We start from the raw sequence: 72,089 nt of genomic DNA on the forward strand, positions 1-72,089 counted from the left end.
TAGTTTTTGTTTTTAACAACAATAACAGTTTTGCAGCAAGGATTATATCTGGATTCAAAGTCATTAGGGAAAAGCAGTAGTGGATGCTTGTCCATTTTCTCTGGCTGTATTAGCTGTAGATACTGAATGCTGGAAGGAATCTTAACAAATTTTTTGTGTCCTTTTCCTCACATATTGGAAACATACTATGGTGTAAAATGAACTCTTGGTCTGAACTTTTATGTTCTTATGATCCTCCTTGCACTTCTTGTTTTATATATGCAGATGGACAAATCCAGGTATCCTTGAAAGCATGCATATGTCTAAGATAATAGACCAGTGTGTTTCTAATAAACTCCAATTCTACCATGTGCTAAACATATTTGCATACGTCCATTTTGAAACCTTGGCGTTGAGATCCTTCTCATTTCTATGCCAAATCCAAGCACAAGTATCTAGAGAGGACTGATGCATCAATCATTTTGTCTTTGCTGGAAGACAATGAGGTCCATCTCTATCAGATCTATATAACCACTCAGTAAAATCTTTCCGAGTGCTGATTTGCTCTTACACTAGCCCACAAGACAGCACACTTCCTCCAGCCAAGCCCTGTAGCTCAACACACCAAAACTGCATGTATCCTGTGACTGCTGGGTAACCATCACAGAGGGCATTTCTTGGCTAACCCCAAAGCTTCAAAGAAAGGCTTTTAACAGCTGAGATTAAGCATGAAATGTAAGTACCTTTGGAGGAAGTCTGAAGGTCCCAAGCCCCATCACCTGCTCATGAGATGAGAGCAGAATTAATTGTTTAAATGTGTGCCTTCAACCCTCATTTTGAAGACAAAGTCAAGAACTTTTGGGGCTGAAAAAGGATGTTCAGCAGATTCTTTAGAATCATCTTTCTATGTGTCTGCACAGAAATTCACAGAGGGGATTTTGCTGGCTATCCCCAAAGTTGCAGAGATGGACATATGCCAGCTTGGCCTGAGTGCCAAAGGGCACATGTAGGAGAAAATTACAAGATGTTTGAAAAAGTAAAGGCTATTTTTTCTGGCATACAACTTCTAATAACTAAATATTCCTGTCTTTTTAGTATTGCCTTGATAATGAATAGCCCACATTGTTTCTGTTTTGTACAATGTTTTTCTCTTAAACGTCTGTTATTTTATAAGCACATGCAAATTTACTAAATTTTTTTTCTGTTGCCATCTCCACTAGTTGAAAAATATCAACTGCTACTGATAATGGCAGTGTCCTTTTGTTTTACTTTCATTCAGATAGTTCCAGCTACAGTGCCTTTTGCTTGACAGTATCCCATCTGGTGACCCAGATTAGCTGGCTTTCTCCCAGGCTTATCTCACTACTGCCTCATTTACCTAAAATATCTGGTTATGCTGAGGGCATTCTCTCTTCTACCAAACACCAAGAGTAAGCTTTTGCTAAGGGCTGCAGTAACTTTCCAGGATTAGCCACATTTTTCCCCTCAGATCAAATCCAGAAGCCCTTTTCATAAGAATTCTTTCTGTCTAACCATGACCAGTAAAACACGAGGAATAAACATCAGGGATGCAACTGATGCAAGAAGACTATGCTCGTGTGTACCGCTTCACTTATATTAGGTTCTGGTGTAAAAAAATGCATGGATCTGTTTTGTCTGGGTCACTGGCTGAATCTATTCTAAAAGCTAAATGCCTCCTTCAAAATCTAACATACCAGCATGAATAAAACCTATTAATGGCTTGTTAATAATCTGTTAACTTACTAGCACTGTAAAAGGATGCCCATGGGGCTTTGAATCCCTGGGTCCAGATATGTGTTAGCATGGCCAGCCATCTAGCACAGCTTGGTTGGGAGCTGTCAGAGACACAGAAGAAAAGAAGCAGCTTGGTCAGACTTAATGGCCTCCAAGACAAAATCAACAAGGAATCCCACAGAGAAGTCACTAAAAGGAGAAATAAAGGCTTACCAGGACTTACTGAGGATTCTTGTAGTATGTCAGTGCAGGAAAAGCATTTGGCACTAGTGTCCACAGAGCTTTAGAATATAAATAATGATATTAAGGGATGATGTTTGTAGCTGTCTCCTAGTGAGACTGAGGGAGAGACAGTAATGATTTACATCTTACCATTGCAATGTGGACACTCTTTAATTCAGTAGATGGCTTCAAAACAAGTAGCCTTAAGCAGACATCCACTACTTCATTGCATTCTGAAGTTCAGCCCCCACAACCATCTTTGACAGTTAGATCCCAGCCTCCTCCTGCTGTGTGCTGCCATTAATATTTCTCTAATCCCACTTTTTGCCATCTACTGGCCAGCCACTCATAGATGCTATGACAGTTTTGGCTATTGGAGGAGGGAGGGGTTAATTTATCAGGTCATTAGGCTTCTCCTAGTGAGGCTCCCTCAGCTACAGGATCTGCTCTATCTAGTGAATTGTATCCAAGATTTTGGTCATGCTGGTTTAAGATAAGCAATATTTTAGGGTAAGGAGACACACGCTGAGCTAGGAGACATCTCTAATTATGGCTACAGTCATATTAAATATTGCCTGAGGGTTTTATGGTAAGAACGAGAGGAGAAAGACCCATTGGATGCATATTGTCATAATCGTGATTTCCTTAGCTAGCTTGTTTAGCCAACGAAGTGGTCTTTGCTGTCCAGGGGACCTAATAATATTTAATATCTGGGGGTTTATGGTTTGTTGTTTCTTTTTATTAACTTGCTCCGTGTATGATTTTTTCCCCTCAGCTGCAAGTTGTATTTGCATCTCTGAACTGGGAATCTTCCACTTGCAACTGTCCTTTCTGATCTCAAAAGTTTATATTCTGCCCTAGCCAGAGTTTGAGCTAGTTTTCCTCCAGGTTTGGATATAGTTCATACGTGCTTAGCACATTGCAGACATAATGATGGATTAATTATTGTATTTTCCCCTTTACTTCTTGAAGAATAGTATGAAGACATGAAGTGCTTTTTTCCAGGCAAATATTTTCTGCAGTCAGGCTTTTTGGTGTTTTTTGGTCCACTCTCCAGAGTATCTGCTGTTATTAATACTGAGCCTGAGGGAAAACCCTGTATACCTCTCAGGAAGATCCCTAAAGATACTGAGGACTCTGACATTGGCTAGATAAAAGTAAGCGGAACTAGTCTGGGGCTTTGACTTAATTTTGGCATTCCTCTTTAAAGAACTTGTCCAGGTACTTGGTAAGTTCAGAGCACAATGTTAAATTGCCTTATCTAAGATTCTTTTTTTTTGTACTTTTGGAGAAAAGCACTTATTTTTCTGGATTAAGACTGATGGTAACTGCAGGACTTAAATGTTGATAATGAAAGCTACTCCAGGTGAAGTGTTCTACCCAGTGTCATAGGGCACACAGAAGGAACTGGACAATGTGCTATATTCAGCAACTGGTGTTGTCCTGTCACTTCTGTAGAGAAAAACAAGCCTGAAGCAAGCTTTTTTGAAGCTGAGACCAATTAACAAGGGATATAGAGCTAGCATTAAATTCACTGGAATAATAGGCAAATTTCCCTGCCCAGTGGCACATTAAATGACTTTCCTTGAACTCAAATTTGGCCTCAAAATGAGAGCTTCACTTGGCCTGCTAGGTTTTGTGACTTGCCTCTAAACCAGCTCATCTGAATTTTAGTTATTATCTTTCTTTATATTTGTATTATTTTTTATTTTATTTATCTGAATTTTATTCTACACTTTTGTTTCCTTTTAGAAGGTGACTTGTTTGGGAGAGGGCTCACAAGTGTCTGATCAGATTTTTTTTGTTTGCTTCTGATTTGCTGTGCCTTAGCATTCATTTTAATTAGCAAATTTGAGCTAGCCTGCAATATACTTGGCTTCTTGTGCAGCCATTAGGAATAGTTTTTCAGAGACATGTGAATCACAGGCTGAAAACCATCATTGCATGTACTTACAGCTGGATGGATTGCTTCCTTACACTGGAATGCAAAGGTTGGCAGAAAACCCACTAATTATCACTGAATACGGCAATAAAATTGAGTGCCTACTATTCTGTGATAATGTTCCAGCAGACTGCTTTCACACTTGTCCAAACAAAAATGAGATGCAAACAAATTCTGAGCAAGATGAAGAGCAGCGTTCTTCATCTGTGGTTTGTTGCATGGAAGGAGGGAGAAAGCAAATGAAGAGAGTTCAGTGGAGTGGTGTACAGTGTGCTTAAAAAGCAATTATAACACATGCTTACTCCTTCTTTGCCCTTCTACAGTGGTTTCCACTTGAGGTATTTAAAGCAATTATTCCCTGTGTTTCATTAACGGTGAAATCTACATGATGTTAACATTTAAATAGTTAGACATCAAATTTTGTGGGGCTTTTATTTGTTTTAGAAATATCTATCTGTCTTGAGTGATTGAGAGAAGAGTGCAAAAATGGGTAGTAACAATGTCAATCTTTATCTGCCAGTCTGCACAGAATCAGATTTTAAATCTGATACACATTTAAAAAGAAGATACTTTTACAAAACCTAAATAATTAGGTTCCTAAGCACTCTGGGAATCAATGGGAAACAAACATTAGTTGTGCATGTAAGTCTGGGATCTACCTAACGATGACCTCACTACATGTTATATGCATGTTTAGGCACATAAATGCTTTTGAAAATCTGTTATTCAGCGACCAGCTTCAAAATCACATTATTAATGAACATAAAAGTTGGAAAACATATTTAGAAATCATAATGGCTACATCTTATAACTGCAGTATTTTACAGAGGAAAGTAATAGAAGGTTTGTAGGCAGAGAGTTTATTTTGGGTAGCAATAAAATTTTATTGGACTGGATAACACAATAAGGAAAACCAAAGTAGCCCACCAGGACTTCAGAATGGTTTGCTGTAATGGAAAAAACAATATTAGGTTTATCAATAAACTTTTCTTGCAATAGAAGTAATTGTTTCTGCTTCTTTGCTTTAATCATGAAAAGCTTTTTATTACTCTTTCATTTTCTATCCTATTCTAACCTCTTTGCTTCGCTTCACTTTGCTTATCATTAGCCAATGTCAAACTGTGTTATGCCATCAAAAAAAGCCTAGAAGAGGGCATCTGCAAAGTTACAGATGTTAAACCATTTTATGCATCAAGTTAGGAATTGGGAATCAAGAGTTTCTTTTTTTCCCCACAATAATGGGGAAACCCAGAAAACTATTTGAGACTATGTACTCAAAAATTTGTGTGGGGTCTCTCCTCTCCCTCTGAATCCAAGTAGGGAGTACAAGGGTTATGGACCAAGAACATGAGCTTTAAATCTGATCCAAGTTTCCCAGTCTCATTGATTTCATTGTTTAGAAATATTTATTAAACATCTTATTTCTTATATTGCTGAAGGCACAAATATGGGTTTTAAACCAAGCAGAGTAAGGCTGTCAGCAGTCTGGGCCTGAAAGGTAAGGTAAAAGAAAAATTAAACCTTACTTGTGTGAAAAAAATAGTCATATGAGCAATTAACATGCCTTTTGGTTTGTTTGCCTCTAAGCAGCTGTCAGAATCTGTGACACAATTATATTCCCACTGGTGATTTATATCTAGTCAGCCATTCCTAATTAGTACTTTCTGGAAAACACCAGTAGCCTTGTGCATGTATACGGTTTTCCTGCCCCTATCAGAGGGAGCATAGCGAAAAAATTAACATCTTAGCAAAGAAGGCAATCCAGCCCCTGACTGATGCAGATTAAAGACAACAGGATTGATTGTGCTTGTAGACATAACTGTAACGATCAAAGAACCTTTCAGAAACTAGTGCTGCCTGCCTTGAAAAAAATCCAGTATTGCCTTTCCAGCCATGTTCACAGGGGAAACATTATACTATCTTACGAAGGAAAGGCTTGGATGGAGATGTATTAGCTTTATATCAGACCATCTGAGATAGCTGAAGAGTACAGGTGAGGTGTTTGACACTCTGGCATTTCTCTGGGTCTGAGGAGCAGCAAACATAAAGCTAAAATAATTGCTCTGAGTTTAAAACAAGTAGATTGGTCAATGAGACATTTAGAAAGGAGAGAGCAGTTAATATCTGAGGGATAGAGGGAAACTTGGAGAGAGAGGAGACAGAGATGGGTAAATAATTGTTATCTCCATAAAAACATTGATGTGCACTTTTTACTATGAAAGGTAAGAAAGGTCACTTCAGTCCTGACATAAATCAAGTGGAATATAAATTGTTTTATGATCATCTGGGTGATGCCTATAATTAATTTCATGGATGTGATTTGTGAGGACTACTACTGTGTTTCAGCGCTTTGGCCAAGTTAAGATCTAGGGGACAGTTCCAAAATGGGACCTGAGCAGCATCTTGGTGCCTATGTTTAAAATTGCCACCCTGAAAACATCTGCACATCTACCACTTAACATTTTGATGCTGAAATGCCTCAGGCACCTACACTTATGGGCTGTCTGTCTCTGAGCATCTTGGTCATACACAGTGCTAAGGAGAATAGTGCCTGTTTTATACCTCCCTTTTCCTCTTGACAGGCTTCACCTGACAAGCACTTCCTGGAAACACACATCAGATACTTCATGGATTATCTGCCATGTGAAATGGTGTGTTAGTTTCATGTGCTTTTAAAATAGGGCTATAACTACACAAATGTCCCTTTTTCTCCTATCAGAGTTTATAGGGGCACAGTGTGGTTGGTTCCCTACTGTGTCTTGGTGAATCTGCTCTCCCATCTCTGTGGAAAATGCTGCAGCCACGAGGAAATGAGCTGAAGAAACTTGTGCTGTCTTGCTGTGCAAACCCCTTTCATATTTTTCTCTAATATTAAGGACACCAGTGTAGTGCTGTGTGGCTCTGTTACTCTGTGTTCAAAATGCCTTAATAGAAGCCAAAGATCTCGGCCGTTGGACTACAGTCCTGTAACTTGTGTTTTCTCTGCTTTTAACTTTAAAGGACACCCTTGGTTTAGTCATTCAGTTAAACCCTGAATAAGAAATTTATTTCTTCTTTCAATAACTTTTTTGACTCCATTTGTCTTTCATGGCATTCTCCCTGTTTGCCCCAAAAAATTTTCCTCCTAAACAACAGAACTAATTGTGATGATCTAACTATCTATAGCTTAATAGAATCATAGAATAGTTAGGGTTGGAAAGGACCTTAAGATCATCTAGTTCCAACCACCCTGCCATGGGAAGGGACACCCCACACTAAACCATGCCACCCAAGGCCCCATCCAACCTGGCCTTGAACACTGCCAAGGATGGAGCATTCACAACCTCCCTGGGCAACCCATTCCAGTGCCTCACCACCCTCACAGTAAAGAATTTCTTCCTTAGATCCAATCTAAACTTCCCCTGCTTAAGTTTGAACCCGTTTAACCCTTGCCCTGTCACTACCGTCCCTGATGAAGAGTCCCTCCCCAGCATCCTTGTAGGCCCCCTTCAGACACTGGAAGGCTGCTATGAGGTCTCCACACAGCCTTCTCTTCTCCAGGCTGAACAGCCCCAACTTTCTCAGCCTATCTTCATACGCGAGGTGCTCCAGTCCCCTGATCACCCTCGTGGCCCTCCTCTGGACTTGTTCCAACAGTTCCATGTCTTTTTTATGTTGAGGACACCAGAACTGCACACAATACTCCAAGTGAGGTCTCACGAGAGCAGAGTAGAGGGGCAGGATCACCTCCTTCGACCTGCTGGTCACGCTCCTTTTGATGCAGCCCAAGATACGGTTGGCTTTCTGGGCTGCAAGCGCACACTGCTAGCTCATGTTCCTTTTCTCATCAACCAACACCCCCAAGTCCTTCTCTGCAGGGCTGCTCTGAATCTCTTCTCTGCCCAACCTGTAGCTGTGATAATACTACTTACTTCTCCTTGCTTTAATCCTCTATTCATACCTCTCAACCCTCTGCTTGCTAAATGCTAGGAAAGCACAGTCTGCATGATGTTTACATATGTCTTGACTGGAGTGCTATCATTTGCAAATCTGATTATTAGATCAGGTGAAATAAATAAGAGCTTATTTCACACGGGGACTCTTGTGCTGTAAGGGGTGAGTTTGAGACTTTGTTCTTTACTCAGATTTTATTCTTCTAAGATTACAATAAGGTAAGATTTATGCATGTTCACTAGCCGATTTAGAAGTGCTTGAGAAGCAGCAGTGTATTATTACAGGTTTCTGAGTGTGGTTTGGAATAAATGTTGGTCTAAAAGATGTACTGTGACCTTTACATTGTCTGTATATCTTAGTCTGTACATTGCCCTTTTGGATGTTGGTTGAGGCATGTACAAGCCGGTATAGTATAAAAGAGTTTTTGAGAAAAGTGTTGCTGGCTTGTACTACCACTTCAGTAATGAATTCTGGGGTTTCAGTCTAGCCGATAAACCAAGGCTCTTAGATACAGTTGGTACAACTATTGGTATTATTACAGTACAATTATTATTTTTCTCTTCTGGAAGTTGACAGAAATATTTACGTATCATTGGATCTTTATGGCACTGTAGGTGAAAGTACTGTCCCAGGTGAAGCTGCTGTCAGCAAAGATGAATTGAATGAACTTGACAGTACAAAAGGCTCAGAAATCTGAGTGCAGTTTTTGTTGTTGCAGAACTTATTTTATTGCTATCTCTATGGTCTTCCCTGCTCCCGCCACTGGAGCTAACAGCCTCAAGGATTTCTTATTACACCCCCACAGGTATCAAACCCTTTTTCTCTTTTGAAGCAACTAGCTAGCATAGTTAAATTGCACACAGATTGCACAATTGCTACCTTCTCAGCTTCTATTAAGCTTGAAAAATGTTACTTCTGTTTCAGTTTCACTTTGCTTTGCAAAAAGTATGGAAATGTAAGTTGTCAGACCTCCAGGTCTGGCTTTTTTAACAAGATTTGGTTGTTTGTTCCTTTCATGAACTTTTTAATGTTACAAAGCAGAAGTCACATGTCTTTTTCTATTCTATTTTGTCTTTCATTTTAATACTGCTACTGATATTGGCATTTATCCAAATAATCTAAACTCTGTTCTTGCTAGATTGATATTTCTATTTACTGAGAGTAACACTGGGAAAATATTTGTATAGCTTAAACAGATCTGTAGAAACATACTGGAATATCCATGCAATCTTTATATAGTTTATCAACATTGTCAGTTCTTCTTATCTAATTCTGACACTTACACCACCCTGTTATTGAGATACCTGAGCATTTCAGTATTTTCTGGTTTTATCTTTTTTATCTTATTTTTTATCTTTTCTTTTTTTATCTTTTAGCTCTGCTAAAAAATAAAAGCTTTTTTTTTTAGCTCTGCTAAAAGATAGGGACATAATATAGCCTCTTTTACAGTTGTCTCAAAGCCATTAGATAAAGCCTGGATTTATTAATTTCTTTTAAACATTGTTCAATCTCCTATATTTCTTTGACTCGGCTATTTACTCAGTTAGGGACTACAGTCCAAATAAGAAGCAGATTCTTAAAGGGAAGTAGATTTGCAAAGATACAGTAGTGAAATATTTATATGGAATTTATTGGAAGTAAGGCTCTAAATACTATTAAAAAAAAGTAAAATTTATTTAGAAAATGGGAATTAAGCATTTTGATTGCTCAGTTCTTATAATATTGCATCAAGCAGCACTGCATATTCTCTTAAGAACCTGGTCTCAACTGGCTTGCACAGAATAGTGTTGGTAATTACATTAAAAACAACTGAATCTGAACTTTGAAACTAATCACTATCGAAGGCTCTGCTCATGTGCATGTATTAAATTGCTCTGGGTGATGAATTTTAGACGCTGCATCAACATGGTACAACTGTCCCACTTCAAAAACAGGGAACATATTGAAATATATCAAGTTCTCCCATTCCCCTGTTTATGTAATCAGGAGATGTTTTCCTGGTAGCTACTACTCACTTTTCTTTAGAAAGTTTCATGGGCTGAAGGAAATTTCACTCTTATCTTTTTGCCTCCAGGTCTGGCTTCTCATGCAAAGGAGTGATGCAGTGTGGGAGCATGGACTATTCCCAGGTGTTTTTGCTCTTCAAGTTGTAGGTTCTCTAATACCCTTTACACAGAATTCAAGTAATTTTCTTCCATAGGAATACCATTGGCAAACTCTTACCACAGGTTTTTTAAGACCCTTACTCTCCTTTGCAATTGGTGGGGCCATGGGGACAAAAATAAGACTATTGATTAAAAAAGCTGTAATGAAATTGAATGTATGTTGAAATTGATGTTGTCAGGATCCAGTAAAAATGTAGCTTTTGCCCCAAGACCTTATGTCTCACATAGACATTTAAGATCTAAGTTTCTAAATTCAGGATCTAAGTTTCTAACCTAAGCTGGTTATTGAGGGTCTTCTAAGTTTTTATGGAGAACTCCAGGGGGTAAATTATTCCAGATAAGAAAACTTAAAAAAAGTAGGTGAATGTCTCCCTACTTTGATTTTAGACAACTGGTTCAGCCTTCATCTTTTAGGTGACATCTTAAACCTGCCCTAAGAAAAAATAAGACAAATATTGTACTCAGACATCCACAGTAATGAAAACAATCCATGCTAGTAGTGGTATAAGTGGGTTTCATCTCAACTTCTGTTGAAACTTTAATTTTTGTTCCATAAAGATTAAGCAAAATGATCAGATTAAACAAAATATAATGATTGGACTCCCTCTTCTAAATAAACAAATTATTAAATAAAAAAAGAGGAAACTGTCTTGACTTGTTCTCCTAAGCTATGAAGTTTTGTGGAAAGCAGCAATGAAGAAACTAAATAAAATAGCTCAGAAGAAAGCCTGCCTTCCTATTTCTATTTTGAGGTGATATTTATCAAACCCTTCTCTCCATGCCATGTTACACCCATGTGTGGCCATGACTACTCAGTCCCTTGATAAAACAAAACTGGGGTTTACTATGTCTGACTGTCTCTTTGAAGCAGCAGTTATATTTTACTAGTTAAAGCCCTTCAGTGTTGACCTATCTGTGGTCAGTAAAATTTTTAATCTAATGTCTTGCCTCAACTAGCATCTTTAGGCTGCAAACTTCTGTAAAAAAAGTGCTTCTTACTCCATGTTTGCAGGACTTGCACAATGCAGTTCAAATCAAGTTTAGATTCCTCCTGCAAATCATCATTCTGGGGTTAATAGTGGAGGTTTGATTGGATCTTTTATTCCTGATAAGAAACTTTGATTTCTATATGTTACTTTTTTTACTCTTACAAAAAGTGCTTAAACCAAACCTTATAATTTTGAGAAAATTGAGACTATGCAGCTGCTTGAGCTGACAGTGTCTGACAAATACTTTTCCTTCAGGGTTATGTCAATTATGTTGTTACAGAACATGCTGAGCCTGGATCCATTCTGCCTGGGTTTTCTTTTTCTGACATGTTGCTAGGAGTTGTCGTTTGCAATGATGGATGAAATGGTTGCATTCAGGCAGCACTTTCTAAAGAAAGTTGTCCTTCCCAGAGAAAGATCAGTGTTTAATTGCAGTTTGGAACCATTCTAGTTTTTTTTCATTAAGCAATCTGGAGATTGAATAAACATGCCTCTTAACATCTATGACTCCGCACTAACTAAAGATTTGGAAAGCTGCAGTGTACTTTTTCCACCCTGAAGCTATTTAGAAGTTCCTTTGTTTTTGTCTTTTATTTTGCAGATTTTTTTTTTTTTTTTTTGTCTGTTTTGTTATGGCTTTTAGGATTTGGTTCTGTTTTTTTTTTTTTTTTTTACAGGCTTTTGTGAATTTTCAGTCTGGCTTTCTGTAATCGATAATATTCTGAGATAAATGCACATGTCTTGATCCAATGCTTTATTATTTCATTGAGCTTCCTTTGGTTTTTATAAGGTTCAGAATTGGAAACTTTCAATAGTTTTTATATCAGATGTCACTGTTTCTGCCTAGCAAACTATCCAGGGCCAGTGCAGAGCCCAAGCACTAGCAGGTTTGATTACCCATGCAGTTGACTTATGGTTTCTGGCATAGTTTTGGTCATGCATTTCTAGGACTTCCTAGATTTGTTCACATTAACTGGCAAGAGCCATTGGAGAACTGCGCTGCTCCTTTTTAGGTACAGAACCAACAGAGCCCTATAGGGGAAAATACAATAGTCTCAACAGATCTCAAGGAAAGATAAGAAACTTTAGGACTTAGGCTATCAAGGGGTAAGATTCCTTTCTCCTGCATTTAGACAATCATAGCTGTTATCTCCACCAAGGCTAGTCATGTTGACTTTATAGTCAATGGAGTGAAATGGGCATTTTTAGGCCATGTTTTGCTTGACTTATTTTACATTTCTACCCTAGGATCAGAGAAACCACACATGCAAAGCTTAATAGCTCAGACATGAGAGTTGGAAGGGACCCACCAGAGGTGCTGTAGTGATACGTTTAACTCGCTGCTGTGGATATAGTTGTTTGAATGACACAAATTACACCCGAAGAGTTTGTTTCTCAACACTATTTGGAAAGTAAGTGGGATGACTGTCCCTGATGCTGCCTCCACTTTGAAAATGGAGCCATAGACTTTTAGGAATGCCTTTCTTTAAAGATAATGGGTAATCTACATCATGCAAAAAATCCCTTAGTTTGGATTTGAAAAAAGGACACCTACCTACCTCCAAGACTGTTCATTCAGTTTAGAGACAGGCTGAAATATTTTATTCCTTCTGGATCTCCAATATCATTGTTACAAAACATGCACAACACTGTATCCCAGACAACCAGAGTGAAGGCAATTAATCAACAAATCCTATGAAAGGAAAATAAAAAATCTTGCAAAATGTACTGGTTTTGTATCCAACCTTACACTGCAGTTATTAGTTATCTCCACATGTAATAGCTTAGAGGTAATTGCATTATTCCTGTGCCTTTTTCAGATGTTCACCACCTGTTTAAAATTTCCCAAGATTGCTCCCTTTGAAATTCCTCATGAGAGCCAAAACATTGAATCCAAAATCCAGTGTTACATCAAGCAATTTCTTGGCATCTTTTTTCCAATCACAAGGTATGTGTTCTGCAACTTCTCATGACACTTCCCACAATACTGTTTATCTGATCTCTTCTGAATGCTTTTTCACTTACTTTGTAACTATGTGATGACATTTAACCCTCCTCAAAACATTAAAGGTGTAAAAGAGGAATATCTCTGCTTTGATTTTTATTTTGGTAATGTTACATTGGTTCATGACGTAAACAGATGTCAGTAATTTTATATGCAGAACTTTCCCCTCCTTAGTCCAATTAAAAACAAATTTAAGAAAATGTAGTGCTCCTGCTTACAATTATTATTTGGAATGATACAGCCTGACAAATCTGTAAGAAAACTGACTCTCAGATTCATCTCAAATTCAATCAGACAAAAAGCCAGGTACTTCTAAAAAGCAAAATTTGTGGGCCCTGTTTCCATGGAGAAAAGAACTTCTATCCTTAGAGTAATAGTCCAGGACTCTTAAAGAGTTTCACATCTATTTTTCTCAGCTTACAGGAGTTTCTGTCCCATGACATTTGACATATTACCAACATTGTAGGCATGACTCACTGTTTTCCTTCTATTTTTTATACCACCTTCATCAGGAAAGCCTTTTAACACTAAGACCACTCCAGTTCCTCTATGATACCTTAACTTCATAATAAATACACTAGGAGTTTCATAAAGGTCTCTATTGTATTGCATATCCCACTGCAGATCAGGATAAACAGCTGGAAAAGCTTAATTAAGGCAAAAGGACATGTATCTTTAATCATATATGCACACACACTTATGATTGTTGGGGGCACCCATAAAGGCAAGATTTCAGGGTGGATTATTCACTAAAACTTGTAAGTAGTGATGCATATAGTGTCTCCTATTGCTCTTGTATAAGCATTGCTGGAGTCCTGAAACACAAGCTATTATTGCAAAGAAGAAATATGAGGCAAAGTGATTCTTCTTGGAGCAGATTTTTCTATAAAGGTGGAACCAAGCAAGATCTACGCTGGGAGCATGCTGTCCAATATGGGGAGGGGGTGTGGGGTTGGAACTCTTCTTGGTAATCAGTCAGTGAGGACTGAATGTGGCCTCTTAGCTTGGCTTAAGTGGTGTGCATTTAAACACTGTCACAAAGATGTGACAACTGAGGTTGATGGCTGACTGTTGGGAGTGATTGCCACTCCCTCTGCCCCAGCGCATATTTCGGCAATGGCAGTGACCCCATTTTACCTTTCCATAAGTAAAGGTGTTGATGGTGTTCTGAACATTTTACTGACAGTGTCTGCTCTTGGGCAACAAACTGCTTTGCCTTTTGGATTATGGTGATCTGCTGCTATGCCCAAGCTAGTGAGACTTTATGATCAGAAGAATATATTAAAGTGGCTATTGGTCTATGATGTTGTAGCTTTCTAGCTTTCACAGTAGAGCTGGTTCATGGCTGACCAGCTCAGAAGTGTAATCAGGGGAGCTTGCATCCACCTGCTCCCACCTGGTAAGGCCTATCCAAGGTATAGACTGGAGACACTACACTGCTTAGAAAGAAAGTGCAGGTGCAGCTTAAAAGTACAATCAAAATATCTGACACAGCTGACAGCCTGATTAACATAAAGGTAGAACTTGAAAATTAAACTAGTAACAAAGGATTTTTTCCCACAGGTCATTTATATTACAGAGCAGGCAAACAGATATGGATTCTCCAACAATTGCCATTCATTCTACATTCATAGAAAACTGGCCCCTGCAGTGAAAACATTTCATGATACCAATTTATCTGATATTCTTATTTGTAGATTACAAATCCAAAATTCAAACATTGTAGTCACTATTATGAGATGGCAAACTGCAAATGACTTGAATGAGACAAATGGACCATTTCAAGAAAAACTGTACGATTTTCCCCACCATAGAGCATGCAGCTGTCCTTAAATGGACTTAAGGTTACAAATCTTATTATAAGTCTATACTGGGAACTGCTCACAGTAGTCCCCTGAAGGATCCATGTCAGTGCAAGCTAATTCCAGGTATGAGTGAGGAAAACTCTGCTTTTTTCCAAGCTTACTCTAAGTGGGGTCGGAACTAGGTTTTCTCTTCTTGAGATATGTTACCCTCAGTAAATCCCAGCGAATGTTCATTAACTGTTTAATTCCTGCTGGCAACGTTATTCTTGTTCAGGTTAGAATCACAGAATCATAGAACAGTTAGGGTTGGAAAGGACCTTAAGGATCCTCTAGTTCCAACATCCCTGGCCTGGGCAGGGACAACTCACACTACACTATGTCACCCAAGGCCTTGTCCAACCTGGCCTTGAACACTGCCAAGGATGGAGCATTCACCATTCACTCCTTTGGGCAACCCATTCCAGTGCCTCATCACTCTCACAGAAAAGAACTTCTTCCTTATATCTAACGCGAACTTCCCCTGTTTAAGTTTAAACCCATTACTTCTTGTCTTATTGCTACAGTCCCTGATGAAGTGTTGAAGAGTCCCTCTCTGGCATCCTTGTAGGTCCCCTTCAGGTACTGAAAGGCTGCTATTAGGTCTCCATGCAGCTTTCTCTTCTCCAGGCTGAACAGCCCAAATTTTCTCAGCCTGTCTTCATATGGGAGATGCTCTAGCCCTCTCATCATCCTCGTAGCTCTAAAGTTCTTGGCATTTTAGAACATAGTAGTTGGAGACTGTAATGTGCTATATAAATGCCCATCATGTGTAGATCTAGCGAGCTCTAAATTATGAGATTTAAATGTTGTGGGTAAGATTAATCTCTTTCAGCTTTAGACATCTGTAGCTGATAGCTCAGCTGTTCCCCCGGTAAACTCACAGTCAGCAGAAAGAAGTGAGCGCTTCCAGAGTGATTCATCATGACTTTGTAGATGTAAGTTTTAAAGTGAGCTGTGCCATGGACTTCACTGATGGTGTTGATTATATTTCCCATGAAGAGAGCCCAGGGTCAAAAATTAACTTTGTATCTGCATAAGCAGTTGGGGTTAAAAACTTTCACCCTTTAATTCTTCATATTTATTCAAAATATTTACCTGTGGGAAAAGAAAAAGCTACTGTTTCAGTGTTCATGGGCATGTTAGTTCAATCACCTCTGAATTCAGGGAACAAAATTTTACCTTGTTTTGCTCAGAATTTAACTTTAGTTTTGCCTCATAGCTGAATGCTATGATTACTAGGCTGTAGGCTATTCTTGATGGTAAGCTTTTGAAGAGAAAAGTCTTGCCTGCATCTTGAAAATTATCTTTACAAAACCTTTTTTTTGGCATAGAAATACTTCTGTGAATAAGTCTGTGAAAAGCAGGGGAGGACCTTAGTAGTTTTGCTCAGTAGTCGCTTTTATAAAGTTCCCAATACAGATATTCTGAGTATTTTTCTATGCATTAGCAATGGCATGTAACAGTAGGCAAAAAAATCTTGTAGTTGATCCATTAAAGATTTTCATTTTACTTCAGTCTCAGAAATGACCCAGACAGAGGACTATCAGAGAGATTGATGTTTTTTGTTTTATAGCATGGAAATAATGAATGTTTGTGAAGGGTAAATATGCTCATGTGAGCCTATCAATTTTCTATCAGTCATGCTTGCAGCTTTTTTTCAGACTATTTGGCAGCATCTTATTCTAGCTCACCTATGGAAAATTCGAATGAAATCTAAATGACTGACAAAACCCCCAGTTATATTTTAGCTGATATTTCCTAGTAGGAAACTTAGACGCAGATCTTTAGTAAGTACAAATCATCATATCTCCATTTAATTCTTATACCCCTTTGCAAACTGACATGATGATTTAGTTCTAGTCTAGTGTTAATCAATTTTTTCCTACATCAGTTACTGCTTATACCAATGTTTTCTTAGCATCATTGAGGCAGCCAGAATTCATTTACATCTAGAATTTCTGTTTATCAGAAGTTTTTTATGTTTTTTCATAGTGTTATTTTATACATCTAAAGCAATAGAAACAGACCCATGTGCTCTCTTCTCCATTGTGTATTTCATCTACCTAATCTGCCTTAGAAAACCTTGTTACAGGAGAAGAGATATGTCTTTGTTTCCTTGGAAAGCCAAATTAATTCCTACATGTATGAGAGATGGTGATACAAAAATCTGTTTATTCCTTAAGAACTTATGAAAATGTTGCTTTCCTACACTTTAGGCAATGACTACCCAATTAGTTAACTAAAATCCCAAATTAATCCCTATAAATAATTTAATCAGTAGCAAATAAACTTTTTGGATTATCCAAAAGAGCCTGATTACTAATAATTCAGTGTTTTAGAACAGAAAGATAAGGGAGCAAAGGATATAAGGCATTTGTTATTCCTTATCAAGCTTACAGCCTAATTATACTGATCAGAGTAAGATGTCACAATCTGTTTCCAGTTTATGCTCTTAAGTGAGTACCAAATATCAGAAACATGCTTCTGAATACCCAGAAGTTATTATGACAGTAATTTTAAAGAAAACATGCACAGCTCCATCTGATACAGTTTTTGCCTTGTTGCTATTAAGAACAATCAGAGGTTTCCGGAAACTTAGTGAAAAATTTAACACAACTGTTTATAAAGTATGTCTGCACTTTTAATTGTATGTTATGAGCCTTGATCTATATTGTCAGCATGTTTACCAGTCTTATAGGATATGTCATAATGAGTAAGTACAGGGACTATTACTTATCACACCCTGCATATATACCCATACTGGAACAAAAAAAGTTATGCATTTACCTCCTCATGCTCATCCTTGCAGGCAGCTGATTGTTAACTGTTGCCACCACACTGCCTAAAGCATAAAGAAAATAGAATGCCATGTGACAGCCCAAGAATTCTGCAGCTCTGCCAAATGGCTATGAGTTATAATTAATTTTGTCTCCCAGAAGTCATCAGAGTCTGAGGCAACAATACACCATACACCTGGGAATCCCAACCAGTGGCCATTTTAATTTGTAATTGAAAGTTTGCTCCATAGCTATTCAACTTACCTGCCCATTTGATGGAAAGTAAATTAAAACACATCAGAGAGGATGTCAGGATTCTTGGCTTCTTTCGCCAAGTGCTCGTAGTGTGTCAAAGAAATCATTTCCAGTACAAGCAACCTAGAGAGAAAAAAAGTCCGGTAGGGATAAGCTACTTCCTGATTTCTCCCACCTGCCCCATGCTAGAAACAAACTTGGAGATTGCTTCTCATTAAGGCCACGCTACAGGAGTCAGTGCTGTCAAGGAAAAGACAACATCGTTTTCTAAACAATGAAACACCTTCACTTATGGGATGTGGGAATGAAGCTGTGTAGCCAACTTAATCCTTGCAGAGCTCCTACTTTATAAGCCTACACATTATTATCCCTTTCACTGCTGGCTAGAGCCTGCATTATATACTTGTCACTTCAACAGGGACCTGGAGGAATTATATTAACTCTTGGGCTGCTGCCAGGCTTTCCACTGGCCTATCAAAACACAATCAGGTTGGGCTTTCAGCTTCCTTTTGCAGTTGTGAAGGCAGGCTCTGCTGTAGCTAAAGACATTGTCCTTGTCCAGTGGTCCCATATGTGACATTTCTGTTAGGAAAGCTGCAGCAGAGATTGGATTCCAATTTGAAATACAGGTTCCAGTCCTCACACTCTGAACTCAGAAAATTGTTTTCTACTTCTTGCAGTAACTTGCACTCACAGTTTAGGATTTTATAACTTGCTGAATGGTTAGAATTAAAGTTGTACAGATCTGCTGGTGTCATTTGTTTCCATAAGGTTTTCCACACTCCAGCTATTGCTGCTGGCCATGGCTCACACTGTTTCTGGCTCACACTTACCTCTTTTTCATGCCATTTCCTTTTTTTGCTCAACACCTCTTGTGATAGCTATTCTAAATTCAGAAACTTTCATAACCATTAGTATTTTAGGTAATAGAAGAAGAATTAAACCATCTCTCTGGCCACAAGAAACTCTTAAACCATTTTTTCCTATCCTTCTATATATTTTGAAAAAGCTTCTCGCACAACTGAATGTTTTCATTATGCATTTTATAACCTTTGACTTTAACCTTTATGTCATGCTAAGCATGAGTAACTTGTCATCTCATGAATATGTTGCTGATGATAACTGCTTTGAACTTCTAAATATTATTATAATTGTGTAATGATGAGCCTGTTTTGACAGAAATAAATACCTTTCAAAACACTGAACATGTAGAAAACGCATTTTAGTTCTGGTCACTGTTTTTTTTTCTCCGACTTGTCTCATTCAGTGCACCAGTGTCCTTGTTTTGTGTAGAGTAGAGTTAATTTTCTTTCTAGCAGCTGATGCAGTGCTGTGTTTCGGCTTTAGTCTGATAACAATGCTGATAACACACCAGTGTTTTAGTTCTTGCTAAGTAATGCTTACCCTGATCAAGGACTTTTCAGTTTCTCAAGCTCTGCAGTGAGGAGGGGCACAAGCAGTTGTAAGGGAGCAGAGACATGAAACCTGACCCAAACTAGCCAAAGGGGTATTACATGCTACTGCACATCATGTCCAGTATATAAGCTGGAGACAGTTGGGCAGGAGCCCCTGTTGACTGCTTGGGTCATGATGGGTATCAGTCAGTGGGTTGTGAGCAATTGTATTATGAATCACAAGTTTTTTTCTTTCCTTTGGTTTCATTCCTCCTTCACGTCTCGTTTTCATTAATATTAATAGTCATATTAGTAGTATATTTTACTTTATTTAACTTATTAAGCTGTTCTTATCTCAACTCACAAGTTTTACCTTTTTTCCAGTTCTCTTCCCCATCCCACTGGGGAAGGTGGGGTAGAAAATGAGTAAGTGGCTGTGTGGCACTTAGTTGCTGGCCGGAGTTAAATCATGACAAATAAATAATGGAATGCCACTTTTTGCAAGGTCCTCATTAGTAGCTCTTAGGGTTTGCTTTGCCTTTAAGCATCCAACTTGCAGATGGCTATGTGCTCCAAATAATATCTACGTATGAGATCTGTTGTTGAGCTAGCCCCCAACACAAGGCCACAGGAAAATCTGTCTTCTCCTTTTTATGCCTAATCTGTAAAGCTGCCTTTGCTCTAACACAGAGCTTCCAGAAGTAGTGAAAGGCTTTGAGAATAGGGAATGGAAGAAGAAACATGGTTGGGAGCTCATTATTAGAAGCCAAAAAGGGCTGTGTGCAGGAACAAGGGGAGTAAGATTTATTAGTATTGGCCTGTGAAGGTGGGGAACAGTTTATTTGAGCAATGTCCCCAGTGCAAAGCTATTTTAAAATAGCCTGTTTGGAATTTATTGTGGAGCAAGAATTATTGCAGATAATTACTTTAATAAATGTTTGGGTTAGTGTTCTGATTAAAAGTTTAAAGAATTCAAATTAAACTTTTAGCACTTGATACCACAACTTCAGTTTAATTCTGTAGAGCTACTATAAGAGATTGTCTAGGGTATGTAATTCAATGTTGCGCAGAGCACAAGTTAAGGTGACTGGTTCAGATGAAGATTCTTGGTCTGATGACATCAGCCTAGAAGAGAGTTTCATTTCACGTGCAATTGACTCATATTCTTTTTATTTGTGAAGACAGCAAAAATCTGCAGATGTTTTCTGCATTTGCAGATAGAGAGAATGTAACCCTTTTCCCGGGGTGTTATTTTATTCTGTATTTGGTCACATTTCCAGACTGGAATTGCAGTTTTGTACTGGTGCAAATCAATACAGATTCACTCCAATCAACAGGACTCCAGATCTGTATCAGTTAAGGTCATGACTACATCTCCTCTGAGGCCCCCTCATCATCACACCATAAATCATACCTATTTCAACCAGTGCCAATCTATCAGTGTGAATGGAGTTCTGCCTGATTTATAATGCCATGACACTAAAATCATATTGGAAAACCATAAAACTTTTAATTCATCATTTTAACATGCAGTTATCAATGTAACCTACTTTCATGCAAATTATTTTAGTTAAAGAAATGGATCATCTTGAATTAATCCTGTATTGTATTGAGTCTGGCTGAGATGGAGTTAATTTTCTCCATAGCAGCCCTCATAGTGCTGTGCTTTCTATTGGTAGGTAGAAAGGTGTTGAGAACACTCCAGTGTTCTGAGCAATGCTCCACAGCATCGAGGATGTCTCTCTGACCTCTCCCCTCACCAGTAGGCTGAGGCTGGGCAAGATCTTGGGAGGGGACACAGACAGGACAGCTGACCCCAACTGACCAAAGGGATATTCCATATGATGTCTGCTCAGCAATAAAAGCCAAGAGAAAGGAGAAGAAAGGCAAGGGGCATTCATTACTTATGACATTTGTCTTCCGGAAAAAATTGCTACGCTTAATGAGGCCCTGCTTCTGGGAATGGGAAGAGAAGCAAAAGATATAGAGACAGTAATCCAAAAGGAACACCACTGACCCTACTGGACACTTCTAAACCTACCAGATACTTTATCTGACACTAATATTTCCTGTGTGTCTAGAACTCTGCTTCCAGGTAAACCTCACAGTGCTTGCACCACCCCTACCTGAGCAGAAGACGGGTTTCAAAGCTACTTGTCCCTGTGCCTCAACTGCAGCAATAGCTGAATCTCCTTGTTATGTATAAAGCATATCTAAAACATATCTTTCAAAATTGACTGCTTGTGACCTAATTTATGTCTATTTTATTTTAAAACACACTCAGGAGAGCATATGTGCTTACAGTTTAATGACTAGCAGAAACTATTAAGAATAGGAAAGATAAAAGCTCAAGTCTGTCCTTGCTTTGAGACAGACAGATTTAGGCCATTCTTATGCTGCTTCTAAAGTAAAGCTGTACTTGCCTGTGGAGACAGTATGTCAGTCATGTTACACCGTACCAGTGGCAAATGAGCCTTTTCAATGTGGCAGCATCACCTGCTGATGCCTGAAGGATTTTCTGCAAAGTAGGTGGTGTTCAGTTATAAGAAAAAAGGTTCCACAAATGCAGAGGAACAATGACATTCAGAAGAACCCCAATAACCTCCTCAGAGAAATGAGCCTCAGCTACTCCTGGGATTGTCCCAAGAGAGCCTTGAACTCATGCCCTGGGGGCGAGACACATCACTGTGAATTATGGAAGAGGGACCTGGACTACATTACAAGCTGAAAGGGGGTTTATTGTTTTGGGGTATGGGGCTCAGAAAAGGATGTAGGGGAAAATGCATCATGGGATGGTACAAAACTTATAAGGAAATGGTTAGGGGAAGGAGCAAAGGTAGGGAAAGAAAGGGACTGAGGTGTCTAGGGGAGGAACAAATAGGGGGAAATAGATAAAGGGATGAAAGCATCCAGACGAATGTGAACAGTGGATGATCAGTATGCTTGTCTGGCCATGCCGTATGCCTGATTAATGCAGTCTGCTCTGTCTCCTCATTAAACTCCATTTAGAATAATTTTCCTGGGTGAAGGGTTCCCTATTCTGTGCACAGCAACCTGTCACACCATGGGTTGAAGGGCCCATGAATCAGTGACGCTGGCAGCTGGGGAGACCAGAGTGCATGTGTGTTGTGTAGGTGTGTTTCTGTGTGTGAGCAGTATGGAACATCAAGCCAGAGTAGCTGGTGAAGAAGATGCATGGCTTGAGAGACAGGTATTGGGATGGACAGAAGTCTGGGCCAAATAGTGGAGAGATGCAAGGCTGGGAAGTTAGCTGCTGGAGTGACCATGGTGTTTGGAGCTCATCTGAGCTCACCTGCACATGTGTGTCCAGGCGTAAGGACAGTAAGGGGGTCCAGGGCCAGATACAAGGTAGTGTGACTGTCTAAGACCAGTTACTGGAGGGATCCATAGTGTGTGTGTATGCATGCAAGGTGGTCTTTTTGGTCCTCCAAGTGCCAGGAGCTGGGCAGTCCAAGGATTCAAGGGCTGGTTTTGGATTGACTGAATGTCTAAGGCAAGTTACTGGAAGGATCCATGGTCTATATTAGTATGTAGTTCCCACTAACAAGCTTTGCCCTTGATCAGCAAGAGAACGAGATAGGATGGTATTGTTGATGCTTGCATGAGTGCTGTGTTTTCTCTCTGTGTTGATCAGTATGGATTCCACGTGATTTATACATGTGTGTGCCTACTGGAAATGCACAGCCAGACTTTCTACTGGCTGGACTGGGGGCCGCAGGGCTAGGGCAGCTTCACATCTAAGATCTACTAGATTTAGCAGCTCCCTGCAGGCAGTACAGTTTCAGTCAACTGCATTTCCACAGGAGTCTGTTACATGTAATAGTGGGGTGTAGCAAGCAAAAGGAAGTTTTAAGTTAGACCAGAATATTAAATTTAAAGAATATGAATACTGAAAAAAGTAAAAAAAGTAAATGAGTCCTTAATATAGTCTTTCACCCTTCTTGTGTGACACATGGTAATTTTTCTCTTGGGGAAATATTCATAAAATTCATGTTCCAATAAATAGCAAAAGCTCATTTCATAATTATAATTATCACTTTCATTAAACTGCCCCAACTAAACAACCCTGGTGTGATTGTTCTAAAACGAATTACCTTTCCTAAATTAGCTCTGCCAAAGGCTAAATAGACTCTTATAAAACCAGAATGAAATTTAATATTAAGAGAGATTTTGTATGGTTTGAGTACTGTTGTGATCAGCAGTTTGGGGGCAATATGTCCTATTTGGATCTGCAATATAATTCTAAATGCAAATTGTATTAGCAAAGGTAAACAAATGAGCAGTCCAGGGAAACACTCCTCAACCATCAACGGTTTCCAAAATGGTAATTTTACTAGTGAATTCAGAAAATATTTAAAAACAATTCCCCCATAATCTAATCTATTCAGTAGGGGATTCCTGTGTAAATACTGAGATTTAGTAACACCCATGAAAAGTATTAATAAAGTTTAAGTATGTCCCAGCTTACTTAGTGTTGGTTGACAATAGGCTTCATCAAGCTGCCGCCTTCAGACTTCGAGGACTATAGCAGCAATCATCAGGGTCTACTATGAAGCCAATTATTTTGTTTCCTGCTGAAGCAGGTGAATGTTTTCCCTGTGTTTTCTGAGCTCCTGTGCTTTTTGCAGTCCCTGTTCTGCTGTTGGCCCAGACAACATCCCTGGAGATGTTGACCTAAAGTAGATATGTTGTCCTAGCTCAGTTCACTACTGATCACCTTCTGCCATGCCTGATTTTTGCCCCTCTTTCAGGTTCCCTAGGAAGGATCCATGTGGAGATCTTTCTATGGTGGAAAACTCCCTGAGCAGAACCTTTCTTTTCCTTTAAAAATAAGTAAATAATGGTAAACCCTTCAGAACTTACTTTTCCTATGAATTTTCACCCCAAAAGCGGAATCTGCAACTTTAAATGGTGATTATTCCCTTATGCAGGGCTGAGATGTTTAGTCCATGCAATAAATATGACTGTAATTCTTAGGGTTTCCTCATCTTTGCACAGATCTTCCTTACAGAAATATTGGAAGATACTGAAATAATAGGGACCAGTATGTTTTAATTCATGTCCATTCCTGTGAACTTTTCACCATAGTCTTCAAAATGTCAACACAGGGATTTCCACCTGCTTAAGGAAGTGGAAGTTGATATTTTTTGTAATTTTGTTTTATGACATTAGGTTTATATTTGCTTATTTTTCCTTCAACATTGTATAGGTTTTTTTTCCCCCAGTTGTTGCCATATAACATAGCTCACACTTTATGGTCTACACAAGTTTTTAGTCCCAGTAGTATTTTGGAGGGGTTTTTTTGTGACAAACACTATCATGTACCTAATCCTTGACTGCTGAATTTTTTGCTTCTGAGGAGATACGGCCAAGTTCTTAATAGGCAGATGATGCTCTGTTACGTTCCTGTTCTACCTGAAGGCAAGTGCCATGCATTGGATTCAAACATTTGCACTGGACATATAAAATTTATGTGGACCTTGAAAGATTTTAATTATCTCCAAGGACTTCTTGCTATATATTGCTGATTACCTGTTTGTCACATATGGTAAAAGCATTACACAATCCTGCAACTCCTTTTGCGAGAGAAATTGTTCCCACTAGCTTGTCTTTCTCCTAATAAGTATCTGAGGACTCACACAAATGAAAGAAGTTAACAATACCTGAGCAGTCTTTTGCTGAGAAACTCTTTATAGGAATAACTAGCGAAGCAGAAGAACTTCAAAGGTTCTCAGTTTTTACCTCAATATGGTAGAAAATCAACCTGAGGTCTCTTGTTGTGACTATGGATTACTAGTAGGAAGAAAAAAAAAAATAATAAAAAAATCTCTACAGTGAGAAAAACAATAAACTGTACTAGCAGTGCCAAGACACCTGGGGAAGATGAATATAAGCTGTGTGAGGCAATCCTTTGCTTAAACCTTTGATCTTTAGTAAGAAGATCAAAGCCATCATGTTGGCATACAGTGGCTTTTTGTATGTAAGAAGGGAAGAATGAAATAGGTCTAAATTAGAAGGCAGACCTGTCTGCTGAAGATAAGCATTAAAAAACCCCAAAATGTTTGTATCAAAACAAGCTTTAATTTTTACTTAGTAGTAAAGTGATTAGAGTACTGCTCAGCAATTGGCATGTGCAGGTCATAGAAATGTCAATACTGTTACTTACACCCAAAGTGGGTTAGATGAGCCCTTCTGTTTCTGCTTTTGATTTTTGTTGAAATTAGATACCTTGAGAGCAGATTTTGAACCTGTTCTGGTGATATGTACTGATCACAGTAGTTGCGTATATTTCACATAGTTGAGGTTTCCTCAGCACATTTCCTATTTGTAGTTACTGTGGTCTCTGCTGAGCTGATACTTCAGTCTACAAACTTCAGTAATGCACTAGAAACCAGAAAGGATCAATGCAAGTGCACCTGCTTTGGCCTCCTGCAATACGTTACCAAGCCATTTTACTTTGTATCTGTAATTCTATCATGGACTTTCAAAGGGCAACAGTTAGGACACCAAGTAAATTTGAATTAATTAGTTTCAAAGAGTCATATCTGAGTTGACTAAGTCTGTGTCTTTAGAAGCACCATGAAGAAACATAAAAAATACAATTTCCTTGGTATTTCAGTGAAACTTTGAGAGTCTGAAATTTCCAGATCTGATAAATCAGCAAAGATATGGTCCACCACACCTTCTATGCTTCAGCAAACATTGGAATCATCTTTTGTATTATTTAATCTTAGGAAATGTTATAATGGTATTTCCACTGCCTTCAGAACTATCCAGTATGTGTGTATTTTTGTTGAGGAAATTCCCTCAGTGGTTTATTTGTTTTAAGCTGCAGATGAGGATTCTCTCTATACCTTAAAAGAAAGGTAAATAAACTGACTGGCAGTTGAAGTCTAGATATTTTTGTAGACAGATAAATTTACAGTCCTGGGAATCTTCGGTGTTTGAATCAGGTTTTCCAGATCTGACAATGAAAGAGAATGAAGTCTGTTAAAAGGGTGCATGTTTAATAACAAAATTTAATTACCATGAAGATGCACGCTTCATATTCTACAGCTTCATGCATGTTAGAGTTTGCTTTAATTGAGTCCATATCATCTACAGATTAGAAATTTTAATGATTATAATATTATATATAGTACTTGCATGTCTGTGTTGTTGAATCTTTTTCTTTTCAAGGACGCAAAGAGTTGTGGTCAATGGCTTGATGTCTGGCTGAAGACTGGTAATGAGTGGTGTCCCTCAGGGATCGGTGTTGGGACCTGTCTTGTTCAACATCTTTGCCAGTGACATGGACAGTGGGATTGAGTGCGCCCTCAGCAAGTTTGCCGATGACACCAAGCTGTGTGGTTCGGTTGATACGCCGGAGGGAAGGGATGCCATCCAGAGGGACCTTGACACGCTTGTGAGGTGGGCTGATGCCAACCTCATGAAGTTTAACCATGCCAAGTGCAAGGTCCTACACTTACGTTGGAGGAATCCCAGGCACAGCTGCAGGTTGGGCAGAGAAGAGATTCAGAGCAGCCCTGCAGAGAAGGACTTGGGGGTGTTGGTCGATGAGAAAATGAACATGAGCCAGCTGCAGTTTGCGCTCGCAGCCCAGAAAGCCAACCATATCCTGGGCTGCATCAAGAGGAGAGTGACTAGCAGGTCGAAGGAGGTGATCCTGCCCCTCTACTCTGCTCTCGTGAGACCTCACTTGGAGTATTGTGTGCAGTTCTGGTGTCCTCAACATAAAAAGGACATGGAACTGTTGGAACAAGTCCAGAGGAGGGCCACGAGGATGATCAGGGGAGTGGAGCACCTCCTCCTGTATGAAGACAGGCTGAGAAAGTTGGGGCTGCTCAGCCTGGAGAAGAGAAGGCTGCTTGGAGACCTCATAGCAGCCTTCCAGTATCTGAAGGAGGCCTACAAGGATGCTGGGGAGGGGCTATTCATCAGGGACTGTAGTGACAGGACAAGAGTTAAACGGGTTCAAACTGAAACAGGGGAAGTTTAGATTGGATATAAGGAAGAAATTCTTTACTGAGAGGGTGGTGAGGCACTGGAATGGGTTGCCCAGGGAGATTGTGAATGCTCCATCCTTGCCGGTGTTCAAGGCCAGGTTGGATGAGGCCTTGGGTGGCATGGTTTAGTGTGGGATGTCCCTGCCCATGGCAGGGGGGTTGGAACTAGATGATCTTAAGGTCCTTTCCAACCCTAACTATTCTATGATTCTATGATTCTATGACTTAATTTCAAAACTGTTTTCAGCTAAACTGCTTGATTGGTGCAGGACTAATTTCTCACCAAGTCTAATCAGTTTCTAACAAATTGTATAAAGCCAGTGAGAGATGCATGCATTTGTATGGGGATTTTTTTTTTCTAGAAACACGCAGTGCAGTAAGATTTCATTTGAATCCTACAGCACAGCAAAGAAAGAATTGAAATATTAATAACTCATGAAATTTATATTGCACTATTCATTTCTCAAAACACTTGGCAAATGTTGCAGCTAATTAAATTCATAATACTGCTGTGGAATTTGGGAATAAATCCTGTTGTGCTGAGGACATGTGAGGGTATATAAAGCAGGATTAGGGGAATGCTACCAGAATAGGGCAGAGCCCCAGGCCTGAATCTGCAGCACTAACATGGCCCTCTTTGTCCCAGCAGTCAATCAATCACGAGCAGAAGTCAGAGCAATTATTTCACAGTTCAGTGTACAGAGCTCTGTTAGCTTAGATAATAATAACACTTCATCAGAGGTGTGTGGTAGCTGTCAAAAAGACCCATGTAGAAAATCAAAACTAAACTATTTCAGAGTTCAAATACCAATTGGAGCAAGCTCCTTTGAGGTTGGCTCAAGAAGCCAAAGAGCTCAAGGTGGTGGTAGAGATGATGGCTCACTATGGTGAGCTCACTCACTCGTGGTGGCAGGGTCAATGGCACTGTCGTGGGACAATGCTGGACAACAGTGTACACACACTGCATGGCAGCATGAGGAAAGTATTTACAAGTCAGGGCTGGCAATGCCCTCTAGCATGCTTACTTTCTTGCCATTTTCTGAGTATACATTTTGTTATTTGGGCACAGGAGAAACGAACCACCTTCCTCACTGCATCTATAATGATTTACAGGCTAGATATCAGGCCAGTAGGGATTGATGTCTGTGTTAGGTGACAAGCACCCCTGAATACAATGTATCAGTAATACTCCAGTTAATGGCTTTGCAATCTAAGATTAAATAAGGACTGGAACATAAAAAATTTTGATCGAAGGTCCATGTTTTGACTTCTTTAAGTTCTGCATGTCTTTACCATGGTCTTTAGGATCACCAGGTCTTTAGGAACCAAAGATCAGGTTCTCAAAGGTATTTAGATACACCAGGGATAGGCATACAAGAACATTCAAAACTTTTTCAAATATAGTTGAATTGTTAAATGCAATAGATACTAGGCTCTGAAAGTGACTCCACAATTTCATGGACAGAGAGTCCTGTAAAGGCTATTAAATATAGACTTACCACCAAGGCTCAGTAAGTCTGAATCACAAATTGCTGGAGGCTAGAGGAATGTGCTGGGAATGTATCACTGCATGATTTCCAAGTTTTGACATTGTCTTCTCTACATCCACTGTGGACAGGATGACAAAGAGAGACTAAGAGGTTAGGCTATTTTCCTCATTCCTAAGAGATTTATGGCTACAGCTTTTATACCTAACAATTAAAATCATTACTCAGCTGAAAAACAGATACCAGAGTGGTAGACTTGCAGCTCCATGACACCAAATTCATGGGTTTAATTCATGTAAACTGGCATGATGGTCTGGACCTTTATCTGGAATGTACAGTCCTAGATCTCTTATTTTGCTATAACTCATCTGGGCATAAAAATCTGTACAGGCTACAGGAGGAGGATGCGCAATGAAAGCCTTAAACTTCATGTGAAGAGTTTCATGATTCTTTCATGTGAATTAAAGGATAATGGATTACTTCATCCACTAATGGACTAATAATGGATTCATTAATGGACAGCCATTAATACATAATGGATCTATCTCACAATCAAAGAAAGGAACATACTGCTAGAGTATTTGAAGATCTTATATCCGCTACAACGTATATCAAAACTCCCATGAGACCAGGGCTCTGCTGGCACAGGGAGATAGAGGAACTTCCAGTTACAGCTTTAGATAGAATTTGGGCATCACCACCCCCTCTAAACTTACCATATTTGAAGCATTCAAATTCATATCTCTGTAAAGGTCCAGAACCACTCTTGTGTTTGTGGCCTGGAGCAAACTAGTACCTTGCTTACACTGTGGGAGCAGTTTTTGTCTTCTGCTTGCATGAAACAACCTAACAGGCACTCCTGGTGAAAGAAATCTGGACATAAGTATTAATATCTTTACTTGTATGATGCATGCAGGAATCCCATCCTGCTTGATGTGCTGTACTTCAGAAGTTGTTGCATCTTAAGAAGAGATTAAAAACCCCCACCATGTACACAAGCCACTGATCCTTTTGCTACCACTGGGAAGCCTAGAGCCTATTGGTGTAAGATGGGACTGAGAACATCTACTTTGCCTCTACTATTTTGCCACTGGCTTGTTGGACAGTTTGGATAGGCTGTGTGTTTCTCTCTCTGTCCACCTGACATGCCATACTTTATCTATAAGAGTACATAAAGGTATCCCTTGGTTGTCTGTTGAAAAAACAAACCCAATAAAAAACTCATCAGAACAAACCAAGAAAAAAACCTAGAAAAATAGCCCAAGCCAATTTATGTTAAATTTGGTTATTTAGGGTGGAAACATGTGACTAAGACATGATCTTCTGTCCTTAGATGTCTGCAGTGAGCAGGAGATACACTTGCTCATTTATTTTTAGAGAATTAATACTTGATTTAACATAGATCATTGGGGTGGCTCTAGAAAACTGAGGAATATACTTGAATTCTTTAATAATGCATGAATCCTACAACAGCTGCTCTTACCAAAATGTTTTCCTGACTCATCCATTTAGTCTTTAGGTTTTGAATATGAAGGATAGGATAAAAAGAAGAAAAATTTTAGGAACTTACAGATTGTGGCCTCAGCCTCTTTGGGTTTTTGGAGAAGGATTTTTTTGTTGCTGATTTTTTTTCCTCTTTCTGTTGCAAATCATGTGAATCACAGAGATACTTGAAAGAAGCTATCTTAAAAAAAACCCAGTATGTAATCAAAACTAAAAGCAGAGGGCCGCAAACACTGTGCACTGCGTCTTCTTACATTCCACTCCAAACTCCATTACCCTGTTATGAGTATTCAAACCCAATCTATTAAACTGAATAATTTGAGCTTTTTGAGTGACAGGCTTCTTAACATCAGGTTTTATTTCTGTTCATATTTTCATATTGTAAGTATTATCACACCACCAGGATAGAAAGAATTTCGCTTCAGCTATGCTTCAATGCTGCTGAATCACAACAGCCAAATACTACCTTTCAAAACCATCTGTCCAAGGAAAAAAAGAATCAGTTTGAAGTTTATCTGTGCACACACTGTTTATAAATCACCAAGTTATAGGAAGCACCATGTTAGCTTCAGAAACATTACTTCAGTACCAGCAGCTTCCATTTTGTCAGTCACAACCACTACAAATGTATCAAGTTTAAAGATCAATGACTTTGGGGGAGCTTTTGTAAATAAATCATGTGATTTTTGTGCTTAATGCTCCCTTGTTAACACTTGAGGTTTTTATTACATCTAGTACTTATCAAGCTTGTCTCTACAATAGTAAAAGCTGAAAGCTTTGTTGTTGATTTGGGTTTTTCATTTTTTCCTCATGGAAAAGTTACTGTTTCACATTATTTCAGAAACTGTTTCTTCAAGAAACACAACAGCTCTCAAGCCTTGAGGAAATCTTTTTATTTCATCACGGAAGCATGTTGTGCTCTCCTCTACTTGATCTCTTGTGATGTCTTCAGTTTCATGGTTCCAGGATCACAGACTTTGCTTCACAACACCCAGAAAAAAAAGACTCCCTGATGGAGAGGCAGATGTCAGTGATGCAAAGCCAGGTCCAGTAATTCACATCATGGAATCACAGCTCATAAGTGATTCTGGGGTGTCCTGTGGACTTGGCTTCATGGTATCCACTTGCGTTCACACAGCACCACAGTCCTTTCTCAATTTACATTTGCCTATTTTCCTGTGAGGAGCCATACAGCAAATCCAGTTTTGCAGCTTCTTTCCCACTTCAACTGTCATTAATCACCGTGTTAAAGTGTGGTGCTATGGAAATATTAGTTCACTCCACTGCAAGGAAAACTCTGAGCCTTCTGCATAATACCTTTCCAGTATCACAGGATATTCCACTAAAAAAAATAGAGAACTAAATAATGCAGCCCCATGGCTGTATTTTCATAAGAGCTTCTTTACTAAATAAAACTACAAAACCTTCAAAAAACCTATGTTTTACATAATACACTTAAGGGAACTCACACTATCTTAAATTTAGATCAATTTTAAAGCACATTATTCTTCAGATCTATCTGACATGGAGACTTATATTTATGGTTTCAGTGAGTAGGTGGAGGGGAAAGCTGCATACAGGAAATCTTCTTACGTGTTTAAGAAATATAACTGCTGACACATCAAGCCTTCAAACAATTCAGGGCTGATTTTCCAAGCATTCAGTATCTTTCTTCATCAGGTGTTTATGTAGCCTGGAGAAGCAAACTGAATTTTCAGACCTAGGATGTTGTGAAATGTATTTATGCTCATTTACTGTTGCTATATGTCATTGAAAAAAGCACAGAAAGACATTAAAGAAAGATTTGCATCACCAGAAGAAGCTTTGTATGTACTAATTATACTATATTTTAGGTACAGAGGACAAGAAACTTCAGAACTGAAGACATAACTGTTTATTGGTTTTATTATTGAATTTAATCTTACTTTACTTAAATTCATAACTGAATAAAGGATTCAGTGAGATTAGAATATTAAAATGAAATGTTTGGTGTTCAAAAAATTATAGTGTACCTCTACTTTTTCATTTAGTAAGATCAGTTAATCAATATGATCAATACCATCAAGTACACTTGCAGGAAGTCTATGAAGACATTTCAGTTTTAAATAGTACCGAATGCAGTGTGATATTTCAGCCTGCATATTAACATTAATAGAAATCCTTCAGGCCATGCTAAATTACGTTTGATATGCTACCAAAAATAAGCTTGATAAGCAAATAGCAAAATCTAACTATAGTATACACAAAAGATAAGGATGAACTTTTGGAACTATGTATCCTGCGTGTTCGTGGAGCCCATATTGATTGCTCTATCAGCTTTCACTGCTTCTTGAAATGACAGTTTTAAAAAAATTTCATATGAATGGAATTGATTTGCCCACATGTAGCTAGTATTGTCTCTTGGTGTGTAGTAACAGTAGTTTTTGCCTCCCACTTTTCCTTTTGTGGTCAGCAAAGATCTAACTACTATAATGAAAGGAGTCCTCAGTGAAAATCCCTTCATCCTAAAGTAGATATCTTGCACAAAGCTGAATATTTGTTAAAATGAAAAAAAAAAATCATTTGTTAGGATTGTCTCTTTGGACAGCGTCCATGTGTGAAATCAAATTGTTCAACTGGGCTACTGGTTGTTGTTCAATGGACATAGAGTTCTCTGTTGTAAAAGACTTTGCAGCAATGCCTTCAGCTGAATCTGGTGAGTCTTCCCAAAACACTCCTCTGTTCAGTTCTCAGAATCTAGCTGGCCTGTGGTGCTGTGTGAACACTCCATTTCAACTACAATCCATCTTTAGTGATAATATTAACCACATACAAACCATCTCCTAAAACTCTTAGCCATCTATAAAAGACTGTTGTACGTGATTATTTCTGCATCTACTGTTTTGTTTTGTAATTTTGTATTGTTTGTTTACAAATATCTGTATATAATTTAATAACTTTGGCAGCAGGCAACTGCCTGGAAATCAGTGAGTCAGTTTACCCAGGATGTTAATCAACACATTTAAGCATACAAATTGTACTGGGTTGAGCTAGCAGGATGTGCCCTGGCAAATCTCCAAAACTGGATGAAATTCCCACCTGGATAGCTTCTGCAGCACTCAGTTAAATCATAGAATCATAGAATAGTTAGGGTTGGAAAGGACCTTAAGATCGTCAAGTTCCAAACCCCCTGCCATGGGCAGGGACACCTCACACTGAACCATGCCACCCAAGGCTCTGTCCAGTCTTGTCTTGAACGCTGCCAGGAATGGAGCATTCACAACTTCCCTGGGCAACCCAGGTTGTCTCTTGGGCAACCCAGCTTCCTTGGGCAGCCTGTACCAGTGTTTCATCACCCACCTTATATCCAATCTAAACTTCCTCTGTTTAAGTTTTAACCCATTACCCCTTGTCCTATCACTACAGTCCCTAATGAAGAATCCCTCCCCAGCATCCTTATAGACCCCCTTTAGATTCTTCACTCAGTCGCCTAGTTTCAGTTCTGTTCAATGCCTGAAACAAGTTCATTATCTCATATATGCAGACAAATAGTTGGGCAGACCCTGAAACACCTGGGGAATCAAGGCCTTAAATGCACTGCACAGGAATAGGCACAATCCTGATACTCAGCTGTACTACAGTTGTAACTGAAGAACAAATTCTATTTTCACACCTACAAGCCGTTTATAACTGAAGTCCCATAGCTCTTGTCATACAGTCAAAACCTGGGCAGATGAATTACATGCAGAAAGTGCTTCTTTCTCACTACTTATTCTAGGGAGTCCAGAGTAATTGCTTCACTGCAGATAGTTCCACTGTGTATATCTCCACTTAGTCTGAGTCCCCGACACTATGACTTTCAGGCATGACTCACTGTTATCTTATGACAACTCTGAACCATACATGCTAACGTCAACTGTAAATTAATATGGAAGTGTGAAAGTTTTAAACAAATACAGAAGGAAATAGCTGGAACAGCTTTCTGATCAGAGCAGTGCAACCTCAAAAGCTGACTGAATTCTCATTCTTATTCTGTAACGAACTTTTATTCACTTTTAAGGCATGGTTGCCTGTGTAGTAAGAGTCAGAATACGATAATTACATTCCTCAAATGAAAAATTATTTTGAGCTATTGGGACATGATTATCAGTGTTGTTAAACTGCTGTAAGGATCGTTGACATGTCTTCCTCCTGGACCAAACAGCACACTTTCAGATAATTCCTAGACACAGGAATCAAGAATCAATGTCTATATCTATATCTATATAAGCAAGGTGCTCAAATCAGTGAAAGTGGTTATGTAAACATGAATAGCTGTGATGAGAATTCAACAGGTAAACTCTTCACCATGGAGTTGAAGTAGATTAGGTCTAATATAGTTCCACAAGATGGGATTGCTCTTTAGTGATAGGAGCACATTAGTTGAACTCTTGCAGTCTTCTAATTTGGCTTCATCTGCAAGGATCACAGTTTTGAAGATCACTCTACAACATAAAACAAAGCAGAGGCATGGGGATGATCAAGAGATTCACTTTTCAGGTAAATGCCTGAGCCAACTGTAGCGTACCTGTGACTGTTGCTATAAAGCAGTTTGGAAGAAACCATTCTGGTTTGGAACCTAGGGGAATCAGCCTGCATATATGCCCACACTACTGAGCCAAGTGACCTTGATTCCCAAGGACTTTTGTCATGCACCTGCAGCATACTAGCATAGGTGCAGTCCATCCCTGACAGTCCTTTGTAGATTCCTATTGTTATAAACTAGAAATGTCTTATTTAACTTCATTGTTTCTGTTACAGAAATTGTAAGCATGTTAAAATCTGAAATTCTGAGGGTCTCAGAGTGATCCAGGGTAGATTTCTTGTCTATATCATGCTTAATTTTGGCTTAATTGGAACATTTAGCTCTCTGATTAAAAAAAAGAAAATTGTAATGTTTTATAGTATATCCATTTGAGAAGAAAGAATACCTCAGGAAGCACAATACTAGGAAAGTCTTGTGAAAAGTGAAGGAAGAAAAATGAAAACCAAGTCTTTAATAGTCTTATTTGTTGTTTGGAAATTCACTACAAGAAGCAGTTACAAGGGCTTTTGAAATACTTAGAGATTAAGCAGGTAGCAAGAAAGAAGTCAGAGGCATGACTGAAGGATTATGATTCAACAGTTAGAACAACTTCAGTAGTCTTAGACTGATAAACTGAGAGAGTTATCCCCATAAATTCTCCTTCGTGCAAGTAATGTTTTAGCAAAAGTCCTCATAGGGTTCTGATCTATATGTTCTCAGTTATTAGAAAACAGTTTTAACATGATGGATGTTTGCTGCCTCTGATTCTGTCCAGGCATCATTTCACCCTCCAGAGAGATCAATGATAGAAAATTTTCTACAATATAGTAGAAGGAAAGCACTTTCTCACACTCCAGGTTTTCTCTCTCTTGTCACTCATGTGTTGTATGACAGCCAAAGAAAGACCTACTGTGTTATTGTTTTTTGTTGCTTTTAAAGTGATTTCCCTTTTTTGTTTTGCCCTAAGATTCCAACGGGAAAACAGAAGTATAAAAGTAGACTAAAGAACATCAAAAGTTTGACAAAGACAAAGGATACATAAAAGCACTGATCAGAGGAAGTTCAATCTTATTCTTTGATGTTAGCAATGAAATACTAAGAGGATCTTATTCTCTCTGGGGTTGCATTTATCATTTTAATTCATGTTAAGGGAAGAAATGTTAAGATGTATTATATCTGGATTTGACAATTCAGATCCCGAATTGGTTAAGACACAATGCCAACACCTTCCTGAGACTAACAGAGTTAATGCTTCTTGTTTTCAGCCAGGAGTCATAGGACGAATATTTTAGCCACATTATACAGAAGTATTTCATATCTACTAGATTTGCATGTCTTCCTGGTTTTAAGTATGACACCAAAATTCAAAGTAAACTCCAGCTGAAGCTGCCAAAGTTTACCTCATTTCTAGTTCCTACAGTAAAGAACTCTTGGAGTTCTCACTGTATCTTTAAAGAGAAATCAGTTTTTCTTCCTACTAAGATTAATTTTAAAAGTTCTTTATTAGACATGAATTAATATTTTAATGTATAGTTTAGCCTTTATAACACATAGCTGGCGAAAAGCTAGAGAAAGGAAGGTAAATTTAAACTCTCTAAGGATCAAAAATAATTACAGGTGCAGAGCACTTAAAATGGACTGCTTCCTACCTGGAAAATGTCACAAGTTCTCTAACCACAAGAACTTCTACAAGTGTATTACAGAAAAATTTGCATCTATCTATAATACAGGTATGGTAACAGTCACTTACCTCAAAAGCAATTTAGGCAATTTAAGAGCAATGCATTGAAAATGTGAAATGCAAGGTCAAGTATATGTCATAAAGGACAGACAGCCAGATATGCTATATTTAGGTATGGATTTTCAGTATGCCACTGTCTGCAGGCTGACTGTTGTTGCACGTGCTCTTCACCTGATATGAAATATGAAGCTTTTTAGTCTTAGTGAAAGAGAGAAAAGTTACTTTCCAACCCAACCCAAATACAATTAAAAAAAACAGATCCCTGTTGTCAAGTAATAAATGAGCCTTAAATTCACATCTGAAGTGGATCTGTGCCAAATAGTTTTGTGTCCCAGCTCCCATATTATGGGTACAATGATTTTAAACCTCACTGAAGAATCTTTCACTGAGTTTTGGCATTGTTTATTTTTACTAGGGCGTGAAAGAAGCTTGATAAGTAGGAAGACTGGGTGTTTCTAGGTGACTGCTGCTTACAGGAGAAGGTCATGCAAAATGCATCTAAGGGTGACTATGTGTCCTCACTGCAGTGACTGCAGTTTGTTCAGATACTAACCTCCACCATAGCTCTTCTGGATTTCCTTTCTAGATTAACAAAAACATCACTCAGATATGAATGACGTGAACTTCATGAATTTGTTTGGTTTGTTCTTTGTTTTTCACATTTTTTCTTCTTTAGTTTGTTCCATCCATAAACTAGAGACCACAACAAGATTCAAATTAGAAGTAAGAAATGCAAAAGAGGTATTTTGTATCTATGAATTACCAGAAAAAATTCTGAACCTTCTAGGAAAAGTAGTATCTGCAAGAAATATAGGTGAGGTTTTTATGCATTCCTACCACTTTTGACTCAGAGCAACTGCAGGGTCTGTTTTTCCTCGTCACCCAATTCTTGAAAAAGAGAAGAAAAAAGAGAAAGACTTGAGAGCATTGCTTTTCACTGGGTAATGATTTCTACAGGATCATGAGTAATGCTTGTGAAAAAAAAATATAGCCAGAGCAGGAGAAGTGTCAGCACTTTTTTATACCAGTGTTATGGTAAGCATCACCACAGAATGCTTTTTCTGCTTCTGTAGCAATATTTTGTACTTTGACATGATGCACCATGCCAGCTGAGGTGGAAGTGGGAGGTTTCTGCTTTCCAGGGTATGGCTTCTGTACTATATATATATATATACTTAGGAAAACTTATGTTTTAAGCAGACAACACAAGATGAGTTACTTCTGTGAAGTGAATGATGTAAGGCTTACTTCATAACACAACTTAAACTTTGACTGCAAGGACAATGTACATTTTGTCAAGTGTGTTTTCATCTTGCAGACCATGGGGTGACAAAACTCATGCACCTGGTATCTCATGCACAGCTTCTCTTCTAGTGCAAGCACAAACGTGATGTAATAAAGACAAGTCATATTGTATGAAAATAAGACCCTCTAAGTATAAAATGGTGAATTACTTCTGATCATGCCCATCCATTCTTTATAATATTATACTTAACCAGCCATGGAACAGAGATATCAAGTGACTAGAACTAGCTGAAAATCCATCATTGAAAGTGTACTGTGGAAAATTGTTTCTTTTCAGTGATACAATGCCACATAAAAAAAATAAAAATGTGTCTGCCTTCAACAATAACACTTCACACTTCATCCTGGGCAAAGCAAAAGAGTGAAGAGAAATCAGTTTTACTGGAGGAGACTGAACTGATTCAGCTGTGGTCCTAAAGCCAGGTAGGCTTGTTAGCTGGGCTTCATCTGAGCTAATATTTGCTCTCAGCAGCATGTATAATATCATTACAGTGAGACTCCAAATATTTATCATTTCAGAGGCAGTTTTTCTGCATCCCCACTGTGTAAGAAGGTAGAATCATGGAAGATGCAACAGGCAGAATTCTCTCCTTCAGCATGCTAGAAATACTACCTTAAATGCAGATTTGGCTCTTGGAAAATATTTTAATTCAATATTTGATTAAGGACTCAGCAATTTCTCTCCCAAGGAAATTTCTTACCAGCTGTTTCCATGACAAAGACAACCACACTCAGAATCACTGATGACTCTTTAATTCAGCAAATCAAAACATTTTTACTATTTTTTTTTTTTTTATACTTGGAAAAAATTTTGTCTTCCTGAGTTCTTTATTGTTCTTTTTATTTATTCAGAGCTGTGTTTCAAACTGGTTTATTTTTATCCCACAAAAGTATGTATGCATTCAAACTTTAAAAAAGAGCAATTGTGGCTCAAATTCAGGTGTGTTGTACTGGAAAAGAAACAAAATGTTTTTTTAAATCTCTGCATAACTATGGTTTCTGTCCTGCAGCCCTTCAAAGTCCAAGTTGGACCACATGCCCAACATTTTATGGTGTCATAAAATCAAGCAGTATGCAATAGCCTGTAAAATAGGAAAATATCCTTAAAGAAATTTTACAAATCTTAGAAATCTGCATAACTATTATTTGCACTGTGCTATACGTAATGCATCTTTTCATTCTCCTTTCCAAAACTACTTAATCTAGGCCCAAGTAACACCCAGACACAAGACTATTTCAACATCTTGAATGCTATAGATACAGAACAAAGAATACTGCCAAGTAATTGGCAAATATTGATTGAGGAATTTAAATGAATGCAAAAATTTAATTTTGCTTTATCATTGGAGTTCAGTTCAAGGAGAAAAACAAAACATGAATTATGGAAATGAAACTGGTCAGTCTTGCTCCCCATTACTGTCAGTTAGTAGTGAAGTGTATAGAGTAATTCATCTGGTCCTAAAGCAGTGCTTAAAACTGTCGTGGAATCATTCTGGAGCAGACTGGGTTTGTCACAGAATCATAGAATCATAGAATAGTTAGGACTGGAAAGGACCTTAAGATCATATATTTCCAAACCCCCTGCCATGAGCAGGGACACCCCACACTAAACCATGTCACCCAAGGCCTTATCCAACCTGGCCTTGAGCACTGCCAAGGATGGAGCATTCACAGCTTCCCTGCTTGGTGACAGCTTGGTGTCATCAGCAGACTTGCTGAGGGTGCACTCAATCCCACTGTCCATGTCACCGACAAAGATGTTGAACAAGACCAGTCCCAACACTGATCCCTGAGAGACACCACTCGTTACTGGTCTCCAGCCAGACATCAAGCCATTGACCACAACTCTTCGTGTGCGGCCATCCAGCCAGTTCTTTATCCACTGAGTGGTCCACCCATCAAATTGATGTCTCTCCAATTTAGAGACAAGGATGTCATGTGGGACAGTGTCGAAAGCCTTGCACAAGTCCAGTTAGATGACGTCAACTGCTCTGCCCCTGTCCATCAGTTCCATAGCCTTATCATAGAAAGCCACCAAATTGGTCAGGCAAGATTTCCCCTTAGTTAAGCCATGCTGGCTGTCACCAACCACCTCTTTGTTTTTCATGTGCCTTAGCATGCCTTCCAGGAGAATCTGCTCCAAGATTTTGCCAGGCACAGAGGTGAGACTGACTGCTCTGTAATTCCCCGGGTGATCCATTTTCCCCTTCTTGAAAATGGGGATTATATTTCCCTTTTTCCAGTCATCGGGAACTTCACCTGACTGCCATGGTTTTTCAAATATGATGGCCAGTGGCTTAGCAGCTTCATTCGCCAGCTCCTTCAGGACCAGTGGATGGATTTCATCAAGTCCCATGGACTTGTGTACGATTGTGTCAATTAATTACAGAGGGACACCTGAGCAACCGGGTGTGCAGACTGGGATTGTCTAGCACTGGATGAAAATATTGTCACACACAATGTAATAATGTAATAATTCAGTATGCAACCCCACCTGCATTCTTGCTGTGCCCAGACTGGCTTGCTGCATAGTAATTTCAGGGGCCACAACTGTCATATAAAATTAAATATCTTAACACTTACTTTTTAAAAATTCATTGCCTGGTCAGTACTAACACTCTGCGCTTCTGCTGGGTGCCAGATAATGACAGAGGCAAGCAGAGAATTAAAAAAAAAAAAAGAAAATAAAGTTTAAATTTTTATTTATGTACACTGGTGGACATGGCAGTATTAAGTTTATGGTTGGACTTGATGATCTTAAGGGTCTTTTCCAACTGAAACTACTCTATGACTGTTTGCTTGTGCTTTAAAAATCCTATAATTTTTACTTCTTCAGCATGGGTAGAAAATTCTTGATTTGCCATAGGCTGAACCCTAGTATCTCATCTTGAAACAGTCATCTCAACACCCTGGTAATTGTTTCAGCTCATGAGAGATGTAATTCATTGAACTGTTCTGTCTGACTTTGTTCCTTTTTTTCTCTGCTGCCTTTAGTCCATAATCTCTGAACTGCAAACCACGTTGCTAATGGAGACCACAGTCTATAGAGAGGAAAAAATCATTCTTTCAGTACATTAGATGTTGGTGTTTTGCTGGTTTTGGGGGTCTTGGTTTGGTTTGGTTTGGTTTGGGTTTGGTTTGGTTTGAAGAAGTGTGTTTTCCAGGTTCTATGTGCAGTTCTAGAGACCAACCACAAAATGTTTCCCCAATATCATCTTAATAGAAACATTCTTTTGAGTAAAATAAACAGATCAAATGCCTAAATAAGGAAAGTATTTTAGTACATGGCACTAACATATTTGCAATAAGTAAACATGTCTTTTGGAATTGCACTTAATATTACACAGGTGTCTAGGTTCAGGTCAGACTTGAGTTGTAGTATCTCTGAAGGCTTCTGCTAATGAGAATGCCATTCATGTTTTTGGATCTAAGTCCTGGAAAAATTATAGGAAAAGTTGTTTGGTTTTGGCAACATTTACTGTCTTTTCACTCATTAAAAACCTTTCAGATTGAGAATTGACCTGTCATAGCTTTGCAAAATAATTTTATGAAAATAACAAAATTATGATAAATATCCTTTTTTAGGAGTTCTCAATCTTCATCACACATCAGCTGCAAATCTAGACCCAACCCTTAAATCTAGCCCAGCATTCTTAGCCCAGTATTTCCATGATAGTGAAAAATAAACTCACAATTTGGAGCTAAACCCGCAGTGAAATATAACCATTGCCATGAAATTCCAGTAATCAGGGATATTTACCTGCTCTTTGGACTTTTCAGCTGAGCCTGAAGTTGCAAGGCAAGCTAGAACAACTGATAGTAGAGACATCCAGGCTAGTCAGGGAAATGGGAAGTAATTCAGGAGTGAGAAAAAAGTGCAGTGTGTTCAGCCTTGCAGAATAAAGGCTGAGGGGGAACAGGCTGGGTGAAAGCAGGAGTACAATTTAAATGAAAAGCCAGTGAGGGTCAGGATAAAACAGGTTGAAATGAAATATGAGTGCATTTAAGATGGAAATTACAAGATTTTCAGTTTTAAGGGCAATCAGGTTTTGTAGCAGCCTCTGAAGAAAAGGAGGAAGAACAAAGGCCAAGTACATTCAAAACAGAGTAATTATATAGTATCAAGGCTCTGACAAATAGAGCTTGAACTGGATTATTGAGAAGTCTCTTATTCTTATCTTTCCATGTTTTCAAATCAGAGAATCCCAGAATTATTTAACTGTGAATAAGCCACTGGACTTCGGGGATAAACATATACATATATGGAGTGTGCTTAGATTCAAAAAAACCTCAAACTGAACAATGGGAAAGGTCCTAACTGCAATGGAAATGCCAAATGCTTCCCAACCATATATGTTTTCAGAGCACTATGTGTACTTCCTAATGAATGTGAGAATACAATTAATATTCACAGTATATGAAACGGAAAGATGAAAGAAAGAAAATGACCTCTAAATAAGTGAGTTTTCTTCAAAATTATCTCAGAAGATGAGGACTGATAATGACCACATTTCAACCGTATTTGTGCTATGAACTTTTTTAAGGACTTATTACTCAGTTTTAAAGCAAAACCTTGGGACCTATAATAGTCATTGAACTGTGAATATACAGAAAAAGAGATGAATTAGACAAATAAGCTGATTTTAAGGCAAGAAAGGTTCTAAACGCAGCCCTCAAGAAACCTTTGGACATATTTGTTTAAACAATCCTTTGACACATTCCAGCCTGATATTTCTAGAGAAGTATTAGTTGCTTGCTGATAATAATGTTTGACAATTTTGGTATGGTATTTTGACATAACAGCTCTCAGCTAACGACTGAAGAACATTTGCAGCCAATTAATTGGGGCTAGCCATATGTCCTAGGTAGGGAAATATTTCTGTACTGTTTTTAAGATGTGGGATTTCATCTGTATGTCCATACTGTTTAAATATGAACTGAATCACAAAAGTAATGGGACAGGATCAGACACAGAATTATTACTGAGTTCAGCTTTAACTTCTGAGCAGCTAAAATCTCTTTGATGCAAAATGCATCATGAATATGTGCCCAGCAGAATGTGCCACAAGTTTCCAAATTCACACTTCACAAATATGCAACAGGTGAAATAGGGAGAGCTGGTTTCTTGTAGCTCTTTGCTGTAAAAAATGCAATTACCAGAAACAGCCAGCTGTTCATAAGCAATGGAAATATTTCAGTTTAGAATAGTGTCTGCCAGGGATTGTTGTGTCCCCATTCTTCTCAAAAGGCCAAACTGTGCCTTTCCTTACCCATAAAAGTTCTTGGTCTTGGAAAGGCCATAACCCAGGGAAAATCTTGGCAGCCAAGATACATTAAGGGAAGAAAAAAATTAGAAGAATAATAATCTTTAGTGAAGGAAGGAATCTTGAGGTGGTAGATCTAGATCTTCCAAATTTGTTGAGTACAAAGGAATGATTTTTAAAAATATCTTCTTTTTTTGTGTTTTTTTTTTTATTTATTTATTTATTTATTTTTTAGTAGGAGTTCTTGTTTTGTTTCTAGTGAACAATTTCAATAGGAGATTCTCTTTTTTATGGTCCTACAAAAAATTTTCGATTTGGTTCTGAGTGGAATACTCTTCTAAACACAAGGGAAAAGAAGCCTAAATGTTATAAATTCTTTCATAACTCTTCTTGTTATATTTTCATCTTTCCTAATATAAATTAAGGCCTGTCACACTAAATGTTCTCCATCTGAAAAGAGCTCAGAGCAAACCTGGATCACTGATTTGTCAAAAAATCTGTTCTCTGTTTGCAGGTTTTTGATATTTTTGTAAATAACTATGACTACAGTACCGAAAATTGTATATTTCAAGCTAATGGATGAAAGATTCAGAAATTAGGAGTAGCCAGATGAAGACAACCAGGAACAATTTAAATACAAGATCAATGTTATAGGTAGAAATGGAATCTAATTCAGATAAATGTAAAATGTTCAGTTGTGGAGCAAACACTAACAAAGAGCATACATTAAAGAAGACATTGTGAAACATTGGAAAGCAGTATACAGAGAAAATGAAATAGAACAGAACAAAATAAAACAAGACACTGCATGGATGACTAAAAGAAAATAGAAAGGAAGAACTAAATAAACTTTTGTATAGAAAGAAATGAAATGCAAAATCATAAAATTTGTTAACACTAAATCCTGCTTCCTTCAAACTGAAGTTCAAACCTACTGTTGATCAGGCTTATAATGAACTATAAAAAAACCTCTGGAAATTTATAAAGAATAAATACATAGCAAGTTAAAGAGGACTTTAAATGAGAGATGAGGGAGTTGCGTGGGAGTATCTATTTTAATTAAAGACAGTAACGATCCCTACTATATCAATCACTTTCACAATAAAATGTTCTGCTGCCAGCATTGACTTTCAGCTATTTTAGTTCAGACTAAAAATATCACTGTAAAACAATATTCATTTTTGCTCGCTCTGATCTACAGTTTGAAATTGTCAAACATTTGTTTTCCATATATTAAACATCTGAAGTTAAAATGAATTCTGGAGGGTGAGGCATCAGTTTGCTTTGAGGCTGCTACAGCTTTTTATAGGAGCAGACATGCACATGTACATGCTGTTTTGGTTTTTTTTGTTTCCCTCTTCAACCTTAAATACCTCACTTAAAACTAAAAATGCAACATCCTCTATTGCTCTGTGTCAGAGCAAGGACATTTAGAGGAACAGTGTTATTTCGGAGGTCATCATCCACAACTTCCGCTTTTTTATGGCTATACTCTAAATAGAGGTTATGATTCCATTTACCATGCAATATACAAAGAGATAAAACAGATAATGTGGGAAGTATCCATTTTATCATGATAAATAACATCTTGGTGTGCTGCACCTTTTTGAAACTCTATGACAGATTTATTTCCAAATTTGAATTATGGTCTCACACACTGCTGGGAAGTTAGTAATACACTCCCTATTTTGCATGTGGGTAAAATGAGGCAGAGCCAGGTTAGACAATTTTTCTTTCTTTGCAGAGACAATTCCTAAAGCTGAGGAACACAAAAATGGTTCCTATCCCTTGGTCTGCATACATACCATGGCAACATCCTTTCTTCCACTTTAGGTCCTGATGTTCACTATCCTTACTTCTAGTCCCACTCCCTTCTCATAAGAAGATAAAATAGATAGAAACACCAGCAAAAAATCACAGGATGCAAGAATCATGGTCACAAAAGAGCAAATACAGTTCTTGGAGGTTTTCACTTTATATTTCACTTTTATCACTATATCACCTACCTTCCACAGCTGACATTTGGGAATTGGTGCATAAAGAAAACTGAAATCGTGGTAGCAGAATTTTGTTTCCTACCTGATACCTGAACAGTACAAAAGTTTCCAGTTTTGTACACAGCTTTCCACTCTAAGTGTAGTGTAATTATAACAAAATTGGAATTATGCTAGATTTGTAGAGTTTAAAGGGGTCAGAAACTGACAAGAAATCTGGCAAAGTAAATCGAGCTATTGTCTTCTGTGCATAAAAACTGAAAGTCCACCTAAAGCAATATCCTGTTCTGACAGGGATCAGGAAAAGGTGTTCAATACATAAAGCAGGACAGCATGGATTAAAACATATTGAGAGGGAAGATGTTTTCTCTTCTACATTTGTTTACTTTATCTCCTGTGGAAAGAAATCTTTCCTCTTTTGTGCACCTTTCTCAGTACATGCACAGGTGTTGACATATAGACATTGGTGCCAGTTGATGCATTTCAAATTGCTAAGGATAGCAGACATGAATGTAGAACATATTCTGATATTTTCAAGAATATACTGAAGGGATATTTTGTTGGTGATTGCTAATGAGGCCTCAAAAAGTGAGTCTGTTTTAGTATTATCTGCCATTTTGATTGCAGTGATACTAGGTAGGACTGGTATAATTGTAAATCTGTTCTAGCTTGTGTCCCACATAAATAAAAATCAGGCTGGTTTTAATACCAAAAGGCTTGCTGGAGTCACAGGATGTAAGTGCAAAATAGCAAATTAGCGAACCATCTGTGTTGTCTTGTGGTGATCAAAACCATGGGGAAGCATACATGCAGGTAAAAAATAAGCAGCATTTCCAGATGGCAAGCACTGTCTTCAGGTCCCAATCTCACATAAATTAACTTATCTCAGGATTACTTTCCTAGGGAATGTAAGAAAACTCATGTCCAGAGATCATACCACTCTCCTTTTTTCCCAGTTATCTCTTCCCAGTTAAATGCGGTGATGTTCTATATGTTGAGGGACAAACACACACATTTTGGGATTGCCTGGTACAAATTACTATCTTGATTTACATCACTTATATTCCTGACTTCATTTCAAGCTATAAACATACACTGATCTAGGTTTAAAGTGACCTCAGATGATTATTTGATCCAGCATTGTACTGAAAACACTGTCAACCCCTAGCGCAGTTCCTTGCAGGACCCAGGATGAAGACTTCTTACAAAAAGTAAGAGAAAGCAGTAATAGTGAACTAACCTACTAGGTAAAGGTGCAATCTAGTCTGAAATGAGAAAAATACTTAGTTTTCCTGTCTGCAGCACAGAGGTATGCAAACTCATACATGAAAGAAGTGAATGGCATCACCTCCACACATGGGTGAATACCCATCAGATACAGCATTTCATGGTCACAGCTAAAGGCCATTGAATAGGAATGCACAGAAACTGTCAAAAAAAGAGAACTAATCCCAAACAGTGGCTGATGAAGGATCTGTCCCTCAGCCTAACATGAGCTTCTTAAACTGTCTGCCCAAATCTTGACCAGTAGGATATGCTCTTGCACAGTTTCACAGGTGAAAATAGCTTTGCCTCTGCTCTCTTGGAACAGAACCTCTTTCACAGAGAGTTCCTTTGGTTTCTGTGGGGTCACTCAAAGAGCAAGTTGTCACTCAGTTTGACAAAGGTGTCAAATGCTCTACAAAGAACACACCTGAAAACAAGGAGAACCATTATCTGGCAGCTTCCATCCCAGTCTTGTGCAATATCTTTTACTTTTATACAACACTGGTGCATTATGCATTGTTAGGAACAGTCCTTTGCTTTTCTTTGAATCAAGTGAGAGGAGATATGAAAGTTCATGCTGAAGGTGAAATTCATTCAAGCATGAAAAATAAAGAGGAGTGTCTCTGTACTTTGAAAAGCAAAATGTCTTAAGCACACACATGTTTACAAGGAATGAAACATTCTGATCTAAAACCTTCCTTAGAAACAGAATAGCTTCATCTACTAAATGCTCTGAGAAGGCTTGTAATTTGTTATAAGTTTAAGTCACTTTTAAAATGTTGCATTAAATAATGAAGGCATTTGGAAGGAGAGTCAGGGCATCAGCACTTCATGTCCCTCCTTAGACTTTGATTCAGTGATGATCCATTCAATTTGGAGGCTGAAATAATTTTCTTCAAAGATTAAAGGAGCTTGAATTGAATGGTAGTATTAAAAGTTAGTCAGGTGTTATGCAAAATGGACTGGATCAGGATGCTCTTAATACTCAGGTTTTCTGAGAAATAGAAAAGGGATAATCTAGTTGCTGTGGGGAAGATCAATAGTCATTTCTTTAGATTCATACATGAAAACTCATGGGAAATGACCCCTGAAAGTCTCTCGTCCAAACTCCTGCTCATGGTAGTGTTGGCTGCAAGGTCAGTTCAGGCTGTAGTGTTTAATCCAGTCTAGTCCTGAAAGCTTTCAAGACTGGAGACTGCCAAATCTCTCTGGACAACCTCTTCCCCTTCCTGACTGTCCTCATGGGAGGAATGTTCCTCCCTATACCCCATTGGAACTTCTCCCAGTAATATATGTAGTTTTTAATGCATTTTGTATTCCTGAATTTCAGAAGTTCCTGTCAATCCGTTCCTCTAGCTTGTCCGTATCTCTTTGAAGGAGAGCTTTACCCTTAAGCATCTTGACTACACCCCCTCAATTTGCTGTTGTCCACAAATCTGATTTCAGGAATTCAGTCTTTAAAGTAATTAATGTCTGTAACAGGCCTGCATAATGCAACCTGCATAAACACAGCCTTGTATAATCCTTTCATCTTATGGATATTCTTCATTTATGGATATTTTTCAGAGAGGTTAAATTCTAAAAACATTGGAATATGTTCATGGTTTTGCCTTAGTGAAGTCTACATTTTCAGCATCTTATTTCTCTGAAATTTAGAGAATCTTGTTAATATGGGGTTTTTGTTTTTAGGGTTGATCCTGGTTTTTTTTTTTTGCTTTTGTGTTATTTTTGAGTGTATGGCACCCTACATCCCACCCCTAATTTTCCTAAAAAAAAAAAAAAAAAAAAAAATTAGGAATATTCCTACTGGCATATACACAACATGGTAAAACATTTCAGATATTTTACCACTTGATGCCGTTTGTCTGGGTAAGGATGATCCATATTTTAAGGAATGTATATATTACAGAGACAGTTTAAATAAGTGAAACTGAGTTGAAGAGGACACAAAAGTATATGTCACTTCTCTGCAAATTGAGACATGTTATTTTTCTGAGGGGAAAAAAAAAAAAAACAAACAAGGTATTTTGGAGTAAATTCAATCTCTGTAAACACCTTGTCCTGAATATTAAGTTGCGTTAATGAGGATAGCCTTTTTAAGGTGTTATGCAGGTACATTGTTGTGACAGTAATTCATCTGAGACTTTTTAAAGTTTCAGAAATTTCAGCATTAAATCTAAGTAAGCTTTCTGTAGTTCCTTTTAATCCTTGAAGATAAATAACTCCATGCAGAACTATGGGCAAGGGGCCAACAGGTTGGAAAAAAAAGTCCCTTGGAGTCTTGGTGGATGGTGAGTTGATCATGAGCTTGCAGTGTGCCCTCATGGCAATAAAAGGCCAACGGGATCTTGGGCTGCAGCAGGAGAAGCATGTCCAGCGAGTCAAGGGAAGTGATCCTTCCCCTCAGCTCAACTCAGGTGAGACACATCTGGAGCACTGACTCCAGCAGTGTTGGGCACCCAGTAGAAGAGAGACAGTGACACACACTAGAACAAGTCCAGTGGAAGACCACAAATATGATAATGGAACAGGAACATCTGACCTACAGGAACAGGCGGAGAGAGCTGTAACAGTTCAGTCTGGAGAAGGCTCAGGGGGGGTCTAGCAATGTGTATAAATACCTGAGGGATAAGTAAAGACAAAGCAAATGCCTTCTCAGAGAAGTCCAGTGACATAACAACAGCTAAAGGGCAGAAACTGAAATACAGGGAATTCAGTTTAAGCATAAGAAAACTCTTCTGTAGTATGAGAGTGGTTAACAGCGAAATAGGTTGCTAAAAGAAATGCTGTGGCGACTCAGCCCTTGAAGATGTTCAAAACCGAACTGGACATGGTTCTGCCCTAGTTGACACTCTGGTCAAAGAAGACCATGGGCTAGGATTAAATGATCTCTGGAGATCCCTGCCAAACTCAGCAATTTTGTGTGATTCTGTTTGAAATTATACTTGAACCACCTCTCTGCAAAAGCCCACCCTTCCAACACCCATAGTCTTTGAGGTCCCTATAGCTGGGTGAGACGAATCTCACTCACTGATAATGCGAAGAATCCCCTTCAACAGAACTTGCTTTACAAACAGAGGATAAAATACAGTGGGGGGACACTAACAAACAAAATTAAGAGTGAGAAGGAAGTGTCCAGATTAGAAAGCAGTGTTTATCACATATCAATTTTTCAGGTATTTTATGTATATTTTTAGTCACCTGTTTTGTATTCCAACAATGAATATGCGCTTTCTTAAAAAAAAAAAAAAAATACATAAGCAGGTACTTGTTTTTATTATCTCTCAGTGAACATGTATCATCATCTCCCTGAGAAAAAAAGGCTCACAATGTGTTTGGTTATACGCTTTAATTTTTCTGCCAATAAAATAATCAGAAGTAAAACAAAATGACTGAGGCAAGCTTAAAATACCACAAAAGCATCTTGCAAAATAGTTGAATTTGTCCTGCAATAAGGAAAAATTCTTGTTGACAGAGTTAACTTCTTTAGATTTCTGTTCTAATTTTGCAAAGCTGTATGTGATAATTAAAAATTCGAATTGTTGGGGTACTTCTGATCCCTTTCCACTCCAGTAAACAAGAAAGAATGAAACAGTTCCTTTAACATAAATTTATTTTTAAATCTTACAAATTTTTCAGACCTTAGCTGCTGTAGATGCATAGATCTGACATAGTCTGGATCAGAGTGTGATGACTCTCTCCAGTACTCAGCAGCTCCTGTGCAGACATCTCATAGAGATAGGCGCATGTCGTCTTATGTCCCCATTCTCTGGGGGCAGAGCCATGGCTGCTGATATAACCACTATTTTTTCTCAGGCTACCAGAAAAATAATGCCATAAAGAGATATTTTAGAGAAAAATATAAAGAAGTTTGGAGTGGAAAATGTTTAAAGAACTCATAGAAAGCTCATCAGACAGGCTTTTTGGTTACTTATGTTCTTCAGATCAAATCAAGGTATTGTTTCCCATTTGCTGAAACTGGATCTCACTGTCTAGTATAGGATGAAAGCCATACACTTTCTTTCCTTTGTTCTCAACAGCTCACAATATACTCTTTCAGCATAGGAAACACACAGGAAATACTAAAATAAATCATTGTTAACTTCAACAATCCAATATAGAACTGGAAAGTTAAGAAATAAAATAATCCTGTCTGTATACCCCTTGGCAGTCTGTCAACACCACCACACCATTTTTCATGCAGTATATTGGTTCATGAAGTTTTGCATTCTAGAAAAAGATGAATCTTTGTAAGTGAAGAAAAATTACATCTCACATTAAAAAAACCCAAAACCAAACAAAAACAAACAAAACCCCAGAAACCTAAAACCCTCCAAACAAACCAAACAAAAAAAAAAATCCCACCTTCAAAACCTGCTACAACTAATATTAAAATTAACATCTTTGCAGCAGAGGAAATACTTAGAAACTGAACTGTAAGGATGAAATTGATTTCACCTTTCTTCAGTCATAGGAAAATTTAATGCGTTCACCATTTTAAATTCCTTACTTTTCCTGTATAGACAGAGAAAAGACAGAGGCACCCCTTGCAAAGATAAGGTCATCCATTTCCAGAGATGAAATACTTTCTGTTATTTTTTTAGCCATTTTAGTTGTTGTTAAAAATTTCCAATCAATGACTCAGAAAATTGGGTTTCACAGGGATTTGGGTAAGTGTAACAAAATTTGAATCTATGATTTTCTGTCTTAGTCTGAAAAATTGTGATTTGCTGTACAGACCACCTACAAGGCAGTACATTATGTGAGACAAGAGAGAGCAGATGGTGGGAGAGGGGCAAAGGACACTGGGATCTCTGAGCAGGGATCAGGTAGAACTTTCTTCGGATACAGACCTGAATAAATAAATACTCAACTAGTGGACAATCCTTACTTTTTTCATCAAAAGGTGGTACTGACATCCCTGGAAACAATCCAGTAAACCACTTTTCATCAAAAGAGAAAATCTGAATCAAATCCAAACATTTCATGGAATTACACACACTTGACAAAAAGTTAAATGCAAGGACAAAATGGTAAAGGCAAGCATTTTGGATCAACTATATCTACAATGTCAAAGTATTTTTGTTTCATTTTAACTGTTAACTTTTGGGTTTTAGTTTTGTTTTTTTTAATATAAACTTATAAACTATATATATTTTATAAGGATTATTATTTTATGTCTTACATTAATATAAATAATGTTTCGAACATTGCAATAGTTCTGAATGAAAATGTTATGGATTTTTTGTTGCCTTTAAAATGTAAAACAGTTTTGTTTGTCTTGTTAAAAAGAAACCAAATCATTTTGCTCATAACAATTCCAAAGAAAAGAGGTTTCTGTTTCCACCTAGTTCTTACGTAAAATCTCCAAGATGACTTAAAAGTGCTAAGTACACTTTAAAACACACAAAAGTGGATTACATGGCATTTCATTCCATTACTGTGGGAGCAGTCTTATTTTTAGCAGCCTCAGAGATATTTCCAGAACCCGAACAAGCTCTAAAAGCAGCTGTAATAGAAGACAGGCTGAAGACACTTTAACCTGAAAAAAGGTATAGCTACTTCATTGTCTTATCACTGTTTCTCTAACATACTTGCTTTCTTTCAGTTCCTAAAAAAGAAGATGCTTTTTTCAAGCGAAACAAAGTGTAGAAATGTCTGTTTGGGGGGGAAAAAAAAAAAAAAAGGCATATTTTTTAGTCCTGTTTTTATCTACACTTGTACAGTTGTTAATTTTGTTTTCCTTGTTTATGGAAAAAACCCTGTTTCACTTCAGTTTTGGCAAGATCATCAGGTACTCTTTGATGACCCTGGGCAACATGCTGCATCATAGCATACAACAGCCAAGGGACAGCTCATGTAATTGTGCTGTCACAGATGACAAGGCAGTCAGGCAGTGCTGGATGGAGGTATAAGCTCCTAAAATATATAATTCTGAGGAGAAATATTAATGCTTATTTATATCCCAAAAGTATTTTTTTTGCTTTCTTTTTAGAATTTAAGTGGACTTATTAAAAAAATCTAAAATATTTCATCTGTTATTATTTCAGCATCTACTCTTCCCTCCACCTTCCTACTACCCATCACATTGGCAGACAAAACTCTTGCTTATTTAATAGAGATTTTAAAACGGTATCCATTCCAGAATGCAGCAATGAAAATCATACACAAACAAATGAAACCCAACCAAACAGTTCTACCTGCAATTATTCAACAGTTGCTGAAGAACAAAGAAAAAAGTGTCTCTAAAAAACACAGCTTGCAGTTAGGTAGGCATAGGTTTCTCATTTTTATTATCAGATCTTCTAGTGTAAATAAACAAAGTTTGCTTTACTGGCATAGCTGCCACAAAGCAGCAAATCAGTCTCAGATTAATTGCTTTTGTCACTTTTTGTTTTTTACAGAAAACTTTAGAAGTTTGTGGAGGAATTTGGGCCTGTGTGTGAGCAGAAGAAACAGCATTCTTAGGTTAAACATCTTCCACTTCCTTGTTTATGACTGATAAGCTGTTGATACAGAATCACAGAATCATAGAATATTTTAGGTTGGAAGCACCTTCAAAGTTCATCTAGTCCAATTCCCCCACAATAAGCAGGAATATCTTTAACTAGATCAGGTTGCCCAGAACCACATGCAGCCTGGCCTTGAATGTCTCCAGGGATGGCACACCCATCACCTTTCTGGGCAACCTGTGCAAGTGTTTCACCACCCTCACTGTAAAGATTTTTTTTCCTCATATCCAGCCTGAATCTGCCCTCTTTTAGTTTAAAACCATTACCCTTTGAATGGTCATTTCAAGTCTGATGTTCCTATCACATCTGATGCTTTTAGGTTGTCTGATGAAAGACTGATCCCCATGGTCACAGAGAAATCATATAATCATAGAATCCCAGGTTGGAAGAGACCTCAAGGATCATCTGATCCAACATTTTTGGTAAAGTATGACCTAGACTAGATGACCCAGCACCCTGTCCAACCAAATCTTAACCATGTCCACTACTGGGGAATTCACCTCTTCCCTTGGGAGATTATTCCAATAGCTAATTGTTCTCACTGTGAAAAATTTTCCTTTGTGTCCATTCGGAATGTCCCCTGGAGTAAACTCTGCCCATGACCCCTCATCTTTTCCGTGTGACTCCTTGCAAAAGGGAGTCTCCATCTTCCTTGTAGCCATCCTTAAATACTGGGACATGGTGATAAGGTCCTCCCTGAGCCTTCTTGTCTCTAGGCTGAGCAAACTCAGTTCTCTCAGCCTTTCCTCACATGGCTTCCTAGTCCTTGGATCATCTTTGTGGCTCATCTCTGGATCCTCTTCAGCCTGTCCACATCTTTTTGTATAGTGTAGACCAAAACTGAACACAGTATTCCAAGTGTAGCCTGACAAGACCCAAGTAGAGTGGAAGCACAGATGAAAGCTGCAGACAGAGGAGCATTAATGACCCAGCCACAGACACAGGACCCCTCGCCCTGGTTGTTACAAGGGTTGTCAGATAAAAGTTTGCCCATGGTTCAGAGTGACACCCGTTGCCTTGAGTCATCCAAGGATCATTCAGAAAGCTCCCTGGAGTATCACACAGACTTGAGTGGGTCCTACAGGGTATGGAGCTTGTTACGGGATTCAGAGAAAGAGCATCTTGGGATTGTGGAAGACATTGTCAGATGTTTAGGAGAGGAATGGAGGTTGGGAGAGGTAGGGACGGAGGTGGTTTGGAGAGGCACTGAAATGGAATTACTAGAGGTTTTTCAGGTGTTTCCTTCATGTCAGAACACACTTGTAATTCTCCAGAGCTCTGTTTTCGTAGCACAGCGGTAACGCCACATTTAATTCTTTGATTCATAGCAGGCATGTTTGTGGATGAGATGAAAGTATTTGAATGTATATATCATACTGGGATATTGTTGACGGACCGATTCAGATGAAGGAAAGAATAATCAGACATGGTTCACATCCATAGCCGTTTGGACACAATCCTCTGGAGTCAGGTTTATCTTGCCAACAGCTTCTGGATGTTTTCCTGAAGGGAGCTTGCTGGCTTGTTCAGGCAGGGAGCCCAGGAGCCGATGTGCAGTGTAGAAGAGCCAGTGATGAAGAACCACAAGGAAGCAAGGCAAAAGGAGAGTGTCAGCTGAACCACATTTCCTGTAGATCCCATAAAGCAAATCCTGAAAAGGAATTGAATGGGAAGTCTGCAGGATGTATGCTGACATAATAACCAGCAAAAAGCCTTATTATTTACTGTAGATGTCTGAAATGGTTCTAAATCACAGTTCTAATCACTGCACATATAAATGATTTACTGCAATATGACAGTGTTCTATAATAAATCATGACAAGGGGATCCTTATTTCTCTTTGATTTTATTTACAAGGCACAAAAGTTAAGAACTCAAGATTTTTAAGCAACTTAAAGACAATTTTCCTGTTTACTGACTTTCCTGGAAATTTGTCGCACTGAACAGTCTCACGAAATGCCTTTGGGACTTTATTGGAGATGCTGGAGTTTTGAAAGTCCTGGCAGTTTTTGTGTGGAAAAGGAATGCTTCTCTGAATGACTGTGCCTCCCTGGAAACCGATAAGGAATTAAGTTCTGGGAAGTAATTGAAATTTGACCTGACCGTGTGAAGAACACATTGCCATAGCCAAGATTTAATTTGTTGAATTCTGTGAAAAAAACCCATAAGGTCAGGCGGGACCTCTTCAATGACACACTGAGGAAAGATATATGAAATGCAAGAGTCCGTGCAAATTTAACCCCATTAAAATGACAGCTAACTTCACTTTTTGTCTCTCCCAATGAAGATGTTAAGGAAGAAAGACTTGTGGGGAGCAAGCTACCCTTTCTCTCTCCTTTCAGAGTGAAAACCCCATGTGCTGGTTTTGGCTGGAATAGAGTTAATTTTAGTTGTAGTAGCTTGTATGGGGCTATGTTTTGTTTCTGTGCCAGCAAACAATGTTGGTAATTCAGGATGGTTTATGTTTTTGTTATTGCTGAGCAGTGCTTACACAGAGTCAAGGCCTTTTCTTCTCCTCTTACCACCCTACTAGTGAGTAGGCTGAAGATGCATGAGGTGTTGGGAGAGAACATAGCCGGGAGAGCTGACCCCAACTGACTCAAGTGATATTCCATACCATATGACGTGATGCTCAGCATATAAACCAGGAGGAAAGTCGGCCAGGGAGGCTGCTTGGGACTGTTTGGGCATTGGTTGGTTGGAAGTGAGCAATGGGGTATTTTTGCATCACTTGTTTTTCTTGGGTTTTATTTCCATTTGTTATTTTTCTTTTCATTAAAACAACAACAACAACAATAATAATAATTCAATAATTAAACAATTAAACTGTTCTTACGTCAACACATGTCTTTCTTACTTTTACCCTGCCAATTCTCTTTACCCTTCCTGCTGGAGGTGAAGTGAGTACGCGGCTGTGCAGTGTTTAGTTGCTAGCTGGGGTTAAAGTGTAACACCCTAGTGCAGGTGAAATCTAGATATTTTCAGAGAACTGAAATCCATCCTCATAAATGAGAACTCCAAGCAAAAATGTTCAAGCAATTTCTTGAGATAAAAATACAGTAAGTCTGGGAGTGAACAAGGAAATATAACCATATCCCTCCAGGTGATGAGTGGGTAAGGCTCTCACACAGTGTCAAAAACACTGCAAAACTGACTGTCCTATAATAATGAATTGAGAAGCATGGTGGAAGATAGTGACAAAGAAAAGAAAAACTGCTGGAGCTTCTGGGTCTGGATTTTGCAGATTTTGAGGGAAGACAAATGAGAAGACAGGCACATCATTATAAGAAACTCCGGAGACATGGAGGGAACGGGGACAAGAGACAGGTTCTTTTTCTGTGAAAGTCAAGGTTTGAAGTGCATCATCAATTCTGTTTGAAGAGTACTTAAAATATGTGCTGAAATCCTAGGCTTGTGAAATCCTCAGTAAAACTTTGTTTTACTTCATGGAAGAGGGTCTCCTCCTAGCATTATTTTTTTTTTTTTGAGGACTTGTTTGAGGACTTTTGAGTATAAATCTGCCAACACTATAACCAAATTGTATTTTAAAACTCCCAGTCATTGTAATTTCATTCTCTGCAAAAAAAGGCAATAAAGAAACAAAATGCTAAAATATCAGTAGATGCTTGGCTCTTGACCTTTCATTTCATTTTTTTATTAACTATGTGAAAAAATATTTTTGTATCTCAAAAATATGAATACTCAAGAGGCTGCCTGGAACAGTTAGTACCTTCCCAGTGCAAAGAGGTTTTTTTGTTCATTTCCTTAAAGACAAATGGACAAAGCAAAGAAACAAGTAAGCAAACAAAAAAACCCTTTGGTCCTTTTGGAAAAAAGATGGTAAAGGATAAGAGAATTCATAAGGAAATTGTGCTGTGTGATACACCTATTCCACTATACCATACTAAACACATGACATGTTTGCGGTCATGAATTAAAAGGCGTTTCAGGGAAACAAGGTGAGCGTAGTGAGTATCATTTATGAGGCTGGATTTCAGTTCTCTGAAAATATCTAGATTCACCTGCACTGGGGTGTTATATTTTAACCCCAGCTAGAAACTAACCCAGCTAGTGAGTATCTAATTAAAGTAGAAAGATTATTTCATGCTGTCATATGTCCTGTTTCTTATGCCTATTTCTTATTATCAGTTCAGGGTATAGTATAGTGCTGCTAGATGTGTGATGGAAACTTGGAAAGCTGAGTATAATTTTGTGGTGTTTATTTAGTAGGAACACCAGGAAAAGTAAAAAGAAAAAAAAAAACAAACAAAACCAAACCAACCCAAAACAAAAACCAACCAAAATTGGGTGAGGTGGGATGCATGGGAAATTGATTTTCATGGAAATAGGCCAAGACAGGCTTAGAAAAGTGAGATGAGAGGTCAGTGTTGTGAGGAAAGAGAGGCAAAAATTTGGATCTACTAGAAGAGAATACATTATCCAAGGATTTTGAGGTGAAGAAAACGATAATACATGTATGAAAGAGAAAAATAAAAAGAAGCATTAGGAAAAAGGGGTGAAAACCTGAGTAAGGTAAGGTACATCACCTTGGGCATATTTATGCCATCCCCAGTGATTACTGCTGTCTGCCGTCAGAGGCTCTGAAACTGTTACCTAATGGCAATAGCACTAGTTTTAGTTCAAACCACATTTGCTAAGGTACTGATAGAGATCTAATGCTTTAACCTGGTGAAATATAAAAAGGTGTGTGCAGTAGAATTATTATATCTGCCTGAGGGCAGGCTTCATAGTTTTCATTCACCATTTGTATTCTTGCCATTTAGCAGGTTGCATTTGCCTTGTTATAGTTGCAGAGCCTCAGTAAATAAATAGAAAGAACTGGGGAATGAGAGAAAGCTTTGGTAAAGCCCTTTTCTTAAGAGGCAGTAGAGGAAAACTAATCTATTTCTATAACGAGGTGTCCAGAAAATTTCACCATGTTGTGACCCAATTATGGAAGCAAAATAAGAATTAAAGCCACATTTTCTCAATTCTGGCTAATCCTGTCCAGTGCATTGACAAATAGAGAAACTACTGCAGCTTTGCTCACTTTTACACTGGATGACACTCATTTCTCTAGAGAAGTGTTGTAATGTTTGTTTGGATAAAATTCTGAAGCTTTTAGGAAATTAAATAGTTCCCAGCTATTCAAATTGGGCTATGGCAGAGGATCGAGACCTATTGTGTGATACTCTACACTACTTACAAATTTCCCTTGGAGTGATTTATCTTCTGCATCCACCAATGTGCTGTTCTTAAGGAGATGGAGAAGAAGTGAATAATTAGTCAAAGAAATGCTTAGGTGTCCACGCGTACTTGATAATATTCAACTGTAGACAAATAGTTGGGTTTTTTTATCCTCACAGACTTCCCGAACACCTGAATCTTTTCCTGGTAAAGTCAAGCTTGTTTTCCCCTTGATTCTAGTAACAACCAAAGAACTTATTTTCTGTCTGAGATTAAGAGATAAGGACTAGGATATTGGTCTAGCATATTTTGACTGTGTTTAATTGCAAAATGAAAGATTAGTATGCAAACGTCATTAGGCTTCACCTTCTTTAATAGGCAAGGTGCTAGATATATTTTTCACAATAATGTGTTTAATTTTTTTAAATTCACTTCACTTCCCTGTCCCTGAAAGGTTTTTGGTTTGTTGCTTATTGTTGCAGAACTTCCACAATTCATTCTACATTTTTTGCCAAGAATACCACGCTTATTAAAATTACTGTTGCTTTTATTATTATTCAGACTACTTTGGATGGTAAAGAAACATTAAAGATAAATGAATTTTGGGTTATGCTGAGAGAAGCACTACAGAAGTTCCTGCATGGTTTTTTGTCACATTCAGCTACCAACTGGATAACTAACCCACAGGTAACAGATAGATGATTTTGCAGAAGCAGAATACTTTGGTTTAGATTCTGTTAATTTGCCTCTAAGCAAAGACATGGCATTCTTTAAAAAAGAAGAAGGAATAAAACAAAATTAGCATCTGTCACCTTGAACAAGATGGTATTAATATTAGTAATTCCTAGTTTCCTTTGCTTTATTTGTATGTGCATATGCCTTTGGAGCAGAGTGGGAATCAAACTTAAAATATATTATGAAGCAAAAAGAAAAATTACTACAATGGCAGAAGTCAGAGAAATATTTTTGAAGAGAAGTTTGTAACTCACAGTGTTAGCTCAATTGAACTTGCTGATAATGCAGTCTTCATCTGTCTAAATCCTTGGGGAAGGGGAAAGAAAGAAAAAAAGAAAGAACTGATCAATGTTCTTTACAAGTGCTTTGTTTTGTTTGTAAGTGACAACATTCATTACTGCTCCCCTTACAAATCAATCTTCACATTAATATAGTACAACCAAGTTGCTTCTCATTCTCTCTGAGAATCATTTGTAAATCTCCAAATCTCACATAAATAAAACTTTGCTTTTTCAAGCAACACCTGTGTCACTTTAAAAGCTTTCTAGAAACTGCTTCTGGGGACAGGAAAAAAAAAGGAGGACAACTTTTCTAGTCTTATTTGCATGTGATTTGTATAAGCTTGTTCTCCAAGAATTCAATTGAAATGCAGCAAAAAATGCCTTAACTCACAAAGCTTTAGTGGAACCTTCCTTCCAGATAGTGGAACTATCTATCTACAGTGTCACACGTTCCTGAATACTAACTATTTCTTTGGCCTTCCTGCATTTTGTTTTATTTTCAATTTTGTATAGTAGAAAGAAACCTGTCTGCTTTAAAACTCTCTTGGCTTTTATACTGCTTTCCTTAAATCTGGCTTCTGTTTCTGAAAAAATAGAAAAATCTCTTTGGCTACTGAGTTTATACTAAAAACTACAAACATATAGATAATTATGAGGATATGCAAATGGCATTAAGTAATCTAAATTTCTGGTTGGTTTTCATTGACTGAATAGTGAACAAACCTACTTGTAGTTTAACCCAGAATGTACTGTACCTACACACTCGTCAGTATAACTATTTGTATAATCTTGTTCAGCCCTCCACAGTCAAAAGGAATGAGGTTGGTAGTGGTGTCGTATGGAAAACATAAAGCTAATGGCATCAATTTGGGCAAAACTGGCTAAGGAACAATTTTCATAAACAGTGGAAAAAGCAAAACATTTTGACCACAGAGGCTGAGTAGAAGCTGGAATCAGGATGGGGAAAGAACATGAATGAGCTTCATCATACCTAAGTTCATCGTTATTTAATCTCCTGCTGTCCACGAGTCTATAAAATAGACTTTAAATTAATATGAGTGAATTCCCAACAGTTTTATTCCAAATGGTAACATATAAAATGTTAATTCTAATTGCAGGAACTCTTTCTTTAAGTATCTCTAATCAAATACCCCCTTAAATACACACATAAACATAAAAGCACATATTATTTAAAAAGAAACTTGAAACTTTGATTTCTCTTTATCAGCAGTTACAAACAAAATGCAGAAAGCATTCTTTCCATTCTAGCTGCTTTTCACTGCTTACATTATGATGAAAAAATTGTACTGACATACTTGATGTGTAAAAAAATCTTAGAAAACCTTGATCAATATCTATAAGATGTTTTTAAACACTTGGATGAAAGGATCTATGAAAATAAAAAGTATAATCTTTACTTGTACTCTGGCACTAATGTTTACATTTAAGCTTGGATTTTTGGCAGAGCTTTCAATCTCTGTTCCCGTTTAAGGGAAGCAATTATGCACAACTTTCTAGCAGGGAAGAAACAGAGCTAATATTCCCCATTTACCATTCTTGATAATTATATATTCTTGCCTATTAACATCTTGACCTTCTCAAAAGAACCACAGAGACAGGCATCAGAATAATGTTTGATATGCTACCATATAATTAAGCTCACTTACGGGAACATAAATAATACTTTTGAGAATGAAAAAGCAGGTGCTTAAATAGCCTGAAGAACATATCACTAAACATGCTAATACTTTCTTCTTGTGTTTTTCAAACCATCTACAAAAAAAAAAAAAAAAAAAAAAAAAAGAAAGAAAGAAAGAAAGATAAGGTATTTTGCACACAATATACAAAGTAAAAATAAACCCAGGAATATTTTAAAATCTCAGTTCATAAAATCATAGGGTTGGAAGCAACCATAAAGGCCATCTAGTTCCAACCCCCCTATCATGACAGGGACACCTTCCACTATAATTCACTCTTGAGAGTTAGGAAGACAGGGGTGTAGTGGCGAGAACAAATAGTTCACCAGGCTTTCTGATTTTTGCCAGTGCTTCCTTACAGAATTATTTTACATCTTTGTCCTCCAGCTTTCCTACCGGAACAATAGAAAAATCAGCCTTCATCCTCCAGGCAACTGCTTTATGAGGCTGATTTGTCATTTGCATTATGCCCATTTATTGGAGACTTTTTAAATACAAAATATGTCTTCTCTCAATTCTGACTTATTTTTTTAATACTTTAGTGTTTCCCCTCTGAATTCTGTGGTTTAACTACAATAACCTTGCATCAGTTTCCAATCCAATATGGTTTTAGTTGCACTAGTTTTCAAGATGCTTGAAGTATGCACATGGGTTTATCAGGGTTCACAGTTCATCTAACAGAGGCAAGCTGAACTCCTTCGTGGGTTAGGATGACTGTCACAATTAATTGTCTAAGCGCTTCTGGTTTTGTCCTCAACTTTGTCACGCGAACTCTGTCAAGATCAACCTCTCCTCCATTAATCTGCCATTTCACAAGGACACTTATCAAATCCAGTTGCTTTTCTTCACCATCTCTACATTTTCATCCATCTCTACACCTCCACTAAACCCAGATGTAGGTGTTTGGCATCACTCATCACTACTGTTTCAAGATTTAATGCTTTTTAATTCCATTAGTTCTCATTTTTCAGAGAACTTTACTTCTGATAAAGTATTGCAGTATCATTTCTTACCCTCTGCCTTGATGAGCCACCAACAGAGGTGATCAGACACTACTGTGATGGATGTTATTTCATTCAAGTTTCTTTCTTTCACTTTTTGTTTTGAATTCAAAGCACTCTACCTGCACCCCCTCACCTTGCAGTCTTTCTCCAACTCCATTCTTACCATTTCTCATTCTCCAGCTCTTTGCTCACATGCCTCTCAAAGTATGGAATGAAATAGAGCTGGAAAGGACGAGTGGTGAGAAAAGGAACTGAGCAATCAACTGCAACTCAAGGGCATGAGTTATATTAACACAGGGTTATATTAACACTCTTAAATACGCCATTGGAGTAATGAACCATGATTCCTCCCAGGTGACTGCCTTCTGTTAATTAAAACTATGACTAAAATCAAGAAAAACAATCAAATCCATGTATTTTTCCATGTTTATCTCCTAGCTTCTCTGCAGGACTTTTTACTAACGCCAAGAAACACTGCCCAGTTTTGAATCACTTTATATTGTCTGCCCAGAGAGGCAAAGGAAATGCAGTTTTACATGCAGCAAAGGAAGGCAGAGATGGGTATTTTGAATCCTGGCTGCAAGGAACTGATAAAACTTTTATAGAAAATTTCAGTGTTGTAATCTAAACGTATACATGTAACATATACCAAAGAAATGAGACTGATATGGTTCACAGTAAGGAGGTCAGACAATCTGAATGCAACGTTCCTTGGATTGCTCCTACAGCAGTAAGAGTTTTTCAAAACTGTAAAATGTGTGAGCAAATGTGACTTTTCTTTCCCTAACTACATCACCCTACATCCCTGGCACCAGGGATGTAGCTGTGGGTGTAGTCAGAGTAGTTGCTGCTTTTGGAAAAACTTCTGAAGGACAGTGAACATATTTTTAGGTATTTAAAAGACATAACAGTGTAGTGGGACCATTTAAGTAGGGCTTCTGACAGTCATTTGACAGGAAAAAGCTTTCGAGGAAGAGCTGGCTTTCACTAAGTAACACAAAATCACAAATGCAAAGCTGCCCCCACTCTGGCTGCCAACTATTTCATTCTGTCATATTTATTTTATGGATTATTTGAGATGCTTTTCATGATGCTGGCTGTGGTCACTGTGGGAGATTATACATTTTTTCCTTATGTTTGTGATCTCAGAGGCTTGCAGCAAATAAGCTGTTCCACCATTCACTGTCATAAAAATCCATGTTAATAGTCCATGTGTTATGATGGTGCCAGGCTTCTCGAACACATGGCCCTTGGACAGCCTAGGGACATAAAAAATATCCAGAATGCCTGCAAAGTTATAAATGCCAAACAACCCACAGCCTGAACTGAAGTTAATACATATCGAGGAAGGAGTAGAAACCGCACGACTAAAATTTTGTGCAATTTAGTTAGCAACGCCATGGAACTGATCTTGCAATAACATGTTGAATCACTTGCAACTGGATGTGAGAGAAGGATACATAGATTGTAAATACAGAATTTAAAAAGGAAAAGGCCAGAGACCTTTCTCTGGCCTTGAAAATGGGTAGCGTATCATGCATATAGATGACTGAATTCAGTTCTTTCTCCAAAATGAATGCATTCACATCATCCATCCTGCCTGCTGGGAACAGCTCCATCATTGTACAACTCCTTAGATTATGATGGGGTATAGCCTGGGAATAAGCTGATTTGTATGGGAACCACCTCAGGAAGAGGGATAAAAAATTAATAGCATTGGCTATTTTATGGTCATGCTAAAGCCTAACCTGAAGTCTAAACCTAAAACCTAGCCCAATTTAGTTTGCTAGTTTAACATTAGCACAGCAAACAAACAAACAAACAAACAAATAAATAGATTTCTATCAGTGTGCTCCCTTCTGTTCATGAGCAAATATGATCAGTCCAATCTTTTCCAGCGTGTTATACAGATGTTTCTGATTTGCTTCCGTCAATCACGTTATTTATAATTGATTTTCTAATTAGTCTATGCCAGCTCACAAATGTTTTTGTGCTGTGTTTCTTAGTCATAGTTCTCTTCGCATGACAGATAAGACTAATTCCACCCACCTCAGGAATTACTACGTTAAATGCTTTGGTTTGGGCTGAGACAGTGTTTAGAATATATAATTACAGTGGTCCTTTGTGAGATTGTAAGTACAAAAAAAAGTCTTGAAATATTTTATTAAATGATCATGAAAAGTTTTGTTTGTCTGTTTTTATGATAAATTTCCTTTATAATACTGTATTTTAAATACAGTATTTATGAAGAATGTAAGTAAAAATGTTTTTGAGTTAAATGCATACTTCCTTATTATCACCCAGTATATTTTCTTTTGACATATTATGATGTAGAACAGAATGATTTATAGTGTCAGTAAGCAGAGTAGATTATCTCAGTTTGTGAAAATAATAAAAAAATTAATAAATGTATGCAATATTTGGCACTATTATAAGAACTACTATTTAAAAAGCTTGATTTAATCAAGCACAGGCTATCCTGGTTTCAGATGAACACTGTATGCTTTCCAGAGGCATGTAAAAAAAGTAAAACTCTAATGTGAAAAAAAAAATTAACCACTAAAAGCGAATATCACCTCAAGCAATCACTTTCAAGATTCTTGGACGTCTTATAGTCAGCTTTATATTTAGAACTAAACTGAAATATATTATTAAAAAAGAAAATCAAAAGTACAACACTGAAATTATCAAATAAAAATATTTATGTTATTATGAAAGCTTTTTTTAAAATTTCACAAGACAACAAGGAAAATGTCACTTTTTAGATCAGGTTTGGTCTGAGAAATGTTTTCTATGTCTACAACTTACTCTTTTTTTTTTATTATTCAGAAGGACAGATATTTTCCATGGAATTAAGGTTAACAATGGCTCATTTTATAGACACTATAGACATGCACATTACGTATGGAACTAGTCATCTCCAGAAGGTTTTCCACTCAGCTTCTTGTGGATTTCCCTTTTAGGACAATATGAATTACCCCTGGAGGTGCCTTATTCTCTACTTCAACAATAAAGGGTGACTGGGGTGGCTAGGTAAGTTTGACAGCTAGTTTCAGACACCTGTGTTATGAATCCAACCCCTAAGTAAGAAATAGCAACCTATATATGCGCAAAGCTGTGAATTTAATTTCTCTTCCTTCATGATGTACAGGATATTGTACAGGACGTTGTACAATACAGCTGATGATGTGGGAGGAAAATAATAGTGGGGGAAAACCTATAATTCCAATATTTTTCTACATTAATATGCATCTGTCAGCAGAATACTTACCTGGAGGAAGCAGGACTCCACTTTTTCTTCTGCACATTTAAAACCAGATCACAAGTAAACACTAAATCCTTCTGGAAGGAACAGTTGAGGATCTGTGTGTACACTGTTGGAAGGTTATTTGGAGGTCAAAAGCAATCAATTTCAAAAGGACAGCTATGTTACATAAGATGTGAAATGCCAGAAATAGCAGTATTTCAAGGACTCCGTGAAACTGTTGCATAGAAAAAGCTATATAAAGACAAAGCATTATTTATTTACTATGTTGATTCTACTAGGTTTTGCCTCAATTTCTTTTCAAAATTAGGACAAGGAGAAAAGTGCAAGAAAAAAAGAAAAAAAACCAACACAAGCCATCTACTCTGAAATCCGTCAGAGGAAGCTGGTTTTCTCTTTTGTTAAGAACAGTGATTTGTGTTCATTCCTCACTATACAGAAAATTTTAAAGAAGCAGGACCTAACCCAGAGCTGTTAGAATACAGTGCTGAGATGGGTGAAGGTGTGCCTCAATGTCCTTGCAAATGGCATAGCTTTCACTAAAAAGCAGCAGATTATCTGAATATAGCAAACTGAAGATGAGCTGTAATATCAAACCTAATAAAGGTCTAATAAAACTGCACTTTGAATGAGTCTGATCTGTGATACAAGCCCAGAACATCTGCACAGTGCATACCCAGCAGGAGAGCTGGAGAGGAGTATCACAAACAGCAACACAACAACAACCTGCTCTGCCCAGTGACGTTAACCAATATTTCTATTCAAAAGTGAGACTCTTCTTCCCTTTACTAAGAATTATCCATTTAGATAACTTTATACTCCACTTTCATTATTCCACTTTTTGTATTTTGGCCTCCATAACAGCATCATCACAAATTCAGATTCATGATCAGTGTACGAGAAAAACCTATCTTAAAGAACTAGGCCAAGACAGTCTAAGGTGAAAGACATGGCAATTACAGCAGGGTGTTTCATAGAATCATAGAATAGTTAGGGTTGGAAAGGACCTTAAGATCATCTAGTTCCAACCCCCCTGCCATGGGAAGGGACACCCCACACTAAACCATGCCACCCAAGGCCTCATCCAACCTGGCCTTGAACACCGCCAAGGACGGAGCATTCACAACCTCCCTGGGCAACCCATTCCAGTGCCTCACCACCCTCACAGTAAAGAATTTCTTCCTTATATATATAGTTTCATACCTAGAAAGAAAAACGGAGCTGCATTTCCCTCACAATTACAAACACTCTCATGCAGTCTGATCAAGATCCCTGCTTCCACAGTCTCCTCTGCCTCAGGCATGTGGGACCCATGAGTAACTCAGCTCAAACACACAATTAATGGGCTTGAGTTTGAGGACTCCATAATCCATGCTGTCTTTGAGGAAAGCAAGTTTAAGAGTTCATTTCTGCACAGCTGCTGTAGCAGTCAGTGCAAAGTAAAAATTTATGTAGATAAATCGTTTCTAGTATTTAGTATTTTTTCAGTGCTCCCAGCACAGTATATGTTTCCGTCTTGATTATATCATTTTGCTAAGCTGAAGACCTACCTACCATGTCTACTTAACGTATTTTGCTGCTTCATCTGTCTACCAGTTTAGGAATTCATGTGGGCAAACAACTACTTTGACCTTCTGGTACTTGTGGTAATGGAAAACATGTCAAACGTATCGATTCGACTGCATTCCTATTACAGTTCAGGGGAATAAGCCAACTATGCCAAGTGTTTTTAACTCTGCTAAAAGACAGTACAATCTGTTCTAGTACTAGATAAGAGCTTTACTTGTGATTCTTGAGTGCTCATCCTGCTAGATACAATTAATAGTAGACTCATTTTAATGGAATCCGGAAAGACTGTAGCATGTTCTGAGTGGTCTAAAACCATTAGCTTACTAAGCCACAAAGCAGCCCAAGGAAGAACTGCATTGTAGAAATGCACCTAGGAAAGATCAGAGACAAAGATCACTGTGAGCATTGACTCCACCAGTGCAAGCTTAAGGAAGGAAGACAAGAGGTGCTGGTAGCTATGCCTGGATGCGGACCACTGCTCTGAATCAGACCACTTAGCTTGGCTACTGTAAACGTGACATGGTCAACCATGAAGTTTCAGAGGCTCAGTTACCATAGTACTAAAATTCCTCCTGACATATACTTCCCAAAAGTCTGTTAGGTGTCAATGGAAACAGGCTGAAAGATGCTCTAAGGCATGTATTAGCATCTTAACACATTATTTTCACCAGCTCTCTCCCTTGTAGCCAGGATATATCCAACCCAGAACTAGACTGGCAGTTCTCAGCTGCAGAAGTGTGATCAATGTGATGATGTAGTCCATTGAAAATGAGATAAAGACTTCTGCTCAGTAACTGGTGGACATGAAGGAAAAGGGACGATGGATTCTAGCTGGTATTTAAGTTTTTAAAATCCTAACCCTAAAATTTGAACAAAATGTTATTCAAATACCATCAGAAAGTTCATTAATGTTTAGCTGAAACTGGGACAGATGTCAATACGGAAAGAAGGAGAGATCTTGGAAGAATTAAATGACAAAATAAACATATTGTTAAGCTGCAGCGGAGTTAGAAAAGAATGACAGTTCAAGAGCCTAGTAGTGAAATAGACTGCTTCAGCTGGAAAAGACTCTTTATCATCACAATAAAATATCACAGATATTCTCCTCCGTTTGATTTCAATTCATGAGATTTCATCAATTGAAACCATTAAACCCAATTTTACAATAATGCTTTTGGCATTCAAAACTGCTAAAAAATAAATTAAAAAGAAAAAAAAAAAAAGAACATATATGTAGAAATAGTTATTGCTTCTTTGTTGTTAAGAATTAAGGGCTATATCACACCATATGTCAAGAAGAAAAAAATGAACAGACATAGCTAAGACCTAAAGTATTGTTGTGTGAGAGACATAACAGCAGATGAAAAGGTCAAAAGTTCTCCTCAGCACTATTTATTCAAGAGAAGGCATAGTAGTTTCAGTAATCAGCAGTACTCTAATGGACTGAGGCAGTTGGTGTTACACTTGGCCACCTTTGCCTACTCCCCGGCTTCAAATGAGCAAGTATCCACTCATAGTTTGGTTCACTTAAGTAACCTTTGTTATAAATCAGTGAAGCAAACTTTGCTCCCAGTTGCATTTTTTTGCACAGTCAGACAGTTTAATCATTAGACACCTTCTGGTGAGATTCTGAAAGGCAAGAATATTTTGTTACACCATAATGAAACAGACAGCAGAACTCATCGCCCCAGGAAACTGAGAACTGGAAGTGTTCTGTGTTTCAGAAATGTTCAGGGCTCTTACGGTGTATACTGAATAATAATGCATTAATAATGAAGACTAGATTTAAGAATAATGATAAACTACATGTTTCAAGGCTCAGACTTCTACAGAGGCATTGAAAAAACTGTTTGTAGAGATCTCCAAAAGATCTCATGCAGGTGGTATAATATTATACCCAAGGTGCCTATCAAAGGGTGCCTTGTACAGTGAATGAGCTAAGATATATATGTTGTTGTGGGAAACATTAACAGGGTCTCAAGCATCACTTCTCTTTCCTGCAGCAATTCAAACTGCTCCCCTGCAGCAAAGGTAGAAGGACAGGAGTAAGCAGTTTACTGTTCCACTTGCATATCATTGCAAGGTTCATATCTGGAAATGGCAAATTGATTTCAGCTATTAGCAGGGGAATGTAGATTCACATCCATTTCAGCAGGGAATTAAGTGCATCTCCACTGAATTCCTGCTGCTCTTAACACCACTCTTCGCCAAGAGTTACTTGGAGAAGCTAGAGGAAAAGTAGCTTATTGAAGCAGCATTCAAAATCAGAAAACTATTAAGCATTAATTTAAAAATTAGAACATCAGTTATGATCAACTATGTGTCAGCTGTAAACAAGATGCATATTCTCTGGAAAAAAAACACCTCAAATCCCCCATCCCAAAACTCAAAACTTACTCCAGATGCAATATCAGCAAGAACCTGGTGACAATTGGGAGAGGATTGCATGGTCTCTCCCATCTTCACCAGCTTGAATAGTATTAATCTTTACTGACAGTGGTAAAAACAGCTGAATGAGGAGTCACTGAGACTGAATTCCAGAGCACAAGTAACAGGAAACAAGTTACATTTGGAGCTCTATCCCCTTCACAGAAAATTAAATAAATAAATAAATTAATAAAAGGCTTGCAAGCTATTTCAGTCTTCAGAAAGAGGAGTACCCAGGAAACTACAGGCCAGTCAGCCTTACTCCAGTCCCTGGGAAGGTGGTGGAACAACTCATCCAGCATGTCATCTCCAAGCACGTGGAGTAAAAGAAGGTTATCAGAAGTAGTCAGCATGGATTCACCAAAGAGAAATTATGCTTGACTAATCTGATAGCCTGCAGATGTATTGAACCAGATACAGGAAAGTTGATGGTATATCTCTTTGCAAACTAAGCATGGAGTTCCTACCAAGCTATTCTGTGGCTGATTTTAGCTGGTTTTATTTTGCTAGATGATATTGATGTCTGTCCAAACAGTACCTAGTAAATTTTTCCTACAAACATCTATCACATTTCTAAGTAACAGAAGATGACCCTTTATTTGGATGGAAATGCATATTCGTGTTAGTTCAGACAGTGCTATTTCAAAATGGAGCTTAAATCTTTATTAAAAATACATTAAATAAATTCCTCCAACAGTAAAAAAAAAAGAAAGATATTTTGCTCGTTATTTAACTGCTAAGGTACTGCTGAAGAGTTTCTTTTGTCAACTCTTAATACAGCTTTTCAGTACTGGCATAGAGATCCCAAGGCATTCACGTGAGTCATTTAAAATAATGAGAATATATTACATTCAAAGTCTACCAAAATCAGCGAAAGTTTCTTGGCTTTTAATGAAATAGTGTAGCCAGTAGGACTGGTGAGGCTGCACCTCAAATACTTCGTTCAGTTCTGGGCCCCTCACTACAAGAAAGACATTGAGGCACTAAAGCATGTCCAGAGAACGGCAACAAAGCTGATGAAGGGTCTGGAGCACAAGTCTGATAAGGAGCGGCTGAGGGAACTGGGATTGTTGAGTCTGAAGAAGACAGATGACTTTGAATCGTTTTTAACAACTACCTGAAAGGAGGTTATAGTGAGATAGGGGTTGGTCTCTTCTCCCAAGCAGCAAATGATATGACAAGAGGTAATAACTTCAAGGTATGCCAAGGGAGGTTTAGCTTGGATATGAGGAAAACTTTTGTAACTGAAAGGGTAGCCAAGTATTGGAACAGGCTTCCTAAGGAAGCGGTTAGTCACTATCCCTGGTTCAAGGGCTGCATATAAACTTAGTATGAAATAGTCATTTGAAAGCGTGTAAAGCAGTCATGAATGAAGAGCTGGAACACAGGATTCACCCACCAGATCAGTTTCCTAATCCTTAGGCCAGAGCAAAAGCTGTCAGTGGTTTTCAGTTTGTAAATCCCTGAAAAAAAACCTTGTGAAAGAATAAATTGGTGCCTGGGGAATTTAAGTAGGCTTTGATTTCTTGCTCACTGTTTCAGATCCCTGATCTGGATCCCCTAATAGACCACAATTTGAAAAATATTGACTTAGCTTATAGTCTTCACTTTCATTGCTTTGCTTCACTTGCTCATTTACCAAACTAACATGCCATGATTTTCCACAGGAAGGAATGGTACCACCATCAAGACTTGAGTATTACCTCCCTTCCTAGGTTGTCAAGTATTAGAAATATTTATATGGAAGGTGAGGGTTCATAAACCTACAGGCAGAGGAAAGAAACCAACTTCATCTCCCACATCCCGTGACTAATTAAATCAAATCAACACCTCACACAACTGTCTTAGACAAAATAACTCTTTTCTTCTCAGACTGAGATATTTTATTGAAATTGTGCATTACCAGAACTCTTCTCATTGAATTATTAAATAGAAGAGGAAGATTGTTTTGCTATATTTTGTGCTGAGTTACCTGCAGAACACATACTGGATGAATCACCAAAGACAGATGTTTGGAGGAAAGCCCATCCTGCAGCTCTGCACTGGTTATAGGATAGAAAAAACCAAATCTTGAGTCTCACAAGAGTAGGACACATTCACAAAGTAGAAAAGATTAGGCATCTATGAAAAAGCTTGTCTCCGTTAGACCTAAACACTTAGGTGGGATGAAAAGAGCTTGTGTAGGAATTTTGAAGGATTATTCATAGTTCTGCAAACATAAATCACACCTATATCCCACTTCAAAGCACCTCCATGCTTTTGTGAATCCAGTCAAAAAAGAGGGATTTGAAAACCCATCATCATTTGTATCTTTTTACAGATTTACAAGTCTTGTCCAAAGACCTTATTCTGCTGGATACATGCAATCTGTATCATTAAAATAAAAAATAAAAATTGAGTTTTGGTTGATCAAGAAGAAAATAACTTGTGCTTTCAGCAAGGTAAGGATCAATTCCTAGTTAACAATAACCTGTAATGTAGTAATCCGGTGTGAGTTACCCTGCCATTAAGGTATATAAGCACAGTGACTAGCATAACATAGTTTAATGAGATATTTATAATAATATTCAAAAGTTACATAGTAAAAAATGAACCTCCAAGAGTAGTTAAAGAATAAACATAATTTTAGAATAACCATTTCTTTAGTGCATTTATTTAAAAGCAAAAAGTTGTAAATCAATAATTCCTCTTCTCTGTCACAAAAAAAATACCTTTTTGGACAGTGATTTTATCAGAATAAGTAAGAGGGGGTGCAAAATTCTATAACTAACAAGGATATCAAGGTTGAAGCAGCTACAGAATAGAAATTTGCTCTAAAATTACTTTCTGAAGTCTGCTTTTTTGGATGAAGTAGTTTTTTTTTTGCACAAACTGGATCTAGATACCAACTGAAATAATTTGGGCATGTGAGGGACTTCTGGCAAGATTGTTGTTTATTTTTTCTTCACTAACTTGTTTCTTCCTTCCCCCATAAATAAGTGCTGGCTGAACAGGGATTAATTTAGGAAACACCAATGATATA

This window comes from Psittacula echo (genome assembly GCF_963264785.1).
Source record: "Psittacula echo genome assembly, chromosome: 2".
Lineage (NCBI taxonomy): Eukaryota > Metazoa > Chordata > Aves > Psittaciformes > Psittacidae > Psittacula > Psittacula echo.